The sequence below is a fragment of the Lutra lutra genome, chromosome 3 (genome assembly GCF_902655055.1).
Source record: "Lutra lutra chromosome 3, mLutLut1.2, whole genome shotgun sequence".
Taxonomy (NCBI): Eukaryota; Metazoa; Chordata; class Mammalia; order Carnivora; family Mustelidae; genus Lutra; species Lutra lutra.
In genome coordinates, this window is record NC_062280.1 from 72,711,186 (window position 1) to 72,772,133 (window position 60,948).

Consider the following 60,948-nt stretch of genomic DNA (forward strand, 5'->3'; position numbering starts at 1 on the left):
GCCGCGGCGCTGCAGCCGAAGTCCGAGCCCCCGGCGGCCCCTGCGCCGCCTCCGCCTCCACCCCGCCGCCGCCGCCACCGCCCCGGGAGCCCAGGGCCGCGGCGGCGGCTGCCGCGGCCGCGGCGGCGGATTGACTGCTGTGGCAACTGAGGCACGAGCAGGGCGCGGAGCCGCCGCTGGGGGGCGCCCCGGCCGCCGCGGCCGAGGAGGCCGCAGCCGCTGCTGCCGCAGCAGCCGCTGCTGCGGAGGCCGCACTGTTGAGCCCCGCGGCGGCCGCTGGCGTCTGGTAGAGGCCCGGGTGGCGGAAGCTGCACAACAGCTCCGGCCTCGAGTAAGGGTGCGACAGGGCACGGAAGGTGTCCAGCGGACGGATGGACGTGGCGAAGGGCGACGAGGCCGCGGCCGCTGCGCCGGAGGCCGCGGCCGCCGCGGCTGCAGCCGTGACACCCACGTGCGGGTAGTAGTGCAGCGGCACGTGCGAGTGGAAGGGGTAGGGCAGACTTCCGGTGGCGGCCGCGTGCGTCATCATGTAGGTGTAGAAGCTGGGGTCGGCCGGGTGCGGCCACGACATAGCCAGGCGCTGCCGCTTGTCCTTCATGCGCCGGTTCTGGAACCAAACCTGAGGGGAGAGCCGCGCCGCGGCCCGAGTTAAGGAGTGCCCGGAGGCCTCAGCCCCCGCCCTGGACCTCTCCACCCTTTCCGGACCTCCGCATGGCCTGACCTACTACTCCCCTCCGACTGGGCGCCCCTTGGAGGCCCCTCTGCTCTCCCAGCTGGTAGTGAGGGCGACAGTGGGAACAGCCATGGGCACACCTTCCTGCGCGAAAATAGTCTTCTGCCCTCGGCTCCTGCTCCCTTGCTTTTTGCTGCGTTTTAGATCCCAACGCAACCTTTCCTTTCCTTCCCCGCCACCCACTGGTGCCCAGGCTTGCTGAGCACCCCTCTCTCAATCCCAGGATTTGCACGGGATTCTAGGCCACCTTTGAAGAGGGGCTATCTCCGCAGCTTTTCTAAAAGGTCGCCGCTCGAGGTCTTGCGTCCTCTGAGCGGCAACAACCTGCCCCAAGGGCACACGTTCGTTTTTGATATCGAAGGGATGATTTTGTTGGAATCGTTTGCCTCAAATGAGTGGCGGGAGCAACACCCTCTTAAACTGGGAAGGGGACTTTTCTACCCCTCCCAACGCAGTCTAATGAAGACATCATTCGTCACAACTCTAAATTAAAGAAAGCCTGATCAAACCAAAGGGAGACTTCCACAACCTCCCTTATCCCTTGCAATTTACTCTTTTCTTTTTCTAGTGTGGGATCCTCCGTGAAGTGTTCGCCAAGTCGCCCAACCTCCCAGCTGTCTCTCCCAGATTAATAAAATTAATCACCTAGAGATATAGAAGTAAGAACAATTTCGTTGTACCCTCCCTCCCACCCCCAAGGTTGCATTCTTTCTCTCCCCACCCCACTGCTGCCCAAGAGAAAAATGTTTAGGAAACTACTTTCTCAACCCAATCGATCTTCAAAATACAGTATTCCTTTCTCCTTGTTGTAACGATTTATGTGGAAAATAAATCTCCAAGATCAAGAGCAGATGAAAAGTTTCACCTAGGGTTCGTGCCAGAGGAACAAAGACCAGCCGGCTTTGCCGCCGAAGGGAAAGTGGGGCCATGGACATGAGCTAGGGACACCTGGGCAGGCGCTGGGCAGAATCGAACAGAGGCCAGCGTTTCTGGCATCGGCTCCGCCATTCCCGGGCCTTCCCAGGTCAGCAAGGCCGGGCAACCCTTCGGATTCAGCAGCTGAGAAATAAATATGCCAGTTCCTTTGGTGACTGTACCCCGCGGATTTTCAGGCCCTCAGCTAAATGTGGCCACCCAGGAAGAAGAAAGGAGAAACAAAAATCAACCCAGACACCCCGGGGAGGCTAGAAAAGGCGCGTGCTGGAATCAATACCTTGATGGTGGTTTCCGGCAGGTTGAGCGCCGCGGCTAGCTCACACCGGCGGGGCCGAGACACATAGTTCTCCCTGTAGAACTCCTTCTCCAAGCGCGCGATCTGTTCGCGGGTGAACGCCGTGCGGTAGCGCCGCACCTGATCCGCGCCGGAGCCGGAGCCGCCCAGCGCCGCGCCCCCGCCACCGCCGCTGCCGCCACCTCCATGCAGGCTGCCAAGGCCAGAGCCCGACGCAGACGTCGTGGTGCCGGCGGCAGAGCCGCTCTCCGCGTACCCTGGCAAACAAACGGCCGACAGTGCGAGAGTCACTGTAGGGCCGCGATCTCCGCGCTGGGGCTGAGCGCGGATGGGGGAAGCCGGGAGAGGAAGGCGAGATGCTGCCTGAATTGATAGGGTCTGTCGTGCTTATAAATTGCTGCCTTTAATGCAATCAATAAAGTTTGGGGACCCCTTCATAACCAAATAATAAGAACTCAATTAGGAAGGTTTTTTTTTTTCCTTAAGTAATTGGAAATTTTCAAGTCAGGAGGAAAATTGGTCAAGGGAAAATGCCTACATCTAGGCGCAGTTTGGTAAGCTCTGGGTTTCCCCTGGTCTGGAGATGGCAGGGCAGCTTTTGTAGGGCTCCCAACCTTTCTTTGATAGTCTTTGGGTTTGGCTAAAAAATATTTTTAGGGTGAGAAAGAGCAGCAGCTCAAACCGGAACCATTGGGGAGTGGACTCTACTTTTCAACTCTTTTCTTCCGCTGACCCAAGCGGGTCTCCCAGAGGTGCCCGGCGACTCTCCCTCCGACTTACTCAGGATGCCCCCTCCACTCGGCCTTGGGGAATCAGGGGTAACGGAGTTCAGAGCAGCTACCAGGGCACCCTTCCCGTAGCGCGACTCAGCGGCTGGCTAGGGGTCGGTCAGCTCGCACAGACTTTTAGACCAGCCCGCAGAAACATTTTCTAGGACTCGGGCGACAGCGGGCTGGCGGGCCTGGAAACCCCCAGGCCTGTGCCTCGCTGGGGGACTCAAGGAGCAAAGCGGGAGTGCAGGGTCCCCAGCATGCGTCCCGCCCCCGCCCCAGCCCGCTGGGTGCAGCTTGCTTGCGGAAGAAAGTCGGTTAGGGGCAAAGGCAGTAGGAAGGACCAGCAGGAGCCGCGGCAGAACGGGGAGGATGCGACCAGAGAGCGCGGCAAGGGCGGCGCGGTTACCTTTGCCATTGTTTTCCTTGAGCGGCGCGGCGGCAAGGCCGCCAGGGGAGCGCAGCGCCGAGCAGCCCACCTCCACGTCGCTGCTCATGTCCGCCTCGGCGGCCGCCTCTGAATAATGACCCGGCTTTTTACGGCCTTCGGCTGCGGAGGCGATTTCGGAGGAGACGGTGCTTTCGCTGCCCGGGTGCTGCAGGTTGAACAAAGTGTCTATTTCGAATTTGCCCTTGGCAGGCAGGTCTCCCAGAGCGCTGTGCAGGGGGGCGGACGGCAGGCGCGGGCTGAGGCGAGCCGGGTGCTGCGAATTTTCCAGGGCCTCGAGCACAGCATTGCCAGCCGAATCGGACAAATTGGAGAACCGCTTGCCGGCCGTGGGGCTGTGCAGCCCTCTCTCCATCAGAATCATCTCTTTTCTTATTCTTTCCATCATCTCAGCTTTCTAAAAAATGTCACAGTGGCCCGCTGTCCCGTCCTAATGATGGGCTGCGCCTAGGGCTAATTCTCATTCAGCCCCAGCGAGCGCCTCTAAATATTATTATCTCTTTTGGAGGGAGGCGGAAAAATTGTGGGATGCCAGAGCGAGGGAATGACTGGTCAAAATGACCCATACATCCTTCCGAGCCCGAGATGTCATTCATCAAAAAGTAGCGCTCGCTCGTCATTAAGGTACGAATGACGCCGTTCGAATAATCATTTATTGTAACAGGTTTATAAGCAAATAAATACACGCTCCTGTCAGTGGGTAATGAAGGCGGCTTCGGAGCAGACAAATAGATCCAGGTAGGAGGCGAGAAGAGACAAGAAGTGAGGAGGAAGGCTCCGGTCCTTTGCCCGCTCAGAGCCGGTTCTGTTCGCCCGGGGGTTTGGCCTCGGGGGTGAAATTGACAGTCTGATTAATAGAGCGCGCCGCGGCACATTTCCCCCTTCATTTAGGGGCATCATTACGTTCTCAGTTTGCTGGGTTGCCCCTTAGGTCCTAATCATGCAGCGCCTTCCTCATTTTTCCTCGGACATAGATACGTGTTAAATAATAGATAATGCTTTGATTTTCCAGAGTAGATCGTCGGGAAGCCCCCCCCCCCCTTTTTTTAACATTTACAAGCGGGAGGGGTAAGGGAGGAGACCAGAGGGAGGATGTAGGAAGAGTTGCGTAAGGAGACCTTGCGCTCCAGTCTGGATTACTTATCTTTTGAATTTCAGAACCAAATATGTATTTTATTTAACAAATAAGGCGCCGAGTTTTCTCTCTCCCCACTTCTTCGCCTCAGCCTGGCTGCTCTCCTCCCACCCCAGCTGAGAGACAGAGAGAGAGAGAGAGAAAGGGAAAAGAAATATCGTAGAGTTTTGAAAGCACTTTAGTGCTACGTGGCTGGGGAGGTGCGTTGGGCCCGCGCCTCCAAACGGAAATCATTAGGTCCTCTCTGATTTTTTAACACCGTTTGCAGAGTGAGTTCTGAACTTGAAGTCCTGGGTTTTTTACTTTTATAACCCTGCTGATGGATATAGGCTTCTCGCCTACGCATTTTCCCTGGGGGAAATGAACTCGGCTGGACGATTTCATAGTAGAATTCGACAGCTAACTTTAAACACAGTCGCGATTTACAACGCCATATGGGCTGCCCCAGATCCACTTTCTACGTTGCCAGCTTTCCCCCTCCATCCTCAAATTGAATTATTTGTGGCAAAGTTGCCAATTTCTAGGTCAAAGGAGGAAAGAAGGGATTTAGCCTCCTTCCCTTTCCATCCGCTGCCCTCCCTTTTCCACTCTGCTCTTCTTTCTTCTCTCCTTCTTCTCCTACCCCAACCCAACCTCTTACCTGTGGCCCTGAGTATGCCCGGTGCTGAGTCTGGGAGCGGAGAGTCGCGTACCAGCCTTGCTGCTGCTTCCTGCGGCCTGAGCTTGGAGGCTGAGCCTCTTGGCGATAACTTTGATGGTCATAATGACGCCGGTGGCAACCATTTTAACGAAGATCAATCTTCACTCAAGGCCGTTGCACATCTCCTCCCGCGCTTGCGCCCCACCCTGTCCGGGCTCTCGAAGCACTGTGCGGGTCCGCCAGCCAGCAGCAAAATAGGAGAGATTCGCGGTCACAGGCAGGGACACGATAAGATAGGGACGGGACACGGAGGTCGGCCTTCGAGCTTCCGAAGAGGCCGAGAGACCCTGGCAATCTGGGCGCTGGGCGCGGGTCCTGCATCCTCCCCTCAGCGCCAACTCAGACCCCAACCCAGCCCCCCTTCCTCCCTGCCGCCACACCCAGCACGTTGGGGTGTGTTAGGGGCAAACCCAGAATCTATTTGCCCATCTCTCCGTTGGCGCTTTCCTTTTAACCTTGAACCCGTTGGGGGCGCGTCAGGAATGTAAGGAGAGACGAGGTGTTAAGTATATTTATATACATTTATACACATAGTCAATGCCAAAAGTTTCTCTCCGGTTCCCCTCGGCGCCAACTTATTTCAACAACGTGAGCTTTGCTTAGAAAATCAAATCCACCTCTTTAGGTAATAAACGGAATTCTCCCCCAAGGTGAGAAATGCAAAGCTGGATAGACACGCAGTGGCTGGAGAGGTGGGGGGGAGGGACGTGGAGTGGGTGTCGGGAACCCGGAAGAGCACCGGCCTCGGCGTCCACCTCCCACCCTGTCCCAGAGGCCACTCGACTCTGAGCACTATGAGCACTCCCTGAGGCGGCTTTCTGGCCCTTAAGGCGTTCAAAGATTAGCCTTGCGAGTGCCCCCACCTCTCCCTCCTAGCTCCACAGTCTATGCCCCCAGGTCTACCACCCCCGGTAGGGTCCCCGGGCAAAGAGAAGTCGCTGCCCCAGGAACCTGGGAAGGGTACTCCCCCAGCCCAGTCCCACTTGCTTAGGGAACTGAATGGGACACTTCGGTCCAGGCTCGGGTTCGTGGGTGGCCGAGGCCCTGGCGGGGGTTGGGATCGGCCCAGGCGCGACCCTGGCGGAAGTCACAGATGCCTTTATTGCTGTCGTTTGGCGCCCCCGTCTGTTTTATTCGCGGTTTCGGCAGCTGTGAGCTACTTTGAATCGCAGAAGCCGCAGCTGGGGGCTGAGGTGCCGACGGCAACCCCTTGCTCATTCACTCCACGCTTCTTCCTTTCTTCCCTTCCTCTGGGACCTGACGCCTCTGGTCCCAAAGCCTGCGCCAAACCGGACCTCAGTCTGTTGAAAAGGTAAAACACCGTTTCTAGGCGACACCTTTATTCATTAGTGGTTTGAAAACTATTTTGCACCTTTTAAATAACACTAATATTTCGTATTCTAGCACGTTAATTATAAAAGGTACATTGGAAAACACGTCAGGGAAATTACTCACAGTAAAAGACACCTATAATTTTTCATTAAACTGCGTTTAGCGGACAATATTTCACCAGAGACGGTGAACATCCCATAACAATATTTAATGTCCCTTACTTAATTTTAGATTCCACATCTACTAGTCTAGTAATGTTGGCGAACTTTTATGTAGCTTTTACTCTAAAATTACAAGTGTTTTTTACATATATTATCTCCTCTAAAGCTCGAAGCAACTCTAGAGATGGATTCTATTATACCTTTTACGGAGATGGACTCCTTCTACACAGAGAGGTTGAAGGACTTGCTGATTTAAACTTATCTCTGAAAATATCCAAGTTATAAGGTTCTTAAAAGCTTTGGGGCAGCATTTTTGGTTGATTTTTTTTTCATTTTTGCATACATCTCCTTGAAATACAGGCCTACCTCCAAAACACCGAGCCTGTATAGCAGATAGTGAAAAAGATTAACAAACTGTTCTGTTAATGTTTATTAATGAAATACCCAAACCTTGCACCTCTCCCAGACGGTGGAGGCTGAAACTGAGAACGACCAGTCAGATGCTCCCAGTTTTTATCGTAACCTCTGGGCCATATTGAGACCTTCTACTCACCACCAAAATACAGGACTCACTCAATAAAACAAGACAAGAGTTCAGCCCATGCCCCCGTGGTTTGTCAAGAATTTTTAGGGTGCATTGGGGGTGAGGGTGTGGGAGGGCCTTTCTCCAAATGGACTGAAAAACAGGTTTTGGTCCAAAGGAGGAATTACATGAAGGAGGTCTTATTTATTTATTTATTTTATTTGGAGGTGCAGGTTGGGCCTCCAGACTAAATACTTGTTTCTTGAGCAGCAGCAGGTCCTCCGAGGTGAAGCGGTAAACACTTTTGGCCTTGGGCTGAAGGTAATATGTGTCCAGGCTGCCCGAGGGGAGGGGCGCGGGTAAAGCCGGAGTTGCAACGGAGCCCCAGCGTGCTCCCGGGGCCTGTAGGCTCTGGGCTAAGAGGGCCCCAAACCGGCGCGGGCCCGCATCCGGAAGCAAGCTTGCTCGAGGACTGGGGCCGCCTGGGTTTAGAGGGACAGCAGAACCGCTAAAACCTAGGCTTCGAACCCCTGGTGCATTTTCTTTAAGTTAAATAAGTCCCCAGGGCTTATGGCTTGGAGGTTTCGGTTTATAAGGGAAGGAGTCGCCGCTTTGGCGACTCAGGCCTGAATCCCTCCTGGCATCTTTTTGGGGCCATCCCTAGGCTGGCAGTCCTTGCGCTGTCTCTTAGTCCCTCTGGCTGCTTCTGGTTCTCCTCCTTCCCGCTACAGTTGCGCACCCGACGAGGGACGGCCCTGGGTGAGGAGGGGGGCTACTTTCTCCCGGGCTCTGGGGCTACCCAGACCCGCTGCCTGCCTGAAGCTTGTGCGCCCTCAGACGCCACGGGAAAACTTGCAGGGACATCTAGCGCCAGGCCTGAGGAACTGCGCGCTGCCCGGCCGGGAAAGCAAGCCTGACCACTTGCCTCTCCACCTCACTCCCTTCGCGCCGCCACCCACCCACCCCACGTCCCATCCCCCCACGGCCCACCTTCTTGGTTAGGCATTTCCCTAATCTTCATCCTTTCTCCCTGCTGGTGTCTACACGGGGATTCCTCAGAGAGACCAAGGGCTCTGGGCAATGGAGAGAGACAGAAAGAGGGAGAGAGGAAGAGGGAGAGAGAGAAGGTGGGGAGAAGAGGAACATTAACTTTCTTTCATTTCCAAAGGCCAACAGAGTGAGCACTGGCTGGACTCCAGTTAACAATGACCTTGCTAGAGAAGTGCATACGAGGAAAACCCCACGCCTTGAGACACCAGGCAAAAGAGCAGAAAACTGTTTGCAGTCCCAGCTTTTGTTTCGTGGAGGGCAGCGGGGGGCAGCAAGTTACTGGTATCCTCCAGCTCTGGGCCCACCCTCCAGCACCCCCTTCTCAGAGAGGTTAGTGCTCCTCTAAGAGGGAAGACTCTTGCTGTGTTTCATTCCTGCCAGGACTGGAGTTTTCTCCATCCCAACAAGAGCCCTCTGCTCTGTGGGAGGCCAACCTAGATTGACCAAATAGCACTTTGGGGTTAGAGAGTGTTTTGTTGTTGCTGCAAACAATTTACATTTGATAAAGCCTAACTGTGTTCTAAAATCCAAATGGAATACATCTCGGACATAGAAAGTGACCAAACTGAGGATTCCACTGTCTGGCTTTTGCTAGAGACCCCTTTCTTTACCCTAGGATGTTATTTTTATTTTTCTTAATATATATTTCCAACCTGAATGAAACTGGGTATTGCCTACAGAGAGAAATTAGATTCAAAGTTGGCAGGACACAGATTTGGTTAAGAACACGGTCCCGCCAGTCCCGCTGGATTTAAGGCTTTATTCTGGAATGAAGACTTTATTTCTACACTTAATTTTTGGCTTCTTACAAGTTAATTAGGGGGGTGTCCCGCACTTCGTGGTGTGGCCATCAAGGAAAAGACTTTCAAAGGAATTCCAAGCACCCCACTCTGATAGGAGCTGGTAATTGTTGTCTGGTGCTAATGGCCACTGATTATGGGGTTAATTGAGCTCACTGTTTTGGCAAGCAGAGGAACTTCTGTTCTTCAGTGAGTCTAAATCTCAGACTTCATCCACCCATTCCCCAACCCAGGACAAGGACATGATTTGAAAGATCGTCTACAAGGAGGACAAGAGAGGGTGTGATTTTCAGAACATTATTGATTCCCAGAAAGGGTGCCTATGGAGAGAGAGGAGAAAGGAGAAAGAGTGAGTGGTGGGAAAGGAGGACAAAGATGATCTCTCCCTCCCCCTCTCCCTCTCTCTGCCCTCCCTTCTCAATAAGACTTTGGACAATGAGGGGTTCTCTCCCAAATCTGGAAATGTGACAAAACTGGTTTCACTGAATAAGACATCAGTGTTTGGAGGCATTTCTGTCTGGCTGCAAAAGAATTTTCATTTAACAAAGGTTATGTCTGTTGTTAAAGTCCCAGCATAATATACCCACACACATACACAGGGTTCAGTCTGTGCTCCTGACCAATTAAAGGAAAATATTTCCATTGAGCTTAAACCTAAAATCAACTCGGACACAGGGTACACAAACTAAATGAAATGTTTCCGCAAATTCGGCCTCAAAATTCATCTACTACTTACCACCCTGGCTTGTAAATTATGTGTCTTATTAGTTCATAAACAGAGCAACCCTGACTTTGCCTGGTACTCATCTGCAGCCCTATGATCCCATAGCAGCCGCTGCCCTGGGGTGTTGGGTTTAAGGGCTCTCACAGGGTCCAGTCCGAGCCTCCTTAGGAATTCCCTCCCCCAGGTCCAGGACCTTGAAGGCTGTACTGGAAGCAGGTTCAGCAGCAGAATAGCAAGAGGCAATACTCCTTATTGTTTAAAACCTCCCGAGTCCCAATATCCACTAGGATGGACAGAGAAACCCCGAGTCCTGTGAAGGTCCCACAGGGCAACTGGAGGCAGGGTCATGATTGAGAAGTGTCTTTCAACCAGGGCATTAATTCAGACTTTCCTCCCAGCCCTGCAGAACTTAATTTGCTGCATGGAAAATTCAGTCAAAATTGAAGGGCTGTCTCAAATTGGCAAAACTTGACAAATTCTTCCTTCCTAGCTGAATTTCATTTTCTTCATATTTTGACATATAATTGACTATTAAAATGTATTTATCCATTAGAATGTGGCACAGAGGTCTCTGGTGTGGGGGGAGGAATCACAGGGACATTTAGTTTTAAAAGACTGAAAGTTCATTGGTTCCAGTTATGACTTAGAAATTATTTCAGCAAATTTGCTTTTTGAGATCATGGGGGAAAACTGTTTAACTCTGTTCTCCCTCTCTGAGAAAAAGCAAGGGAGACAAAGGAAAAATAAGAGTGTTTCGGGATGATGTTCCACGACTGGTTTGGTACCGAAATTGCTGGGTGAAGAGGACCCAGCCAAACTCTTCCAAAAAATCAGCAACCTCTGTCACCTAGCACGGGCTGGTGTTTTTTTTTAAAACGCCGATTCAGCTTCCGTTACTAACTTTTGCCTCCATTTTTCAAGTAACCAAAATTGTTCGCACCAGAAAACCTCCCTATGATTTTCTGCAAAGGCTCAAGCCCCTCTGACTCAAATTTGATCATGAACACATCTAGGACTTCAAAAAGGTCAAATTCCCCTGCTTTTCCTTTCCAGCGCCCCTCTCATAACTTTCCCCTTTATTTGAGCCTTTTATGGTTACTGGGTTTTGCGTGTCAACACTCCCGACACCAGCAGCCCACCCTGCAATGCCAGGCCAGGCCCAGGAGGGCCTCCTTGGCTTTTTTTACTCGCCCCATCCAGTCGCGTCTTGGGTCCAGGAACGGCAGGGCTGGGTGACAAGCTGGCTTCATCAATCACAGGCTCATGGGTGCGATTTTCTTGAAGATGGGCTGGCCGGGGAGTTAACGCTGCAGAACCAAACAGGCTCACTCTGAGGGCTTCTGCACCCACCCCAGCACCTTTAACTGCTCAGATCGAATGTTGCCCCTAAATTTAAGGGGACCCTTAAATTTACCCCAGGAGACACACCAGCTCTCCACCCCCACCCCACCCCCCCAGCGACTAAGATGGGTGGTGGTGGGCGGGGGCTCCGTAGCAGAGAAATGGTGCAAAGGGATGAGTCGGGTCAGGGCTGTGATGGCTGACACCAGGAGCCCACTCTCTCCCCTGAAGGCCAGACCCAGTTGTTCAGGGCTACTCCTATGTGGAGCCTCAACTTGGCTTGGGAAAAAAAACCACCCTCTTAATTTGCCCCTCTCAGTTCTCTGCAGTTGGCAGCTTGGAAAAGAAAGCGAAACAAAGGTCCCTGGGAAAGTGAAGTTTTCAATTAATTGGTGTGAGTAATGGGCGGGGGTGGGTGGTGGCTGCAAAATGCGGGAGGGAGTCGGGCTGCAGGGGAGGCGCGGAAGTTTCCGGGCGGGCAGCAGAGTGGCTTTCTCCAGGTGCCCTCTGCAGGGTGTTTCTGCTGACCAGGGGAATCTGCGCCGAGGCTGGGGAGGCCAGATCGAGAAGTGATTCCCGGTTGCCCTGAGTGTAAACGCGAACAGTGCGGAGGATCAGGCTGCAGGAGTGTTCTCGCTGGGGCAGATCGTCAGGTTCGTCGTGTCGTGGCGGAGTCTTTTCTGCTGCTTGACTTACTTGTAAGTCTTTGTCCCCTCCCTAAGGGCGCTTCGTGGGCATTTTCCTGGTGGACTGTATGTGTTTGTTTAGGGAGGACCTGCTCCAATTAGTCTTAATTCGGAGGATCCCTTACAACAACCTGCGTGAAATGCCCGTGGCGGTTGTTCGAGGTAGGGAAAATAGACTTCCTCGGGCTTGGGGTCTAGGTCAGCTAATCCAAGGGATTAAGCAACGGGATCCAAAAGCAATCTGTTTTCACGTCATTCTGGCCATCTCTGTCCTTCGCCTTCGTTGAGCTGTGCCGCTCCGGGACCCGAGGAGAGGTGGCAAAACCAGCCCTGGCGGAAACAAGGCGCAGGCCTCGGCGCCCCTCTCAGTCGCAGACAGGGCCTAGGATGGGCGGTCGCGCAATCAACTCGTGGGGGTTGGCTGCGGCGCAAACGCCTGGGTCCGGGGGAGGGCGGGAAGGGGCGGTGGGCTGCACTAGGGGCTGGGAAGAGGTAGGGGCCCGGGTGGGTGGGTCCAGCGGGGCCCCGGCCAGGAGCCAGGCTCTCCCGCGCCCCCACCCCCACGTGGCCCCGCGCAGCCAATGGCGCGGCCCCGAGCGGGAGCCCTCGGGGAGGGAGGAGGCCCCCTGACCGGCCCAGGCCCCCTCCCAACCTGAACTTCGTTTTTATAAACGTCCCGCGATGAGCTAACCTGTTGGAGGGCGGGCGGGCGGGAGGCGGGAGGCTCGCAGAGGGAGAGAGGGCGAGAGGAAGAGGGCGGGAGCGAGAGAACGAGAGAGAAAGGAGAGGAGGGAGGAAGCGCGCCGCGCCATGGTGTCCTGCGCGGGGCCCGGGCCGGGGCCGGGGCCGGGCCAGGCCGGGCCATGAGCCGCGCGGGGAGCTGGGACATGGACGGGCTGCGGGCGGACGGTGGGGCCGCCGGAGCGGCCCCAGCCTCCTCCTCCTCCTCGTCTGTGGCGGCGGCGGCGGCGCCGGGCCAGTGTCGCGGCTTCCTCTCGGCGCCAGTATTCGCCGGGACACACTCCGGACGCGCGGCGGCGGCGGCGGCGGCGGCCGCGGCGGCGGCGGCGGCGGCCTCGGGCTTCGCATACCCCGGGACCTCTGAGCGTGCGGGCTCCGCCTCGTCGTCGTCATCTTCGGCTGTGGTCGCAGCGCGTCCGGAGGCTCCCTCGGCCAAAGAGTGTCCGGCGCCCGGCGCGGCCGCTGCAGCGCCGCCGGGCGCCCCAGCTCTGGGCTACGGCTACCACTTCGGCAACGGCTACTACAGCTGCCGCATGTCACACGGCGTGGGCTTGCAGCAAAACGCTCTCAAGTCGTCGCCGCACGCCTCTCTGGGAGGCTTCCCGGTGGAGAAGTACATGGACGTGTCGGGCCTGGCAAGCAGCAGCGTACCAGCCAACGAGGTGCCCGCCAGAGCCAAGGAGGTGTCCTTCTACCAGGGCTACACGAGCCCCTACCAGCATGTGCCTGGCTACATCGACATGGTGTCTACCTTCGGTTCCGGGGAGCCTCGGCATGAGGCGTACATCTCCATGGAGGGCTACCAGTCCTGGACGCTGGCCAACGGGTGGAACAGCCAGGTGTACTGCGCTAAGGACCAGCCACAGGGCTCCCACTTTTGGAAATCATCCTTTCCAGGTAGGAGCGTTGGGATGGGGCGGGGTGGGGGGGTGTGGACGGGGAAGCCATGAGGGAGTGGGGGGAGGGAAGAGAGAGAGAAGGGAAAGAAAGCACCAGGCGTGTAGGTCCCTACTTGGAAGCTGCGCTTGTGCCCCTTGCCCAGCCAAGGTTAACCTGATGAAACAGTTCCTGTGGTTTGCCTGAAAATTGTAAATTTCTCCTTTGACTTAAACGGTCCCCCTCACAACCCTTTTCTTCTCCTGTGCCGGCATAAGCCTGTTTTTCTCCCACAGTTGAGGGTCTTTGCATGCCCTTTGCTCAGGCCTTGGCTCCTCCTCCCCGAAGAAGTGTCAAACAGTTGGGTCCCACTTTTGAAGGATATGACTCTCCCAGGGTCACCACTAAAGCTTCTAAGAGCTCGCAAACTCCAAACACAGGAACACAAGAAATCAAAGCTTGAACAAAAACCCTGGATTTTTTTTTTTTTTAGGTCTGTGTATGTTTGTATGTGTGCAACAGACATTTGCAGAGACTATCCTTATAACTGTCCCCAATAACAATGCCATAAAATTGAAGGCTTGTTAAGATGATGGTTTGAGAAACCATGAAGGTCCATCAAATGGCCTTCACTTTGAAGTGTAAATATCTTTCTTTAATAATGTGTAAATAACATGTCTGTGTAAATAATAATAAAATGCAAACAGCCTGGTTTTCTTTATTTCCCATACCCCTTCCAAACATACACACACAGCCCCCAGTGGTGCTCCAGAATCCCTGGTCTAATTTTTTTCATGCTGTTTTTTACACCAGGGGATGTGGCTCTAAATCAGCCAGATATGTGTGTCTACCGTCGGGGGAGGAAGAAGAGGGTACCCTACACCAAACTGCAGCTCAAAGAACTGGAGAACGAGTATGCCATTAACAAGTTCATTAACAAGGACAAGCGGCGGCGGATCTCGGCTGCCACAAACCTATCCGAGAGACAAGTGACCATTTGGTTTCAGAACCGAAGAGTGAAAGACAAGAAAATCGTCTCCAAGCTCAAAGACACGGTCTCCTGATGTGGACCAGATTGGCCAAAGAGAGTTTAAATGCTTTCAGTTGTCTCCAAAAGACCTTCGGAAAGACTTGAATATGTATTTAATTTCCCCCCATCTCCCTGCCAATGATGGCAAATTTTGTGAATTGTTTTTCTCTCTTTCCCTTATCTGGCTCCAAAACCTTTTGCTGCCCAACCTGACTTTGTAGTTCTGTTTCTTACTTGTTTATTATTGATTTTGTTCTTGTCTAGGTTTTTTTTTATGATGTTTTTAATGTTCTGTTTCTCCCTCCAGGCCAGTATAAAGGACTTGAAGTATTTTTTAATAATTCCCCCCAAAGAATTTCAGAAGTGCCATTATGATTTTAGGGTTTTATTTTCTTAAATCACTTCATATGCCTGTTTCCAGCACTGATTATCTTCGCAATCTATTAGGGTAGAACGATTTGCAGTCATTTATATCCTGTGATTGGGCAATTTAATCATTAGCTCTCAGCAGTCACCCTGAGGCAAGTGGAAACAGCTCTGGGCAGACAGTGCTCTTGGGTCACCGGGAAAGTCTAAAAGCAGGCAGCTGGAGGTACTATGATAGCTTTAAAAGCAGCTACCTTATTAAATAGAGTTTGTATCGATATTGGAATGAAGACAATCTTTCCTACTTCGGATCTTTCATTTGCTGTTGTAGTTCTATGTGTTTAGTATGCCCTGTCGATTTGTGCTCTTACAATCTTTAATTTGAAAATAATGTGTCCTCATGAATGCCTTCATTTCCCCAGCTCTAGATGCAGATATTTAAATGGCTGCAAGTGTGACAGTGATCCGTGGATGATATAAATGCACACTTCCTCCTTGACCTTGGATCTGTGGGACTAGAAATGAGGTGATCTCCTCAGTCCCCTGAAAGAGACTGAATCAGTGTGGCCAGGGGTGGGAACTTTTACCCAGAACCCAGTGAAGAATTCGACTGTCTGAACAAATGTATTGAGCCTCTCGTGGAGTTTTAAAACATCTAACAAATACGAAAAATGTGGAGCTCTATAGTTCAATATTTTTGAAAAAAAAAACTGTTTCTAAAAGTGATGATAAATAACTACTTTTAAAGTGCTGCATATTTATACAACTGAGAGATTATTTTTGTAGATGTGATGTCTGTGAGCTATGTATGCAGTGCTGCAGGCATTTAAAAATCATTTTTTAATTCCTAGGGAGATGCAAATAAACAGAACTCTCTTGTTTCTTCTGTGTCTTTATATATTTGTTTTCTTTTTCCAAGCTTGTGTTACCTCTTGTGCTCTTATTTATTATAAAATCTAGTTGTCTTGAACATTACGATGTTCTCTATAGATGAAGGACACTCAACCCCAGTTCTGCTCTCTGAAACCTCCATTCCATTTCTGCCACCCCTCTCTGCCCTTTGCCCTGTGCCTTTATCATAAGTAGTGATGTCTTTAAATGAGAATATAATTTGTGGTGTCTGAAATGGTATTTTTTGCCAGACAAAAAAAAACTCCAATAAAAATTTTCCTTCTCTTTGAATATTACCACCTTATTCAAATAGCTTTTTTTTTTTTTAAATCAATACGTATGTTTGTGTCTGGTTATAGGTAATTGTGCTCGCTTGAAGGTGTTCTTCCTAGAAAGGCTGTTGTAAATATCTACTCTTGGAAGGTCTTGAAATTAGACATATCCATATTTGGCAATTGAAAAAGAAACATTTCAAGCTGATCCTTTATCGCCTTCTCTGAGCAGGCTCCAAACAGCATTTGAGGACTGAAACCATAATTATACACCCTAAACCTCTAGTCGCAATTTTTAGGCACTATGAACTTTCTTTTTGAGGCCTTTTTGCCACTCCCGGAAACGACCGCTGAGGAACTGGGTGCCTCATTTTTGTTAGCGCCGGGACACAAATCGATTTAGTGGTTGCTAACTTTTTGGAATGTAAGTTAAATACAGATGTCTAAAACTTCACACAATATGTAAACTCTTCTAGCGGGAGGAAGAAGATCCCTTACGGATCTGCCAGAGAAGGCGCAGAGCCCCACGGTCCAAAGCTACTTTCGTTTTCTCTGGCCCGGCTTGATTTCTTTCATATCTTGGACCGATGGTTGGCTGAGGGCCGCCAACTTCATCTGAACTGACAGAGAGAGACAAGGGGAGAGGGAGAGAGAGAGAGAACGGACTATGACTCAAACTGGAGAAGAAATAACCCCTGAAAATGGGGACACATGGACCCCGACCTTCCACTTTCAGGAAGAGTTTCTAACATTTTCTCTGTTTTCCTGGTAAGATGTGCTCTCATGTGAAACCGGCCTGTTTTCCCTCCTTTTTCGGTAAATGCCAGACTCCAGGGCCGCACTCCATTCCTAGGTTTCGAAGGTTTCCTGTCGGATGGGGGGATCGCCTCGAGGTTTTCCTTTCATCTGTAGAGTGCTGGTCAGTTTCCCGCCGCCCAAGAGAAATGGGAGGTTTGCTGAAGATTAAAACGGCTCAGATGCTCTCCGGTGGAATTTGAATTGATGGCTAAATCAATAACAGATGAAGACTTTGCTATTTATATGCATTCCTTTTATATTCCAAATTGAGGTGGGAGTTAAGGGGCCGGTAGGTGGCCGAAGCGCTGGAAGGGAGGCCTGCGGGGAGCCAGGGCGAAGGGAGCTTCGGAGAGAGGCCTCTCCTTCGGGTGGAAACTGAGAGGCCGCAGGGAGAGCGCCTCCGAAACGCGGCAGGTTTCGAGCGCCACTGGTGGAGACTAGAGGCCCGCGCGTCTCCGCGTGAGTCAAGAGCCGAAGGACGCTCTGCAGCCGGGACGCACCGCCAGACAAAGAGGCGGCAGCGACGCTTCCCCGTGTCGGGCAGCCTGCTGGGTGCCTCTGACTCCGCTGTCCCGCCCAGCCTTGCTGCCACGATCTCCGGCTTTCCGAGACTCTTGGCGGAGCCTGGCAGCGGGCCGTGACCGCACCGGCTGGCGACCCCAGGCCGGCTGTGCCGCCCTTCACTGTTGATCTTGACCGTGCGGCGGCCGGTCGCCAGGCGTGGAGCTCGCTCGCCATCTCCTGGGCGGTCGGCGGCATTGGCAGAGCTCTCCGTTTAGCTCCCTGGCCAAATCCTCTCCCATTCCCTAGCTCACCCGCCAAGCCTCCTGCCCTTCCCCCGCGCCACCCCGCCCACCCCGCCCCTCGGCGCAGCCTCCAGCTCCCAGATCCCAGCGTACAACTTTGCTTGCTGGACCTCGGAAATTATAAATCCAAAGGTAGGGCGGCTGCGCCACCATTCTGAGCCAAGGAGAAATGGAGGGAGTCTAGTTATTCTAGTCTTTCTGTTTCTCACTTAGTCCCTTTATATCTTTAGTCCCTAGGGGTAAAGCGCAGCTGTGCGGATGCCTAACGGTCCGGAGAAGACTCCCCTGAACCTGGAAATACCGGCGCATCACTGTATGCTGAGACAGGAGGAGATGAGACTGCAGGGATCCCTGGAGCTGGAGTTTCGGGCCTGGGGAGGCTGTAGCTCCTGGAAAACAGGGAGAGTCTCCCAAAATGAGAGCTTGGATCCCCTAAGTCCTTAGGAACTGAGGTTGCAGCTTATGCCTACACCACCCACCCACCCCACCCCACACCCCTCGAAAGGACCGCGAGCGCAGTTGTCTCTCAGTCTGAACTCCTAAAGAAACTCTGACAGAACCCTGAAGAGTCCGGGACATCCCCATGCCCACCCCGTGCCCCCGCCCTAGAGCGGGAGGAAGAGACCAACTGCGTTGCCCAGAGCCGCCCAATCGGTCGCCTAGACTCACACAATAAAGACGCAGCGCGGTGGTCAGCCTTGCCCTCCGGCGGCGCCTGTGTGGTCTCCGTGCCGGAGCGGGCGGTCTAACCAATTCCAGCTTGGCTCTGCGACCGGCGAGGCGGGCTGCAGGTTGGGGCGGGCTCCAGTCACGCGGTCGCTGGGGTTCTCGGGACCCAGGCAGGAGAGGAGGACCCATAGCCCTCTGGCCAAACTAAATTGGAGGGCCTGCGGAGGGGGGCGGCCGCATTGCTCCCAGCGAGGGAGAGCGGCCCCGACGCATCCCTGTTCGCCAGAACCCCGAACCCGCCAGCCGCCTTGGAGGCACTGAGCCGAGGAACGCCGCCAGCCTGCTTCCTTGGTGGGCCCCGCTGTTCCCAGCCGAATGACTCTGGCTCTTCTGTCCTTCCACATCAGGTCGGGGGGAGCTCATCTTGATCTGCCTGCTGCAGAGTTGAACAGCTTGGAGTTCTGGTTGGCAGGATGTAGTCACCAAGGTGACTCCAGGCGATAAAAGGAATGTAGCCTTTGGCCACAATTGGCCAATGCAGCTGCCCCTTCCCTGGCCAGGATTCTCCATGGACATGGATGGCCTCAACTTTCCTGGGAGCAGAGGGCTTGGCCATGGAGAAGCACACCAGAACTGGTGTGAAACCACCTTCCTGGGAGCCAAACTTGGGCAGAGTTTATGCTTCATTTCTCCTCCATCAGCAAATTTCTTAGACTGTGCCAGTCTCAGGCAGTGTGTGGGTCTTCGCTGATAGACCACTAGGGCAGAATCCTCTCCAGAGGGACAGGGCAGGGAGGAATCGGCATTTGAGAAGCATTGCTCAGGCCTAGGGACAGAGCTGGTAGCCCCACCACACCGTGGGCTCTCCTTGCAACCCTAGAGGTGCACAGTACTGGAAAAGGCCTTAGCTGCGACTTAAAGCTGGTGGAAGCAAGCCCGGCCCAGGCAGCCAGTGGAAAAAGGGAGTTCAAGCTAATCAAGACCAATAAGGATCCCAAGGGACACTCAGGCAAAGGCACCCAATGTCCCCAGCTCCTGAAGCTGAGCCTGGGAACTCCCAGTGGTTTCACCTTTGCTCAACGTTCCTTGGCTCTGCCTGGCAGCCTCGTCCTTTGCCATCCAATATTGCGGGTGTTATCATAATACCCTGAAGGGGGGGAAACGGGTCGGGGGGATGTAGGCGGTGCTGAAATGACCGGCTTTGAAGAACCTGCAGGCAAAGTTTCGTCCAATCGTCTGAGACTGTCCTCTTATTCCCGGTTGTAACTAAATACTGCTGCAAGCGCAGCCGAAGCCCTTTGTTGGAGATGTGTGAGCGCAGTCTCTACAGAGCGGGCTATGTGGGCTCGCTTCTGAATCTGCAGTCGCCTGATTCCTTCTACTTCTCCAACCTGCGGCCGAATGGCGGCCAGTTGGCAGCACTCCCCCCCATCTCATACCCGCGAGGCGCGCTGCCCTGGGCCACCACGCCCGCCCCCTGCGCCCCAGCGCAGCCTGCCGGTGCCACCGCTTTCGGCAGCTTCTCGCAGCCCTACCTGGCTGGTTCCGGGCCGCTCGGCCTGCAGCCCCTGGGCGCCAAGGACGGACCCGAAGAGCCCGCCAAGTTTTATGCGCCCGATGTGGCTGCTGGGCCGGAGGACCGTGGCCGTGCGCGGCCGCCCTTCGTCCCCGAGTCTAGCTTGGCACCAGCGGCCGCTGCTCTCAAAGCGGCCAAGTACGACTACGCTGGTGTGGGCCGTGCGGCAGCGGGCTCTGCAACCCTCCTCGAGGGGACCCCCTGCGCTGCCGGCTTCAAGGACGACGCCAAGGGCCCGCTCAACTTGAACATGACAGTGCAGGCGGCGAGCGTCGCCCCTTGCCTGCGACCTTCGCTGCCCGACGGTAAACGGTGGCCATGCTCCCTGGGCCAGTTTAGGCTGGGTTGGGAGGTGGGGTGCAGGGGAGAGTGTGTAGGGGGAGGGAGCCGCGGAGGGCGGGCAGGCTACAAGGAGCGGCCGGCCGGGCTGACTTGGGTTGGGGCTGTGTTGCAGGCCTGCCGTGGGGGGCGGCCCCAGGGAGGACCCGCAAGAAGCGGAAACCCTACACCAAGCAGCAGATTGCGGAGCTGGAGAACGAATTCCTCCTCAACGAATTCATCAACCGCCAGAAGCGGAAGGAATTGTCCAACAGGCTGAACCTCAGCGACCAGCAGGTCAAAATCTGGTTCCAGAACCGGCGTATGAAAAAGAAGCGCGTGGTCCTGCGCGAGCAGGCACTGGCGCTATACTAGCTCCCCGCGTGGTCGCGGCTGGCCAGGCCTGCCTTTTTAAAACCGAGACCTGGCGTGTAGGAAGAGCTGTGGATAGGAGCTTTTCCTTCCGCTCCTTCTCCGCTGATCCCCAGCACCCTTCCGCTTAGTCTGCCGCCCCGGAAGCCAGCAGAGGATTTGGAGACTGGGCCAGTCGGGCCTCTCTCTCCCCTTCCAGCTCTCTGGGAGGGTTCTGCCGAAGTCGAAGTATAACCTTGGCCTTGAGGCTTCCTGAGTGGGGGTCTGGGGTCACCTGTCCTAGCTCTTGTCTGGGCTATTTACATGGGCGCTCACTCTAGCACCCTTGTACTTGGATTTCTGCTTCCACCTAGACTCCCTTTCCTCTTCTCCCCAGTCCTTTTTGAATTTAGTAGGCACCCCGCTAGAGCTCTGAGTGGAATTAAATCTGGGAAGTCCTTCGGGAAGGAGTAGAAAAGGGCTGCAGGCACAATTCTGTCTCTTTGCAGCCAAAGCCCCTTGTGGCAAAGCCAGAAACTTGGATCTGGAGAAAGAAAGGGCACCACCCCCCTCCTCTCTGCCCTGGCTGGTTTTGGAGGACAAAAACCACCCTAAACATTCATACTTCGGGAGGAAAGGGGAGGGGAGGGACGGTGTGTCTGGACAAATTTGAAGACCCCTCTGAGTTTGGGCTGGGCTGGCCCCTCCAGCTGGACAGAATGGGGTGGATACTTCCTTCCCGAGGCTCCAGGGCAAAGTGCGGTCTCTAGACAGGGCTGGTAAAATTTCTCCTACTTCTCCTATCTCCTCCCATATGTCTAGGCCAGAGCCCTGCACTCGGTAATTGGACTCAGCTCTGGTGAGGACAGCTGCTAATCTGCTGAGGCTGGGTTGCACTAGGAGGTGGGAAAAATATCCAGGGGGAGGAGAAGGGAGTGAGCAAGGAGAGGGGTGTCCTACATTCCAACTGTAAATATGGCTTCCCTCTTCAGATGGGTAAAGTTGTGGACATGTCTTTCTTGAATTAAGATAATGGGCCACCATAGGGAGAGACGAAAGTTCCTCCATCAGCCAGGGGGTGAAGAAGGAGGTCCCTCAAATCCTTAGCCCCTGGTTGCTGCTGTTGACCAAGTAGAGAGAAGTTCACCCTCTCTCACCCTCTTCACCACCACACAACTCCACAGGGGGCCTTTCTGTGCCTCAGCCACTGTGCCTTTTCTGAGCCCACGTCTGGCCTGCCTCAGGGGCGCCTGTAAGGCCCTGGGCCCTGCTGGGTTTGTTTTGTGGAGACTGGGGTTCGTGATGCCAGATGGAGTTGTTTTGCTTGTGCTGGGGTGTCCTGCCTTACCCTCAGAGAAACTGAGCACCCCCTCCAGCTCCTTCTATCATTCCTACCTCTTTTCCCTCTCCTTCTGAGAAGTAGCAGCCCCCAGTTCCTACTGAGATGTATGGCAGCCAAAGAGTTGACGATTCCTTCCTAAGTCACTTATTTTCAGCGGAGGACTAGGCCCTAGATCTGGAGCGAGCACCTCCCAGACAGCCCCAAGCCTCAGTCCAACCTACCGCAGTTTATGTTTAGACTAATTACATTTTCTTTGCTATCTAATAGTTGTTGTGCATGTTTTGTGTTGTTTTGATTTTGTCCAAAAAACAATAGCTTGTATATATCAGATACATCAAAATGTTTTGAGTGGAAATAAATATACAGGTCCCAGCCAAGCTGTCAAGGGACTGATGTCAATTTTTCAAAAACATTCCAGATTCCCTCCTCATGATTTGAGGCCACAAAATTCGTTTTTCTTTCCTGGTTGTGGTTTCACTGCAGGTGTTGACTGTTCATTAAATGAGAAAATGGCTTCCAAGTCAGTCTGAAAATGGTGTATAAAGCCTTTGAACAAAATGTGTATGAAGCATCCGAGTGGGAGGAGACGGGGGTCTTGGAGCAGATTGGAAGGCATTAAGTGAACTCTTAGCTTGTAGGCCAGTGCTTCTATATTTTGCCTAAATTCTCAAACTTTAGGGCTTGCTGTTGGGGGAGGGTGTTGTCAAGATATGAGGATCCTCAGATTTCAACACAAAACATCTCTCCCTGCCATGTTTCAGTCAGGCTACTTTGGAACAGGCTATGCCCTATAGAAATTCTGCATCCTGGCACTTCTGTCTGGACCCCAGCAGATTCCCTTGGGAAATGTGGCCTCCACACCCCATTGTAGGCCTTAGGAGCCTCTAGCTGAAGCTGGAGAAGTTAAAGTCTGCTCAGCATTCAATATCTGCTTGCAGACCTCAGATCCCAGCTAGCTTTGAAATGAAAACTAGAGAATTCCTAGTTTTAGATAGTGGAAGAATTAGCAAAACCATTAAATCTCTAATATCAAGTATTCATGGGCTCCGATTCCCCTTTCCTGAAGCAAATTTGATGTGTATTTTAAAACAATTTAAAAACAGCTATTTTAAGAAAAAAATACAACAGCAGGGAAAAAAGAATCAAGAGGTTGTGAGTCCCTATCTTTAGAAATGTCTTCCCACCTGATGGGGCTCCGGGAGCTACTTGCACCAGGAGCTGAGTCTCTCTCCCAAAACAGCCGGAACAAAGGCGGAGGCCACACGCAGACCTCAAGTCCAGAGAGCTGGGTAAAGGACTAGGAAACCGGAATTAGATGCAGGCCCTAGGATAACACGGAGAAACAGTTTCTTTCCAATGTATACCATTAAATCATCGTGCTCTTTCTCTTTAGTCTGGGAGGTGGGGTTGAAGGAGAAATTCAGGGAGACCACTCCCCAAAGAGATTGAAATTATTCTAAGTGTAAAATATCGTTGTCCATTGGAGCTTCAGCAGTGTTTTTCAAATTTATCCCCCTTACTGATCCGCACAAATTCAAAGGCGGTGATGTCCTCTCTCCTCTCCTAGCCAAGGTTCTGGCAGGGATTTGGAGCCACGATAAAATTCCTAAGAAACAAATGCGGAGAGAAATGATGCTGAAATCTGAGGGCTCAACATTCTCCCGCACAAAGACAAATACGTCCTCCGAAATGCTGCAGTCTGGGCAGGCCTCTTGATCGAGAAAAAGGGTTTTAAACGAGAAAAAATGGCTTCGGTTGGTATTCAACCGGCTGCAAGCTCAGAGGGCCCACCGGGGGACTCTTAAGGCCTGGGGCTCTCTCTGAAGGAGGAGAACTAGGGAGGTTTCCGGGAGGCCAGCCGGTGGAGGAGAAATCCAGAACCATTGTAAATATTCATGTCTGGGGGGGGGGTGCCTCTTCACCCCGCCTCTCCCAGCTGCAATCACTCCCCACTTCGTGAGGGGGGGTGCACAGCGCCTGTCCGACCGTCCTTGGACAAAGGTGATCTCCCCACATTTTTGTTCTCCAGTCACTTGACTTAGGGAGCCCATTCCGAAGGCTCTGCAGAAAAGGGACTGGCTCTGGGTGTTTTCCCCCGCATTTCTCCTCTTCTTTCGTTTCCCAAAAGAGCATAAATAATTAAAGTTTGGCAGGGAGGAAAAGCTTTCTTGCAGAACTGTAGTGGCAATAAATGAAATGACTCAGAATCCCTTCCCCAGTCAGCTTTTACGAGGGCTGCCAGACAGTGTCTGTTCACGTTCTCCAGATACCAGGGGCGCCCTGGCAAAGTTAAGGTCAAGTTAGTGTCTTATCTTGGGTGGCTCAAAATTACCGCATCGCGTCTGGGCGCTGCACGGAAAGCTACCACTCGCGGAGCAGCTGGCTGTGCGGGAAGGGTCGGATGCGCTTGTGCTTCGAGTGGGGCCGCGCAGGCAAGGACAAGGCCACAACGCTGGAGTCTTCATGGTAGGTTCTCGCGGGACGCGGGGGTCGGGAGGCTGCGGTTTTCCTTGGGTTTCGGAGTGAGGATCCAGGAGGGAGCTGGGGCAAAAGGCCGAAGCGGGCTGGGCCCAAAATGAAAGCCCAAGTGTTGGGGGGTGGGGGCGGGATCTGCGCAAACGCGCCGAGAGGGGTCCGCTGCCCCTTCCCCTTTGGACCCGCGCGCCGCTGCTGATGGCTCACCCTCCCCCGCCAAAGCGCGGCTCCAACCGGAGCCGCCATCGCCATGTCGTTGAACTTGAATGGTTCCGTCCTCCCCATTTCCCTCTTCAGCGGTCAGCAGGCTTCGCTTTGGGGGCAGCGGGCTGCCTGCGCCCCACCCCGTGCAAAGAGAAGGTGCGAGAATTTTGCGTACTCCCAGACACGTAAAGACCCGGCTGGGTGGGGGGTGTCCCCGCAGCTGCTGCCCTGGGTCCTGAGCCGCCGCAGGGCTAGTGTCCGGGGAGCCATTTTAGGAGAGAGATCCAGGGGCGTCGACCACGAGCCGAAAGTGAGAGGCTTGGCGGGCGATGGAGATGAGAGGCAGATAAGTGTGCTGGCGGTCTGGACTGAGGAGAAAGGGGCGAGAGGGAACCTGGGCGAGGGTGCCAGCTGGAAGGAGGGTTCACAAAACGATAGGCAGTTCTGGGGCGGGGGGAGCCTCCTTGCCCTCCAGTCGCCACAGACCTGTTTGCGCAGTGTTGGGAGGAAAGCAGAGGTGGGAGGGGGGCGGAGGAAGAAGAGTGGGAGGGAGAAAAGGAGGGAGGAGAGAAAAGGGGGGAGACAACGGCCAGAAAATAGATATGAGCTCCGATCACCCGCCTTTTCTCTGTCTGTCGGCGTGGTGGGCAGAGCTCGCCACACGGGCACTGCGGCAGCGGGGGCCAGGGAGGGAACCAGCTTCACAGCCTGCACCGCCTGCTCTGGGCATAGGGCTGAGGCCCAGAACCCCGTGCTGGGATTGCCTGGGCTGAGGAATCTTGGGGAGAGGGGTAACTTCCTGCCCTTGGTTCTGGGATTTGGGTTTGGAAAGCTTCTTTCTGAGAGACCGATTTTACCTTTGGAAAGCGCTGGCTCTCCTGGAGGCGGGAGTCCAGGCCTCGCCTGGCCCCCGGGGCTAGGAAAGAGGGACCCGGCGGCCGTGGAAGAAAGTGAGGCCTTGGGGCAAATGGATGGGGGTCTCTCGGGGCCAAGTGCTGCAGAGAAGTTCAACCAAGGAGGAAAAAGCTGCTGAGAGCATTCTGCTCCCCTCCCCAGAGCCGAGGGACCTGGGGGGGGCTCCCCCCCCCCACAGGGACCATGCGGGCGCAAGGGCACCGCAGGAGCCTAGGGGAGACCAGGCAGCGGGGATTCGGGATTCGTAGCCCTTGGCGGGTCTCCGACCAGGGAAGGGGTCGGTTGTGAGGCGGGCTGGTCCTAGCTCAGGCCAAAAAGCAGAGAGGGTGAGGAGGGTGGAGGCGTCAGTGGTTTGTCTCCGGTGGTGGGGAATGGGAGACCAGGCACCTTTAGAGTAGGACTCCAGATCCTTTTGTTCTCCAGACCCCCCAACTTCTAGAGGGTCATGGGGCATCTCCGCTGGCTAAACTTCCTCCTTGCTTTAGCATTAGGAGAGGAAAGGCAGAGAGGCGACAGGGAGAACACAGAGTTGGTGACACACAGCTAGGGGAGAGGAAGAGAGGATCAGGAGATAGAGAAAGAGGAGAGGAAACGAGGAAAGTAAGAAGAAGGAAAAAGGCAAGAGGGAACAAGAGAAGGGAGTGGGAGAAGAGTGGACGGGAGAGAAAGAAGTGAGAAGACTGAAGGGAGGCGGAGGAAGGAAGACAGGAACAGAGAGAGGAGGAGAGAGGGCATGAGATCCGAGTGTGCACCGAGGCCCTGGCCTGGGTGAGCTCCTGGTAAGGCTTTGGTGTAGGTTTTTTCGAGCCTGGCACTCGCGCTCCCGGGGTCAGTAGTGGAGAGGGCCAAGTTATTCTGCGAGGAACGCGCAGGGCTGAGAAATATGTAAATCAGGGCTCCGTGTGCCCCGAGAGTGGCGCAATTACGCCCCCTGAGCAAGAAGCAACAAGCTCCCGACCCGCAAGCTGCAGAGGGTGGCGGCGTCGCGGGGGAGGGAGCGGCTGCAGGAAGGGGTGTGGGGGGTGGGAACCTCACAACCTCACACCTAGTCCCCTGTGCCCCAGGCTGGGGCTCCCCCCACCGCTCTCCGCTTCTTTCCCTTCCCCCTTCCTCCCCCTACTTCCCCCTCCCTCCTCCTCCCCGCCGGCTTCGGTCCGCGTACTTAAAGCGGCGCGGGCGGGCGGGCGGGCGCGGGCGGGCGGCCCAGCCGGGTGGTGGCAGATGCACCCAGCAGTGGCAGCCGCCGGCGGCGCACAGGTGACCGGCCTGCGGCTCAGCCAGGTCGGGGAGCGCCCGGGGACTGCTAGCTGGAGCGGGAGACTGATCCGCCCCCAGCGCGCGCGTGTCTCGGCGCCAGGAGCCGTCCCGGGGCGTGTTGGCGAGAGCTGATATAGATATAAGGACATTTCTCTCCATGGCGTCACGTGACATAATTACCACCAGAATCAATCAAGATGAATTGCACGTCAGCGCCCGGTGGGGATTTTTGCTTAGTTGATCCTGGCCCAAGCCTCTTGTGCAATCGATGGCTCAGGTTGGCGGCGCGGGGAGCGGCCCGGGGCTCGCCGGCGCGCACGCCGCGGAGCCATGAACGACTTTGATGAGTGCGGCCCGAGCGCAGCCAGCATGTACCTGCCCGGCTGCGCCTACTATGTGGCCCCGTCGGACTTCGCCAGCAAGCCGTCGTTCCTATCGCAACCGTCGTCCTGCCAGATGACTTTCCCCTACTCTTCCAACCTGGCGCCGCACGTCCAGCCCGTGCGCGAAGTGGCCTTCCGCGACTACGGCCTGGAACGTGCCAAGTGGCCGTACCGCGGCGGCGGCGGCGGCGGCGCTGGGGGCGGCGGCGGCGGGGGCGGCCCCAGCGGGGGCGGCAGCGGCGGCGCCGGGGGCTACGCTCCCTACTACGCGGCGGCGGCTGCGGCCGCGGCAGCGGCGGCGGCGGCAGAGGAGGCGGCCATGCAGCGCGAGCTGCTGCCTCCCGCGGGCCGCCGGCCGGACGTGCTCTTCAAGGCGCCGGAGCCGGTGTGCGCCGCGCCCGGGCCGCCACACGGCCCCGCGGGCGCCGCCTCTAACTTCTACAGCGCCGTGGGCCGAAATGGCATCCTGCCGCAGGGTTTTGATCAGTTCTACGAGGCTGCGCCCGGGCCCCCGTTCGCAGGGCCGCAGCCCCCTCCACCTTCTGCGCCGCCGCAGCCCGAGGGCGCTGCCGACAAGGGCGACCCCAAGACGGGGGCCGGTGGCGGCGGGGGAAGCCCCTGCGCCAAGGCCACCCCGGGCTCCGAGCCCAAGGGGGCGGCAGAAGGCGGCGGCGGCGATGGCGAGGGGCCCCCGGGGGAGGCGGGAGCTGAGAAGAGTGGCGGCACAGGTAGGCACCCGGTGCGGGGTGGGCTGCTGGGCCGGGGGGGCCGCGGGCGCGGGGGGGGGCGGCGGGGGCCTCCCTCTGCTTGCGCCGTTTTATGTGCCACTTTATAAGCGTTCGAAGGGGTTTATACATCCTATAAGATTTCCCGGGCCGTTGTAAAGTGCGTTTACGATAGGAAACCAATTTAGGTGGGCTTAAGGTAGACTTCGAAGGGGACATTAATCGCTGCAGAGAGCTTTTCCCCAGTTTGGAAGGGAGTGGTGGTGCTAGAGACCCTGGAGTGAAGGGGGGAGATTTCAAGCCACTTTGTGAATGTGGACACTCGAGCCTCCTGCTTTTAAGGGCGGGTGGGGTGGGGTGGGGAGATCCTTGAACTGGACTTTATCCAAGCCTCTGGCTGACGCGCGCTGCTGACTGGAGTAGAGCAGATGCCTGGGCGCGCTTGTGTTTCTCTCCCTTCGGGTTCCAACTCAGAGCCGGCCTTGCCCTCTGCTTCTCCACTTCCGTGCCAGGGTGTGTGTGTGTGTGTGTGTGTGTGTGTGTGTGTGTGTGTGTCCGGGCGTGAACACAGGTCCACGCCCGCACTCTCTCCTGTGCCCGCCCATATATCAACCCCCACGACGCAGGCAGGGCCTTTCAGTGGCGGCAGGGAACGTCCCCAAAGGGCCCGAGGCCTGGCCCTCGTGCGGGCCTGGGCCGGCGGGCGGCCGGGGGTGGGCAGCCAGCGGCTTCTCTCACCTCTTGGTTTCTTTGACTTGCAGTGGCCCCCCAGCGGTCCCGGAAAAAGCGCTGTCCCTACACCAAGTACCAGATCCGCGAACTGGAACGCGAGTTTTTCTTTAACGTGTACATAAACAAAGAGAAAAGACTCCAACTCTCTCGGATGCTCAACCTCACTGACCGGCAAGTCAAAATCTGGTTCCAGAATCGCAGAATGAAAGAAAAGAAACTGAACAGAGACCGTCTGCAGTATTTCACTGGAAACCCCTTATTTTGAGAGCTCCAGGAAGCACCCCTCTTCCCGAGCCCCATTCACCCACCCACTTCCCCATCAGCCTGCTCTGGGCAGGCCCAGTGTCCTTGGGTTTAATGACGCCTCTTCTCTGTGGAACTCCACGATTCCTTCCCACGGTCAACTCGGGACCTCCCAGCGACCACTGCTGCCTGCGGACGAGGCCGGGGACTTGGCCGAATGGATCCTAATAAGGGGAAAATGGTAAATGCAAACGTCCCTTTACAATTTTACCGCCAATGTGCTGTTGTTCTCCCTCCTTCTCTCAGAGTCCCTGTGGGGACGCTGTGGGATCTGTAGAGAGTTAGGCCGCTAGGCTGGAAGGTGCTTGTTTTTGTTTTGAGTTTAAGGGACCTGATCATCCCCTTGGTGAATGCAGATTATTTAAACTCTGGGAAATGTATCTTCGGCCTGTTGGTCTGTCGTATCAAGGCATAAGTCACTGTTTTGTGTGAATAAATGGTTTCTGGTAAAATGGAGGTTACAGCTTCAACACACTATATGATTTTTTACTCTTTAAAGAAGTTTAGTGTCTCATTAGGGGATTTTGGTGGCCAGAACCTTCTCCCATATGCAACTGAAAACCAGGTGAAATGCTTTTTAATCCCGCTGAAATAAGAGTAGCTCTCTCCCACCCTGCCCAGGCTACACCGGTTTTAAAAATCACTTTAGGGATGAATTCCTGAATGAAGGCTGTGACCCAGCCATTCTGGTGCTGCTTTCTGTAGGCAGTGAGGCTGGGGCAGCAGGAACCTAAGAAGGAAGTCTACTCCCCCCACCCCCAATTTAGTGAACTTGGAATTTCCGAAGAGACAAAATTCATTTAAAAAAAAAACTTGTTAGAAAATCTAAATTTAATCTTAACAAGGTGTCAGGACCCAAGGTCCCTTAAAAAAAGAAACCAAAATTAGAAAGCTTCTTTGAAAAAAAAAAATTTGTTAAAAGGGAGTTACCAGTGGTCAAGAGGGCTTGGGATCCTTGCTAGGGTCACAGCAGGCATGTGGTAGAGAAGGTAAGACCCCTCCCTGGAATAGGGCCTGAGGCTGCAGACCCACTTCTCACTGCATTTATCGCTTCAAGTTAAAGAATGTGGTGGGGGCCAAACTACACATTATGTTGCTGGGCCAGGCCAGGCTGTTTACAAAACCTTGAACTGTCTAGACAACACCATAAAAGCCAAAGTTCTAAACAGCTTAATTGGGTTATATTATACACCTTCTGGTGGGCCCAAAAGAGATTTCCGCAATGTGCAATAAACCGTAGGAGTGAGAAAAGCATCTCTCTCTCTGAAAAAAGGTAAAGTGAATCATGACTCTTAACCTCTCCTAAGCCCAAAGTGTAAAAAAAAAAAAAGAAAGAAAGAAAGAAAGAAAATCCATAAGATGTACAGTACCCCATGCATTTTCAGAGGAGGTATGCATTTCCAAATGCAAAATTTTTTTAATTGCCAAAGTTTGGTGGGGGGGGGAGGAAAAACATAAGTGCATAAGTGTATGCCTTTGAACTTCCAAAATGTCAAGGTCATCACCTTTAACCTTTCTGAATAATTAGGCGCCTTAAAGTTCTTCTGTGATATTCAGCCGCCACCCACTCTCACACAGACATGCTTACACATATCCAGACCCCCACATACATTTATGACCACACAGCATCATATCAGGGGCTCCCCATAAATCTAAGCAAATGCCTAATTTCAGGATCAATAACCTTAATTTCCCTTCAAACATTTGTGTAATTCAATAGCAGTTGACTTCTTTTTAAAATACTGGTTAGATTTAAGTGTCTACCAGCATGTTTTTTTATACAGCTAGTATATACTGAGGTGGGTTTGTTTTTTTTTTTTTTTTTTTGCGGGGGTGGGAGTGGTCACAGACAGCAGTCCTCTTTGCTCTAATGAAGAACCACTGCTTTCAAAGCAGGCATTTGAAAGAGGAAGCTTTAGTCAGATTTACACCTTCGTTGTATTTGAAAAAAACTGCTGCACCGTCAGATAAGTTACTGTGCTTTCTATGATATGGAACAAAACTAAAATATTTATATTGTTTTCCAAAGTGTCCTTCAACCTTTGGTGAAAATTGCAAGAGAAAATTGAATAATTTCGTTCGGAAGGGGATTCCTTTGTGTGGAATTCTGGGCGTCCGTTAAAATGTCAGTGCCCTAGTAGTATGGTCGTTGCAAGAGCTTAAAACTGCTTTATTTCTTTCTCTCTCCATCTATCTTTTTTTTTTTTTTTAACTGCGTCTAAATGTAGCAAGCTTGTGTGTCCAGTACCGTAGGTAAGCCGAACCAAGAGATACCATTTCCCGTTTGCATGGCCTTGGAGAGCCACACGGGGGCGCGCTCACGTTCCAGAAGCCGCGAGTGGCGGAGAGGCCGCGGTACCCTATCTTTTCCAATGCTGATTCTAATAGGCAATCTCAGCCGGTTAGAAACACGGGGCCACTAAGGTATTTGTTTGCTGTTTGTTTGTTCTAAGCAGCGACGAGGTGTGGGAAGTTGTATAAACCATATTCCTGAAACAGACAATCACCTAATCGTTGTCTCCTTCAAGATAATGCTGTTGCAAAGAATATCTTGGTATAACCTGGTGGTGTCAAGGAGAGATTTTTTTTAAAAGACCAATACATACATCTCGAAATAGGTCATGCCACTGTGAGCTAATTAAATTAGAGAAATTAATTGTCTTGTTGGTTTGAGTATGGAGAACAATATGAGGATAGGACCAACTCCTCCCCAAAACAGCGTCCGCCTGATAACGCTCTCCGACAGCCTGGGATGATTAAAAGGCTTTTGTTTAAGACTGATCTAGGCGCTGGCAACTTAGCTGAGTGTGGTCTCAGAGAAAATGAGATGCGTCGGGACTGAGATGGTCGTTCTGGGCAAGGGAGTGCCCCCAACCCGGCCATGCCTGGCACCAGGGCTGCCCCTAGTGAGAAGCGCAGGCAGAACTATGAGCTGGGGGCGCCTGGGCCAGGCTGGGCTGATGCGGCTGCAGGAAGCAGCAGGCTGTCCCGGGAAACATTTTTACAACGAGGCAAGGCAGCATAGAATGGGGATTGCATTTGAAGCAAACGAGATTTGCGTTTGACAGAACCCTGGACACTCTTTTCAGCTGCCTGCTGGCCTTGAGAACGGAGTTTGATTTTGGCACCAGCTCTCGGAAGCAGTCTTCTTGCTGCATGCCCTCTTGCCCCCCAACCTCCTTTTGCAAAGCCCCTGACTTTGGGGAGGGCCTGCGTCGCCATCCTCTGTCCAAAAGGGAGGGCTCCAGGACAGGCATGGGCTGTTCTGGGGGAGAGTGCCTGTCCCTTCTTCTCCCGAAGTTCATTGTGAAGCCCCCGCAACGCCCAGAATTAGTGCTGGCCTCCTCGGCTCTGCTGCCTCTGTCTCCTTTCTCCAAACCCTGAACCAAAGGCCCCGGGTCCACCCCTGGGAGCTGGCATCAGCTTCAGTGGAGGCTGGGGCGTCATGAGCACCCCCAGTGAGGCACCAACCAGAGGCATAGGTGTTCCCCATGGGCACCCCCGGCTCCCGCCTGTCTGACCGCGGGTCCTGCTAAGCTACTGCAAAGCGACATTTCTCCGAGCGGAACCTGGGTCTCAGTCCAGGTGGGGAGAGAACCCTCCTCCCCAAATGTCGTTATATTCCTCTTCAGGCGGCTCCAGCAAGGGTGCATATGGGCTTTCGAAGCCCCTTGGCCTTGGCTGGCAGCCTTCCTCAGATAACGGGCTTTCAGCCTCTGCAGTTCCCTTCCTACCCGCAGCGCCCAAGATGGGTCTGAGAAAGGACAGAGGATTGGACCAGGACTTCTGGGGGTTGTGGACCCGACCCCTCCTGATTGTTCAGAGCCTGTGGGGCTCATGGAGTACAGCCATGTATTTTGAATCACTGAGATCTCATATCCTGAGTTGGAGGGAAAGTGCGCCAAGTAGGAGTCTTTTGTGTCTGGGATGGAAAGAGGCTCCCGGCCGCCTGCCCTTTTGCAGAGTCTCCACAGACCCTTCATTGAGTTGGTGGTGGCTTCCACAGCCTGCCCATTTGCCCCCTCAATTTCTTTTCAGATTGGCTGGAAGGTGCTCAGTGCAACCCGGAGGGGCTCCCTGGGGAAGCAGCCTTTAAAATTTGTTCCCATCCAATCTGCCCCCAGGGAATGGCACAGCCCTGAGGCCACTCAGGGCCCAAATTCAGGGCTAACCTAGGAGTCCCCAAATCTACTCAGGCCCAGGGTCACTGTTCTTCCTGGTGACAGAAGAGCGCAGATGCAAGCCACTTCTGGATTACAAATGCTAATTTCTTGCTAAAGCGACCCTATTAAATTTTTTCTCTGGAAAGAGCTGTGCCAGGGAGAAGGATGTCTTGGTACAAATATGGATATTCATCTCCTTTATAGTGCAATATTGATTTATTATTAATGGTAACTGCTCCAACTGATCTAAAGATGATCGAAAACAGCAGCTATGCAGCTATATTAAATACTCCTAAGCAAAATACAGGCTGGCCTTAAAAGCCACTGCCTTTTCACTTCATTTGCTTCAACTTAGCGTTAGAGTCTTAACTGAACTTGCCATCCTCCCAGGTCCAGATCATTCCCTTGTATTGTTTCTATTTTGCTCTATTTTTTATTATAAAATTCCTCTGAAATATTGGCGTCCCTGGCTTCAAGGAACTGGTCTAAAGACAGATACTTGAGAAGGAATAAAAGAGAATTTTGTGATAATAGATTCAAAATCAGAGCCGAGACACATATTTTCTGTGAATGGAGAAGAACCACGCAAAGCCAGATGTAATGTGTGGGTGACTTAGAGCCCAAAGGCCCCGAGAGTTGAAACAGAAAGGCCCCCAAATTCGGAAGGCAGATCCTGCTTGTGTTGGCTCACCATAGACCTACCCGCTCGGCGAGGAATTGCTGGGTTTTAGCCTGAATGTTTTTTTCATGTATAAATAAAGATTATGAAAAGGCATTTGATGGGCATAAAATTCCCGATTAGATTGAACAGTCTTGCCTCACGAGTGGGATAGGGAGAATTGGAGAACCGAGTTCCAGGCAGCGACCCTGGCTGAGAGGCAAAGGGACGAGAGTCTCTGAGCGCCAGGCTGGCGTCAGGGCGCCCGCCGAGAGCGTGCGCAGCGGGCACTTTGTCCAGCCCTGGGCACGCTTAGCTGAGGCTGGGATCACGATCTCCACCTTCTGATAAAACAATTTTTGGGGTGCCAGTCCGTGGCTGTTAGCTTTGAACAGGAGTAGCAACAGACTAGAGTCAAAAGTTGGATTTTTTTTTCCCTGCCTTCCTCTCCACCCATCCCACCCCACCCCACCCCCATCCTCAAGCTTAAAAACAGCCACCCCTAAGGAAAGGTAATGTCTAAACCTCGGGCTTCGCCAGGCCGGCATCCCGCAGCCGGAGCAGTTAGAGGCGCCAGGCTTTTAACCTGACAATGATGTTGTATTTGAACAGCTGCGTAAAGGTTTAAAAGGTCTGTCTCATTGCCACCGCGAAGTTTTTTAAAAGGGGTTATTGTTTGGGCGAGGGCACTTCGAGGGGACAGGCAAAGTGGTCCCAAGGCCGAAAATAATGTTCAGCGCCTGTTTCCACCAGGCCGGGGAGATTCTTTTTGGGGAGGGGGATAGAGGGTTTTGGAGAAGGGTTTTGTGAAGAAGTGAGCAGGCTCCTAGTCCCCCCACCCCAGAATGCTAAGGCGCTTTAATGAGCATCAGGCTCCAAAGAAATGTTCAGCTGAGGCGGAAACCCAATTTGCCCACAAGTTCAGTCTCTGGGCCTGAAACCCAAGGCCAGCCCGTGACAGGGCGAGTGTGGGGAGAAGAAAACACAGACGCCTTTCCGGGCAGAGAACTGTTTCACAATCAGGGTTTCTGGGGCCCATTTCCTCTCTCCGATGCAGGGAAGGGGATCTGGGAAGCCTGAGGACGGCTCCTGTGCCCTGGCCTGGCCCCTCAACCAGGGCAAGCCTTTGGAAATCAAGGTTAAAGCTCCCTGCTGCTGCCCGGAGGCCGGGGCTTCCGAAGGGCAGCTCACCCGCCTGCAACCAGAGAACAAGAAAGGAAGTTGTTGGAGAAGTTTCTCGTAAAACTCTGAGTTTCCATGGTGGTGATGGTGGTTATTCTTTAATGAGCTCGACCACAACCCCAGACCAAATCCTCTTTACAGAACTTTCCGTCACCAAAGGAAACAGAGGACTAAGTTTCTCCCACCTCCTTTTTTTTTCCTCCCTTGCCTTTCCCAAGCAAAATGGTGTCAAATAATTTTAGGAATTGTCCAAAACTATAAAACTCAACTTCTGACAAAAGTATAGCTTTTAATATTTGACGATTTGTGTTAAAACAAAAATTGACCTTCTTGGTTAGTAGCGAAGGGGAAAAATCAATAGTATAATTTTCAATAATTCATAAAGCGAACGCCATTATGCTAAATCTTAACTATTAATCTTATCCTTTACAAAGTCTCGATTGATTTGTTAATAAAATATCTTCCCGTGTGTGGCAACAGCGGGTATAACTCTTTAAAAACCTTCAGAAGCAAGAAAATTACCAAGTAGCCCAAGAATGTAGATGAGAATTTTATTGATCGCCCTGATTCTTCTTAATATGTATTAATAAATTCCACAACCTTTTGTACCTTGCACTTGTCAGAAACCAATGCTTTTACAAAATCCATAAAAGGAAAACATATTTTTCTTTGCAGAAGAACCAAATGACACCTTTGCATCTCTCTCACTCCTATTCGGCCCAGCCAGTTTTCTCAAACTTCAGGAGTCTGAGGGCGAGAGTTTTCCCCTTTCCTTGAAAAAATTCTTTTCTCTCTCCCTTCCTTCCTTCCTTCCTTCCTTCCTTCCTTCCTTCCTTCCTTCCTCTTTGCTCATTATTATCAGGGTGTGTAGGGAGGGAAATCTCGGTTTAGTTCTCCCGCTGGGAACCGGAGGGACACTTTCGAGGATAGCCAACTGCTGGCGAGGGATTGTCTCCGGGCTGAATGCTCCCAGCGGCCCGGCCGCAGAGGTCGGGGTGTGGTTCCTTCGAGAGAGCCGAAGGCTTGGGCAGCCCGCCCGGGCGCGGAGGGGCCTGGATCCCGCATCTCCCTCGGGCTGGAGGAGGGAATGGACAGCGCCAGGGCCGGCCAGTCCTCGGGGCTCCGGGCCAGCCAGCTTGGCCTCTTAGCCCTCGCCGCCCTTCTTGCCTCCGCTCCCCACGATAACTTGACCGCGTCTTTGCGGGAGACATCCTTCCTGTGGCTCCTTGGGGTGGGATGTCTCTGAGCACGGGGAATCCGACTCACCTTCCCACGCTGCCCGGGAGAAAATTAAGCAGCCGCGCCCCCACCCCCCGCCCGTGCCCCGGCTTTCGGGCGCGTTCTGCCTGGGTGTGTGCGGGGGCATGCTTCTGTGTGCAGGCTCACGGCACTCTGGCTTCCCTCCCCGCTCGTTCTCCCGGACGCCCCTCCGGCTGAGGCTTTCCTTCCGCTAGCGGGGCCCAGACGCCGGAGCGGGGGACGCGAGTGGGGCCGGCCGGCTGAGCGAGCCCCGGGGAGGCTGGCGGGCGACGGAGAGCGCTGGACCAGTTGTCTCCAGCGCGCACTATCGCGGGCGCGTAGTAGATGTCGCTGTTGTCCGTGCTTACGCGGCCGGCCGGCCGGGCTCTGGAGCACGTGACCTTCGAGGAGGCTGCGGCTCAAGGCCATTTTCAAATCTCATTGGCTTGGTTGTCATGTGGTCGGCAGAGGCATCCACAATTACACGGGGAATGTTTTCCTAGAGATGTCAGCCTACAAAGGACACAATCTCTCTTCTTCAAATTCCTCCCCAAAATGTCCTTTCCCAACAGCTCTCCTGCTGCTAATACTTTTTTAGTAGATTCCTTGATCAGTGCCTGCAGGAGTGACAGTTTTTATTCGAGCAGCGCCAGCATGTACATGCCACCACCTAGCGCAGACATGGGGACCTATGGAATGCAAACCTGTGGACTGCTCCCGTCTCTGGCCAAAAGAGAAGTGAACCACCAAAATATGGGTATGAATGTGCATCCTTATATACCTCAAGTAGACAGTTGGACAGACCCGAACAGATCTTGTCGAATAGAGCAACCTGTTACACAGCAAGTCCCCACTTGCTCCTTCACCACCAACATTAAGGAAGAATCCAATTGCTGCATGTATTCTGATAAGCGCAACAAACTCATTTCTGCTGAGGTCCCTTCGTACCAGAGGCTGGTCCCTGAGTCCTGTCCCGTTGAGAACCCCGAAGTTCCTGTCCCTGGATATTTTAGACTGAGTCAGACCTACGCCACCGGGAAAACCCAAGAGTACAATAACAGCCCCGAAGGCAGCTCCACAGTCATGCTCCAGCTCAACCCTCGCGGCGCGGCCAAGCCGCAGCTCTCGGCCGCCCAGCTGCAGATGGAAAAGAAGATGAACGAGCCTGTGAGCGGCCAAGAGCCCACCAAAGTCTCCCAGGTGGAGAGCCCCGAGGCCAAGGGCGGCCTTCCGGAAGAAAGGAGCTGCCTGGCTGAGGTCTCCGTGTCCAGTCCCGAAGTACAGGAGAAGGAAAGCAAAGGTCGGTATGAGCAAGTTGCCACCCCAGCGGGGCGTGCAGCCCGGGAACCCGGCGGAGAGGGAGCGCCTGGGTGCCCAGCATTGAGCCAGGGCAGCTGAGGCGGGGCCCGACTGGCAGGTGCCGCTCCTCCTGCCTTTTAGAGGGGCAGTCTCAGTCTCGAGATGGTCCCCGCTTCTCCCCGGCTGCCCTGGCCCTCCTGGCTAGTCCTGGCCCCACGCTGATGGCGCCTGGGCAGAGGAAGGGCTTGCCGGGTTTATTTTTCCTGAGCTAGACCTGAAACGCAACAAAAGAGGGCAAATGAGACCTGCGGCTCGTAAACACGGCCCCAAAACCTCCTTTCTCCTGCTCAGATTTGCAGTCCCAGCTTTGCCTTTCACCCAATGATGATTTTAAGGCGGTCCAAGGCACTGTGTTCGTGTTCAAGTGTATGCACCCCGCATCCTGCGAGCTTGGGGGCGGCAATGGGAACGAAATGACTGGGGTGGTTGGCGCTGGGACTGGGGAACAGGGGTCCCAGCCTCTGTGGGGTTAGGTAACCTTGGCTTTGTCTGGGGGAAAGTGCCGTAAGCTTTGCAGTCCATTTGCAAAGAGGGCAAAGGCTGAAGGGGGGGGAGAATGGAATCTGCAGGGCCCACCCGGCAGAGCCAGCCTTAGGGCTGGGCTGGGGCAAAGAGCCTGGAGTGCTGGCTTTTTGAGAAAGATCCCTGCCCTTAAGCCTCTCCCTCAGTGCCCAGAGGTGGGCCACAGTAAGGAGCCACATTTCTGGGGGTGGGAGGATGCTTTTGTGTGGGGACAAGAAAGCATGAGAATGCAAGAAATTCTGGGGAGTACAACAATGCCCCAGGCAGGTCGGAGAAGGTGTACTCGCTTCCTTGGTTATCTTTTGAAAGAGAAGGGCAACTATCAACCTGGTTGTGGGGCTCCTCGCCTGGGCAGGAAAAGGGGGGAAGAAGTGGCAGACTTGGGGATGTGAGGCAGCCGTGGGGTTGGTAGTCTTCTTCAGGCTGTGGTTTGCTTCTTCCACTCCAGCCCAATTATAAGCTGCCCAGTTAGAATGTTGTTGGGGAGATCCTGAAACTTTACTATTGTACTGATGTTTTGTGCAAATCAGAAAGTTGAGAGGAGAAAGAGAACCCTGACACCGAAGGCAAGAGTACCCGCCCATCATGTCATTTTGGGCATTTAAACTAATCTGGTGTCAATTACAAATCCTTTCCAGGGCCCACCTCATATGAGTAATGTTTAATACCAGCATTTCCCAAAGCGGCCTGGCTGCCAGCGGGGTCATGGCCAAGGGTACATTTGAAAAGACTGAGAGAAAAAAAAAAATTCTTGATTTTTTTTTTCTTCTTCTCCCTTTAATTTTGTTAGAGGAAATCAAGTCTGATACTCCAACCAGCAATTGGCTCACTGCAAAGAGTGGCAGAAAGAAGAGGTGCCCTTACACTAAGCACCAAACGCTGGAATTAGAAAAAGAGTTCCTGTTCAATATGTACCTCACCCGCGAGCGCCGCCTAGAGATCAGTAAGAGCGTTAACCTCACCGACAGGCAGGTCAAGATTTGGTTTCAAAACCGCCGAATGAAACTCAAGAAGATGAGCCGAGAGAACCGGATCCGAGAACTGACCGCCAACCTCACCTTCTCTTAGGTCCCAGGCCTGTCGGAGGCCAGGATCGGAGAGGGGGCACCGCGTTCCAGGGCCGAGTGCTGGAGGACTGGGAAGGCGGAAACAAAACCTTCATTGCTCTTTGTTTTTTGTTTTGTTTTGTTTTGTTTCCTGCTAGAATGTGACTTTGGGGTCATTCTGTTCGTGCTGCAAGTGATCTGTAATCCCTATGAGTATATATATATTTAAAAAAAACTAGCACGTGTAATTTATTATTTTTTCATCGTAATGCAGGGTAACTATTACTGCGCATTTTCATTTGGGTTTTAACTTATTGGAACTGTACAGCATCCATCGGTTCACTCATCCATCCAGCAATGTGACTTTTTCATGTTTTTCCTAATGCAAAAGGTCTCTGTGTGTGGTTAGTCCATGATCTCATGGCGTTTTTGAATACATTCAGTACTTAAAAGTACTTAAATTACATATATATTTAAAAAAAAGATTAAGAAAACCCACAAGCTTTGGGGGGGAGGGGGACTAAAAAAGCACATTACAATGTATCTTTTCGCAAATGAATTTAGCGATTGTCCTTGGTGAGATGGAATATTGACGACTCATGCCTTGTAGCCTTCCCTTGTGGTGCATCTGTGGTTTGGTAGAAGTACAACAGCAACCTGTCCTTTCTGTGCATGTTCTGGTCGCATGTATAACGCAATAAACTCTGGAAACGAGTTCGCTCCCTCTGCTTTCTGAAATGGACCTATGTTGCGATGGAAATGAAAGCCTTTGGTGAGATTATCTTCCGGTTAAATTGCTTGTTTGGGGCAGTTGAGGATGGTGACAGAGAGTAAGAAGGAGGAAGATGGGAGAAGCTGAAGGAGGCCTAGGGTGCTAAAATTCGGCAGTGGTTGGTGGAGGGGAGTGATAATCCAGCCTGGGTGTGCTGTTTTCCTAGCTGGGAAGAAGGGGAGTCTTACTCCCACCTCCCCAGGATAGTAACATAATTGAATTCTAGATGGGTGTATGTTTCCCTCTAACCAGAGCCTAGTAAGACCGTGCCCCTGCTGCTTTTTTCCCCACAGCTCCCTTTTGTGTGTTTTCCCGTCTTTGGTTTTGGTTTTGTTATTTTCTAACACTTTCAGTGGGGTCTTGGTGATTTCTGACTGGTGTGCCATCATCAGGGGCCAGGTTGAAACCAGTCTGGCCCACCTGGAAGCCGCCGGCCTTCCTTACAGGAACAAGGACAAACAGCAGCTAGCACTGCCACGGTTCCAGTTCTGCCCCCTTCCTTGCCCTCACCCCCACCCTATCCCAAGCGCAAGAAGGGCCAGGCCACAGCGAAGCCAAGAATGGGTGAGTTTTCCCGTCCCACTTTGCCCTGGTTTCCTTGTGGAAGGATTTCATGCTCAGTCATTAGCTTTCAGTGACCCACATGAAATTTTCGTAAAATTTTCTAAAAAGATTCCCTCTCCACAGGTAATGCTCCCCTTATTTAACTATAAACTGCTGGGTGGAGCCACTGTATCGGGGAGACAAGAAAATGTACAAAAGGTGACTGAAAGGGACTTTGCAAATGAACATGACTTCACATGAAGTCCAATATTCCAGCTGCTGACCCAGGTTGGAAAACTCCATCCAGCCTTCACCGAGAGAGTCCAGGCTTATCTAGTCCTTTGTGGGAGAAAGGAGAAGAGGTCTTAGAGGGAAGAGCCAACAGAGAATTCGTTTCCTCGTGTTGTGTTGTGGTTTCAAAAGGTTTCCACCGAATTCAAGGAGCTTCACCAAACACATCCTTTTCACTTTTTCTCCCCATGAATCTATTTATTCAGGGGCTCTGAGCCTTACAGTTCCCATCAAGGGAGTCTTTGGGAAATTCAGTATTTATTCAGAGTTTTAAACTTCCTCCTGAAAACCAAGAACCTTCCCCAGTTCCAAGACAGAACCCTTTAGGGGAGCCATTTCTTAGGGGTGGGAGAGAGAAGGCTGGGAATCAGTGCCAGGTTGGAAACACAGGAGTAGATTTGCCCAGACCTCCATTGGTTGGGCAGGAGAAAGAGGGCAATTTTAACTTATCCGTTTCCTCCTGGCGATGTGGGGAGCGCCATTAGTTGTTGACAGGGGGCCATGTCTCAGAGGAAAACCCGTGCTACAGGCAAAGGCATCGCCTCTGGAACAAAATCAGAAAGCCATTGGCAAAGGCAATCAATCAGGCCATAAGTAGCCATTTACCCCCTTCCTTTCCGGGGCTCGAGGTGGGCTGGGATCCCTTCAAGGGTGCTCTGGGCAACTTGTAGAGTGAGGAATATATCCTCTGCCGCCCGCTCTCGGGCTGCTTTTGTCTCGGCTCCCAGCCGAGCTTCCGAGGCTTTGTACCATGGATTTGGGAGTGACAATGGGCATTTCCCTCAGATTCAAGGCTGCCTAGGCCTACTTCTGGAGAAAAAAAAAAAAGAAGAAGAAGAATTCCGAAGACAGTGGCGCCACAAGAAGCGGCCGCCCGGCGGCGGGGAGATGCGGTTCCCGCTGGCCTCTCTGAGTCAGGCTGCGGGCGGTGGGCGGGAGCGGGCTTGCGCTAGCATTTGGGTTCTGCCCTATGGCGTGTTCTCTTCCAGGGCCTCTCCAGCAGCCCCGGAGAAAGACAAGGCATCCTGGCCGCCACCGTCCCCGCGGTGCCTACGCTGTAGTCTGCCAGCACTTCCGAGGGCACACAGAAGCCCCAGCGGAGGCCGCCGCAGCACCCAGTCGGCGGGCCGGGCTGCCCCAGCTCACCCCTCGGGCCGTGGCGTGTGCTTAGCCTCACGTCGGGGGTGTGTGTGGCTGCGCGGGCGTGTGTGAGTGTGCTAGGGGGAGGAGGCCCTCCGAGCTGCTCCATCCGTCCGTTTTATTAGGGACACATTAATCTATAATCAAATACACCTCATAAAATTTTTATTGAAAGGCATAATATCATTACAGAGGTCTTCCACCTGTTTTAAACAACACGACAAGCTGTGAGAGAGCGTGTGTGGGTATGTGTAGGGAGGGGTGCGTTTGGGTAGCGAGAAAGGCACGGGGAAAAAACTCCCCTCGGGCGCCAGGGGGCCGCCTCTGAAGGCCGGCCTGCCTCGGACCGCACGCCGCCCTGCGTGCCCTGGGCCGCCCGGGGCTCTGGCCCAGCGCTCGGTGCGCCCGGGACCCGCGGCCGGGAGCTGAGTCCACGGGCTGGAGAGGCAGCGCCTGGTTCTGAACTGCAGGACCGAGGACGGCAAGAAGAGACGAACAAATAGTCCCCAGCGCCTCCTGCGGCCACGGTCGGGCGTAGTGGTTCCAGCCACCGCCAGGCTGTCCGAGCCAGGCCGGACCGAGCTGGGCGCACGGACCCGGCCCATGGGCTCTAATTGCGGCGCTTATGTTGATGATGATTTTTTTTTTTTTTTTTTTAAATCACAGCAGCCCCCAGTTTAGCGGACTGATTTACTCCCGGTATTGGTAAATATGATCACGTGGGCCGCGCGACCAATGGTGGAAGCTGCAGCCTGCGAACTAGTCGGCCGCTCCGGCGCCGGCGGGGAGCGGCGCCGCGGCGGGCAGTGTAACCTTGGGTGGGAGCGCACGGCGCCTCAAAATGTCCTCCAGTGGCACCCTCAGCAACTACTACGTGGACTCGCTCATAGGCCATGAGGGCGACGAGGTGTTCGCCGCGCGCTTTGGACCGCCGGGGCCCGGCGCGCAGGGCAGGCCCACAGGTGTGGCCGACAGCCCGGCTGCTGCTGCAGCCGAGTTTGCCTCGTGTAGTTTTGCCCCCAAATCGGCCGTGTTCTCCGCCTCGTGGTCCGCGGTGCCCGCCCAGCCCCCGGCGGCGGCGGCGATGAGCGGCCTCTACCACCCGTACGTGCCCCCGCCACCCCTGGCCGCCGCCGCCTCCGAGCCCGGCCGCTACATGCGCTCCTGGATGGAGCCGCTGCCCGGTTTTCCGGGCGGCGCGGGCGGCGGCGGGGGTGGAGGTGGCCCGGGCCCTGGTCCCAGCCCCGGCCCCAGCGGCCCACCCAACGGGCGGCACTACGGGATTAAGCCTGAAACCGGAGCGGCCCAGACCCCTGTCGCCGCCACCTCCACCTCCTCCTCCACTTCCACGTCTTCCTCTTCCAAAAGGACTGAGTGCTCCGCGGCCCGGGAGTCCCAGGGGAGCGGCGGCCCCGAGTTCTCCTGCAACTCGTTCCTACGGGACAAGGCGGCAGCGGCGGCTGGGGGAACCGCGCCCGGGGCCGGGATCGGGTCCGGGTCCGGGGCAGGAGGCTCGTCGGAGCCCTCGGCTTGCAGCGACCACCCGAGCCCAGGCTGCCCACTGAAGGAGGAGGAGAAGCAGCATCCGCAGCCGCCGCAGCAGCAACTTGACCCAAGTAAGTGCAAAAGAAATTGCCCCCTGATTTATTGCTGAAACCTGTAAGGCTCGAATGTGCAAAACTGATAGTTTTACTAACCTATAAAAACGTCTAGACGCCTACTTCTAGCCTAGGCGAGCAACACGCATCCATAAAAAGCTTCCCATAACCACCTACCCTAGGCGCGCGGTTTGTACGGTAAACAGAGCGCGGGCATTAAGGCTTTTTATGATAATTCCCCCCAAGTTGTGAAAAGCGGCCATCCTCGGTGAAATTAATTTAACGACCTCTCTCCCCCACCCTGTCGTTTCTCCTTGCCTCCCCTCCGCCCCTCGATCCCTTTCTCCAAACTCCCCTCTTCATAGATAACCCTGCAGCAAACTGGATCCACGCTCGCTCCACCCGGAAAAAGCGCTGTCCCTACACCAAATACCAGACGCTTGAGCTGGAGAAGGAGTTCCTCTTTAACATGTACCTCACCCGGGACCGGCGCTACGAGGTGGCAAGGATTCTGAACCTCACAGAGAGACAGGTCAAAATCTGGTTCCAGAATCGTAGAATGAAAATGAAAAAGATGAGCAAGGAGAAATGCCCCAAAGGAGATTGACCCAACGCGGCGCTGGCGGGACCACTGTGCGCTGCAAAGGCAGTGGGGGTTTTGTTTGTGGGTGCTGATTTCCAGAAACTCTCCAGCGATTCGGACATTTCCTCCCCCTCTCCCTTTTAGGTAGAAGTGACTGTGTGGTTGGTCTCTGTGAGGTATTTGGGGGACTCTGTATTTGCTCGCTTTTGTGTTGGAGAAACGAAGTGGCTTTGAGTTTTGCCTTTTCCCTGCTCCCTCCCTTTCCTGAACCATTGGTTCCATAGGAAATGCTATATTTTGTGAGTGCACGCTGGATTGAGGAGCCCTCCCCTGTGTAAATGTCCCCCTATGTTTCTGAAAAGTGCTGTAGTTTAGCCCCCAGCGCTGCTCAAGCAGGGGCCAAGGGCGCCCCACTTCTGAGAATGAAGGCAGAGCGACAACGGTGGGAGGCCCGCCCAGGTTGCCCACCGGTTACGAAAGTCCCCTTTCCTCAGGGAAGCCGCGGGCCCTTCACTGAGACCTGAAATGAGGCCGAGAGGGGAGCCCAGGGCCTCTGGTGGGTGGGGGGTTTATTCTTAGTGCACTGGAGGGGCCCATCGCTCCTGGGGAGGGCTCGGCTTGCGTGAGCGACCGCGGGTGTAGGCCCTCCGGGTTCCTGCCTGAGGACCAGTTGTAAATGTTACCGCTTCCTACCAATAAATGCTGACCTGATCAAACGGAGCCCAGACGCTGGCCCTGAACACTGTGTGCCTGCTTTCTCTGTCTCTTTGCAAAATACCACCCCCACAGGACTTCTCTCCCATACCTGGGAGGGAGACACTGCTAAAAATCTGGGGCCCTTCAACCTAAGGTCCAGTGTGCCTCTGAGTCTATCCTTTGTGTGGGCAGAGGGGGGCCCTTGGCTGCTCTTTCCTTTCCCCAGCCTGCTTCCAGCTTCTCAGCTAACTCCGGCCCTCGGCCCAGTGTCAGCTTCACAGCGGAGCCCCCGGGCCCCAGAAGCCAGGCACCCTTTCACAGGGACGTTGGCACATTGCACCCCGTTTCCGCCTGCTCAAGGGTACCAAGCCATCCCCTCCCCTCTCTAAACATGGGAAAGGCCAACTGCATTCTGGAGCAACTCCCCCACCTCCAAAGGCTGGCTGGCTCCTGGAGGACTGAGCCAGTTAGGCTGCCAGCTTCCACCCTGCGCACACTCAAGAGCCCCAAAGTGACCTTAGCAGATCAAAATGGTCAAGGCTCTCCTCCGCAGCTACCCCTACCCCATCTCCGTGCCCCTTCCTCCCCTCAGTTCCAGTGCAAGTTTAGCCCCCAGCTTGGCCCTCTAAGGTCCACCTTCAGGAGCTAAAATGAAGGTCATTGTAAGTGAAGGTTCGGGCCCAGCACAGCTTTTGCAGGCCGGAGAGTGGGTGGCGCTGGGTGGCCTGGGCTAGGTGGAAGAAGGAGGGTGGCAATGGCAGAGTTTGGGGGGATCCTGACTTGAAGGAAAAGCAGAGGGGGGGCTGGGAGGGAAAGCCAAGGCCCAGATCCGGCAGAAGGTGCAGCGTACCCCCGCCCCTGCGGCCAACCCGATACCTAGAGCTCTTTGAAAACAGGAAGAGCCAAGGTGTCATAAAGCCATCGAGCCGGCGAGACGTCTGGAGGTAATGAGTTTACGACAGGCTCGGCGCTTCGCTTTGAAACCATCTCATTTTGATGTTGTGTTTGTGGGAGGAAGGGAAAAATGCAGACAAAACTGGGTCTTAAAATCTGGACAATAAAATATAAACAAGACTGTGTTGGACCAAGAAGGCAGGGGCTTGAGAGTTCCCCGTGAGGTGTGAGCACCTAGGAAATAAAAATGGGGGAGGGTAGGAAAGAGGAGATGATAATATTTCTGATTTTTAAAACGGGCCGGGTATTAGAATTAGCCTATGGTGGGTGGCTCTTTATAATAGTTCACTATGGTGGCGGTCTAGCTTGTTTTCTTTCTTTTTTAATTGGCCTGTTATTTGGGGAGAAGTTAGTGATCTTGAATCATTTACTGGAACCCAGGGTCTCCCAGCCAAATCGTCGCAGGGAAAGATGTATTTAAATGCCCTTTGATAAAAGTACCTGGCCCTCCATTCCAAACTTTGCAGCAAAAGTATTGTTTTAAATTCTAAATTCTCTTTGCTTATAAAAAAATGTAATCGTTACAGCTGAATTGGAAGAAAACATTTTTGAAATTGAGAAAAAAGATTAACCTTGAAGGAAATACCTCAGTTGATTAAAGTCTTTGCTTTAACAAAAATTCAAGTGGAATGCTTAGTCAGTTTATCTCACTCTGTGACTTGTGATATAAATTTAAAATCTCATTTATTGTGTATAGAAATGCCAATAAACACAGCCAAACAGGGCCTTTCCAGACAGCCGCTCAGAGATCCAGCAAAAAGCAAAAAGCTTTTAATTTGGTTTCTAGTTCTGCCTTCCAGTAATCTGTCCCCAGATTGCCCAGTGAAATGGGCCTGAAGGATTAAAAATAAGAAGTTAAAATAGCAAATATTCAGGATTTACTGCAGAGCAACAAGCTTTAAAAGAAAACCATAAAATGAACTATCATTTCTTCGTTTTCGAAGTGCCTGGCTCCTCTGACAAAAAAGCCTGCTGTAGTTGATATTTAGAAAGCTGTAATTTTTCTGCAGTCCAGCCCGTCCTGTAATTGTGGGCGATTACAGAATGGGGACCTACTGTGTCTGGCAAAAGAAGGTCTGGAAGCTTTTGAAAAAGACACTATTGGAAGCTCTCGGGAGTACAGATATCTTTGGCGTTCAGGAGCCCCTGCTTGCTGCACTTGACTTGTTGACAATCAAAGGGATGAAGCATTATTAGTGTCAGCGATCCAAGCCCCAGTCAAAATAAAGAACAAGATTAGAACTGGTCTGAGTCGGATAAAGGGAAGTTAAACTCGGTCGACTGGAGGCGGCATTTTGCCACTAGAGAGCGCTGTTGCTCCACTTTGTAATCTCGTAAAGCTGGCGCTGCGGCGAGGAAGGTTTTGATTTAAAATATTTACAATCTTATTTTTAATTCTTAATCAGGATAAATTTAGCCAAAAAGAAGCCGTGTACACTATTAAATTCTCCAGGCGTGTTTGTTAGGTATAAAATTTTGGATTAGTCAGGATTTCAGAAAATTTGGACTATGGCATAGCTGAAACTATAAAATGTTATGGTTAAGTTAATGCAGTCTATCAAAACAAGCATGTTAAAAGCATAGATCTTTATTTACAAAGTTAATCGCGCTCTTTTCCCATTCAGATTATAAACAGAATGCTTGGGGTGGGGGCGAGGGGGAGCTATGTGTTTTGTCCCAAGAGGAAATGTGTTGTAATGCTTTCTTAATTAGGCCAGAAATGTGTAGAAATGAATTTCGTAGTATTTGTGTTTCTTTTCTGCGACCCACCCACCTCCAAGGAAAAACACAGTTCTGGAAGGTGCCTTGTAGTATTGACATCTGGGCTCGCTCTTCTTTTTCCCATTCTGTTCCAAAACCCATTCATTGATCCAGAGTTTAAACAACGCACAAGCACACACACCAAACACAGAAATTTAAAAAGCCAAAATTACAAAGTTGGTTCCAAGGCTTTATTGAGAATAATTCTCTTTTAATTGGGTATTTGCAAGGCTGAAATACAAATCGTTAACTATCAGAATAGGTTTGTTCGCCTTCGGATTTTAAGGAAGTTTTACCTGGGTATATCCGGCAGAAAACAACAAACCCCATTCTCCTCACCCCACCCCGCACCCTCCACTCCCCACTCATTTAAAAAATAAAGCATGCCTTTATCATCTGGAAATTCATTAACCATCCGTTTACCTTGACCATTTTCAGCCATTCTGTAGAAACAATTGAAAGAGTATTGAACATTATCTTGTTATGCCTTTCCGTCTCGATCTCATTTTCTCCATTTCCAAAATATGATTCAGTCCACACGGACTGACCTCAGGATCGCAGTCACAGACAGGACCAACCCACAAGGAGTAGGGGGTAGTGGAAATGACTGGCCTGCTGCGCCTTTGGGGGCCCGTCTCGGGTTTTTAGATATTGCATTTGGCGTGAAAGGCCGGCGTAGTGTGGTTTAGCTTTAGCCGGAGCGCCCTCCGTGGGCTCGGGACATGTTTCCGAGGTCAGTTAAGGCTGGTGTGGGCCTGGTGCCCTCACAGCAATAGATTATCCCTAAGGAAAAGGGGCCCCGGTCATTTGAAGAGCCCACGAAAAAGGCCGAGTCGGCGAGGGAAAACGCACTCAACACAGACTTATTATACTTATTGGACATTAATACGGGAGTAGACAGGGAGAAAAAAGGAGGTATGAGGAAGAGAAAACGGCGGTTAACGGCGAGCGGGCATGTAAAACCAGGAATATTTTGTCGATTCACATTCGACTTGCCCACATGACACGGGACGTTTCTCCTCCTCATCCTTCAAGCTAGGATGACCTTTCTCTTTCCTTTCTTTTCGGAAAAATTAGTAACTTTTTAAGCTGAATCCAGCGCCCGCTCTCAGCAGTCACTTCACAGGCTTGGCAGATGAACTAGAATCATTAGCAGACGATGGGCGCCGCCTGCAGCTGCCCGGAACCGGAGCGATCCTAACACCGGCCCGGGGCTCCAAGAGGGGACTCGCAGGCGTCGGCCCCCCGCGCTTCGCCCGGGGCCACCGCCTGCCCTGGTCCGCTCCGTGCCGGGGCTGAGACCCGGGAGCCGCGCGTCCAGCTCGAGGAAATACCACCCACCCCAGCGTGAGTTCTCCTTTCCGCCTTGGAACATTTCTGTCCGCTTTTCTATTTACTCCCTCAGCAATGCTAATCTGCCCGCCCCCGCCGCCCCCACATTCCTCAGTTCCCCCTGCGCCTGGTGCTGACGTCTATCAAGGGTGAAATGATGGAAACTATATTCATAGGCATGATTTCCATTAAATATCAATTAACCTGGGAGCCTCAGCCAGGCGTGCAGTGCGTCAAGGGTAAATGTACATCTCATTTCCACTAGGCCTGCCCGCCTGGAAAAAAAGGCCGTAGATTCGCTTTGATAATGCCAGGTTTGGGGATCACCTTTGTGGCCTTTTAATCAAACCACTCCAGACCTAGCCCAAATGTACGCGGTCGGGTCAGTCTACACCACTTGCCCTTGTTCCCCGGTCTGCGCCCGCGTGTCCAGAAGCGCAAAAGCCACGGCCAACCTCTGGGGGTTTGTTCTAGGGGCCAGAGGAGGGAGTCATTTGCTGCCCTGGCCTCCTGGGAGTGGCCTTCCTTCCTGCCCCCCCCCCCAAGTGTAAGGTTCCCTCGCGCCCCCGCCACGCCAGCCGCGAGCCACATTCCCTGGGCCCGGGGGGGGGGGGGGGGGGGGGGGCAAGGCGAGCCCTTGGCAGTGCGGCTTTATGGGCCCCCTTTAAGGCCGGCGGAGGCATCTCCCGGCCAGCGTGAGGAGTCCCGTCGGGAGCAACGGTGTCGCCTCCGCGCGGATCCCTCCGCGCGGTTATCTCGCCCCCATCTTCTCCACTCAGTGGCGTGGTGCGAAAATGCCTCGCCGGGGCGCACCGGGGCGGCAGCCTCGGCGGCGGCGGCGAAAGCGATGGGAGGGGGGCCGCGGGGGGGCCGAGGTGAGAGGTGGTGGCGGGTAGAGGGTGTTTTTTTCTCTTCCCTCCAGAGCGGGCGTTTGTAAACCGAAGCCAAAGAGTGTCCCCGTGGGCCGGGCGCACTTTTTTTCTTGTCCCGGTGCGCTCAGGGCCGCCTGGTGCCTGAGAGGAAACAGTGGAGGCAGCGGGGCAGGTCACCCGGGGCGTCGGCGATTATATTGCGGCCGAGCCGGCGCGCGCTGGGAGAGCCCGGGCGGGCGGTGAGCGCGGGGGCTGGGTGAGGCCCCGCGACCCGCGAGGGAGGCGGCGCGAGGCCGAGGCGGCGGGCGCGGGAGCCAGGCATGAGCGTCCAGTAGCCAAGTGCCCGCGGCGGCCGGGCCTCAGAGGCGACGCGCGCGCGGGCGGGTGGGTAGCAGCAGCAACGTAGCCCGGCGGCCCCCGCGGAGCGAGCAGCCGCCCCAGAGGCCCCCGCGGCAGTGCGGCCGCGCTGAGGCGCGCTCCTTGCCTGCTGCACACCGCCCGCCCAGGGCCGCCCTACCTCGGCCCCTGACCGCCGCCGCCGCCGCCCCGATGAGCTCTTACTTCGTGAATCCGCTGTACTCCAAGTACAAGGCGGCGGCCGCGGCGGCGGCGGCGGCGGCGGCGGCGGCCGCGGCGGGCGAGGCCATCAATCCCACTTACTACGACTGTCACTTCGCGCCCGAGGTCGGCAGCCGCCACGCCGCCGCCGCCGCCCTGCAGCTCTATGGCAACAGCGCCGCGGGCTTCCCGCACGCGCCCCCGCAGGCGCACGCGCACCCGCATCCGTCGCCGCCGCCCGCCGGGCCGGGTTGCGGTGGTGGGGGCGGCCCGGGCCACGGCCAGGACTACTTCCACCCCGGCGGGGGCAGCCCGGCCGCAGCCTTCCAGGCTGCCCCCCCTCCTCCTCCGCATCCTCCGCCTCCCCCCTGCGGCGGGATTGCCTGTCACGGGGAGCCCGCGAAGTTTTACGGATACGATAACTTACAGAGACAGCCGATTTTTACGACCCAGCAAGAGGCCGAGCTGGTACAATATCCTGACTGTAAATCGTCCAGTGGTAATATTGGCGAGGACCCAGACCACTTAAATCAGAGCTCGTCTCCTTCTCAAATGTTTCCCTGGATGAGACCACAAGGTTGGGATGCATTTTTTTTTTCAATGCGGGGAGGGGGGGGGAATCTGCTTTCATCTCACGTTCTAGCTTTAAAACTACCTTTTCCTTGCCCTCTCCTTTTTCTTATGTAGCTATCGTAGCTCTTATTCATAAAGTAATACTTTTTTTTTTTTCGTAAAGTAGAAACCGCGTAAAGATGATGGGGACAGTAATTGTGAAGACCTTCTCTCTGTTCCTTTTGCCTGCATATCCTATATATATCAGAGCTAGAGACTTGTTTGTATTTCATCCTTTAGACACGTTCCAGAAAGCTCCAGCAACCTGCAGAGGCACCATCACATTTCTAAAACGCTTGTTTTCTTTCTTTCTTTTTTTTAATCAGCAGCTCCTGGTAGACGAAGAGGAAGACAAACCTACAGTCGTTTCCAAACCCTAGAGCTGGAAAAAGAATTCCTTTTTAACCCTTATCTGACCAGGAAGAGAAGAATTGAGGTTTCCCACGCCCTAGCCCTCACGGAGAGACAGGTAAAAATCTGGTTCCAGAACAGGAGAATGAAATGGAAAAAAGAGAACAACAAGGACAAATTCCCAGTTTCCCGACAGGAGGCAAAGGATGGGGAAACCAAAAAGGAAGCCCAAGAGCTGGAGGAAGACAGAGCTGAAGGCCTGACAAATTAACTTCTACCTTTAAAATTTTACCACAGACTATTAAAACTAATGATCAACACATGCTGTTGGACACCATCTATTTTCTTTGTTGGAAAAGACTTTACCTGTATTTCAAGCTACCTTCATGTCACTGCTCTTGAGGTTTCTGCGCTTTGAGAGGGGTTTGGGTGTTTAAAGTTTCTAGTATCACATAGAAGCAGTCCTTGAGCTGTCCTATGTAAGGGTAATTTGATACTGACCTTGTTGCTATATTTTTATAATGGTAGTTTTTAATGTCTGAGCTGGTGATTTGCCTCAACAACATAAACTTCCTAATGATTAGCACTAAATAATTGAATATAAAATGCTTTATTAATCAAACAAGTGCACTTGAACACTTAAAATCATTTCTTTATGGTGAGTAAATTAAAAGAGATCTATTAATTTTTTTAAAAAATTATGCCTGCAGAATATTTACTTTATGTTATTTGATTAAAGCGTATTATTTATGTTTTCTTTTTCTGCTTTTATAATGAATGGTTCGGGTGCCTTTTGTTTACTTCTACAAGGTTTCTTTGAGTATTTTGTAAATGTAATATCTCTGGGAAAATTCTGGGCCAAATATTCATAAAGCACATGTTAGCTGAAGAGTGTAATGTGTCGTCCGGCTCTGCAGCTTCCTTAAACTTGGGGAAGATGTTGGGCCAATGACAAAAGTTTCAGGAAAATGTCATAGTTGATGTTTAATAATTTTCTGTAGTCTATACATATTGTGGCAATTTAATAATCTAAAGTGAATGAATACTTGAAAGGCCAATTATAATATTTTCACTCATTAACTTTTCACTCTGGCAAAGTCGCCTTGTGGAATGCCTCTCATTTCTCAACTTGCTTTCGTTTTGAACTGCGCTTGGTATTGCCTGAAATCGCTAGGTCTCTATGCTGTGGCCGCTGCTGTGATCCGTTTTTTGAATAGGTGCCATATTTATTTGTATTTCCTTCGCTCTGTTTTGCACGCCCATTTTGAGCCAACTTGTGTGCGCCTCAGATGTCGGTTGGTACGTCCTCTGCTGTTCTCCAGGATGGCCTCACCTATTGAAACAAGCCCTGAGAGCAAATGCAGAAAAATCTGAGTGTAAACAACCGCTCCAGAACATAGCTAGCTCCTTAATAAAGAAATGAATCTTTTTTAGAGGTAGTGTCTTTGAGCGCCGCACATAATCCTTTCCCTGAGTCAGGAATCACCATCTGGGCTACTGGAAGGCAACATTTCATTAAAGCTTCTATTTGATTTAAAAAAGAAAGAAAGAAAGAGAGAAAGAAAAGAAAAGAAAGAAAGGAAAGAAAGAAAAGGAAAGGAAAGGAAAAGAAAGAAGTGGGTTACAAGCATTCCTTTGTAAAAATAAATAAATAAATGCAGGGGAGGGGTCTCTTTTTCATTCCAGAGAGGGCTGGCTAGGCTCAAGATCCTAGCTGCATCTTGCTCTAAATAACCTTGCTAAGATACTGTGAAAGCTTTGAACTTCGCAAAGGACTCAAGTTGTGGGCCCAGTGGGGGAAGACCCAGAGTCCGGGTTACACCACAGATTATTCCGCTGAGCCTGTGCTGATGCTGGGGTTTGAGATCTGTTATTAACAAGATATCCATTTTCCATTGGAGGCTGCTCCTGCAGCTGCCATTTTATGAGGGAAGAGGAGGGGGAAGAGGGGTACTAGAGAAGAGGAAAAATTCAAGTAAACTAATATTTCTCCCGAAGAAACGGGAAGCATCTCATAAGGTAGACATTGACAGGCTCTTCGCATTTTTTAGATGCGTTTATTTTTAAAGAGGTACATTTTAATTTCCAGAGTGGTTTTTATTGCACAGGTAAAAAAAAAAAAAAAAAAAGGAATCTCTCTTAGGCCTGAATCAGCCCCTCAGGCATTGGTGGGCTATTTGCCTGCCACTTCAAGGACCTAGGAAATGTTGGCACCGGTGGGGCCAGAAGTGAAACACCTCCTAGCTTTCTATCCAGGGAAGAGGCTGTGGCCATGGCATTCACTGACCAGAGCCAGGAAAGACAATTTTAAGTCACGGGTGGCCTGCAGCTTAAGAAACATTTGCACGAGAGGAGACAGCTGCAAATGTGCATGCTGGATTTGGAAACGTTCTGCTCCGTGTGCTGCTTGAGACTCTGCTGTTGGCTTCTAGAGCAAAGATGCCAAGCCCCTGAAAGCATGGCTAGGAAACAGCCTGTGGGGTGGTGGCAGTGGGGGTTGGTAGAGTAGAGGTGGCAATGGTGGTGGCGGCCACAGGCTGGCTAGAGCTTCTTGCTGCTAAACTCCAGCTGCCTTCCATTTAAGTGATTCCTGTATTAGCAAAATTCGCTGTCTCCCACTCAAAAATGCTCCCCAAAATGCAGTTATAGAGTCACTGATTTGGGGCAAGACTCAGGACCTGGTGCATGAATGGATGTGGTAATCAAGAAATGAAGAGGAGGTAGCAATGTCCTTATTTCCTCTATATTCTGTGTTGCTCTGGAAGTGTTGTACCTTCTTGACCCATCGCCCCCAACCCATAGTAAAATTGTAGCTCTTGATGGAAAAAAATTCTGTTGTAGTACGTGATGCACTGCAGAGTATTTGTACATATACAAATTTGGTATTCTGGGTATATATTTGGTGTATTTGTACTTACACATAGATTACACATTGCAGAAAGTGTTGGTCATAAATAAATGTAGGTATATATGTTTCTTTTTGTAGCTGGGAAAATCATAGATCTGCCTTCAAATAAAGAGCTTGGGGAATTACACCTGTGTGTGTGTGTGTGTGTGTGTGTGTGTGTGTGAGACACACACACCACCTTCTTTTAGTGACTAGAAACTCCCCATCATGGTGTCTCATGCAGACAGACTCGAGGTGAGGAGCCCAGAAGATATCCTTCTAGTTGGCTCAAATCTGTAAACATCTGAGGCTTGCAGCAAAAACGAGCAAACATTTTTGCTGCAGAAATTTGCATAAACCTTCAGACAATCCTTTGAAAATCCAGCGATGCTTTTTGGCCCTGGATTGTTTAGAGTCTGCTTAGAGAGGTCTGTAAACCGTTTAGAGAAAAATAGGACCCACCAATGTTAACACTGAATGAAAGAACCAAGCCTTCCAAGTGATTTAGGTTCTCTGTTTGCAAGAGCCAGAAACACACAAAAGGGTGTGGGTCTCAAAGGTTTCTAGAGAAAAATCAGTTCGGAGACTGCCATTTTGTGAGGTTCCACAAAGCCCAGCACATCGCCTGGATTACAACTCTGCACAGGGGAAAAAGTGCAAATATGGCTGCCTTTTCAAAAGTGCAAAGTCTTTTCCCAGACCCCCTTCCCCAGGCTGAAAAGGAGGGTCATAAAGTTCGCTTTTATGTGGCTAGAGGAAAATTGGCAATTGAGATAATTTCTTAGAAAAATTTTAAAGTGAGCAATCTCTGTTCAGTTCCATGTGTACAGATCAGTGTAAAGTGTTCTAGCTTGGAAGGGCCCCAATATTTGCCCCACACGTTCTTACACATTTTCTTTTGTAATTAAAAACATTGTTTTATTATTCTTCAATGCATAAGATGTTGCTATTTCACATCCAAGCTTATGTCCTCTGCTTCCCTGGTGTTTGCTGATTCTTCTGGAATCTGGGGGTGCACAGGGGAATAGAACATTTTAATGGACCTTGGATACTGCTGTGGTTCCCTCCAGTAAAGTTAGAGCACACTGTCTCTAGAAAGAATATCACTTTTGCTGACAGATGGCAACAGAATTCCTTTAATAAAAAACATCCAAGATCATCGAAACCTTTTCAAGGGATACAAATGGCCTGCTTTAGAAGGTGCTGTGTGTTTTCTGTTTAAGTCTCTGTTCACTTAGGTACTTACTGGATATGATGATGTTAATAGCAGAAAATCTACCCGTAGACATCCAATGCAAGTATTTATAAATGCATTACTAGAAGTCCAAAGATGGTGTCCTTGAAAGGATGGGGGGATGGATTACCTCCTTCAGGCAGGTTCTGAAGCCTGGATGGTCATGCCCATGCATTAATGAGGAGAATGCTGGGGCCCTCAAGGACATTTACTTTCAGCTGGTGTTCTCTGGAGCAGCTTCTATCAGAAGTACAAAAGGAATGTGACTCCTGCCTTTGAAGAAAAAGGACTGTTTTTTTCCCCAAGGCTGAAATTGAGGGTCCGCTCTTTACTAGAACAAATGGAGCCCCTCTCGCCTTCAATGTTGCATTGAGCAGTCTTTTCGATGGACAGACATTTGGGGGGCAATGGAAGAAGGGGAAACTATAATTAAATTGCATAGAAATAAAAACTGCACTTAGGGGAGACATAGCAAGGGGCTTCATAGGGGATCCAGAAAGACTGCCTCCCCTTGAACCCAGCACTCTCCAGGAGGATATTTCTGCCAAGATAAATGCCAAGCATTGGGAGTTCAAATGTTATTTTGGAGAAGTTGACAAGTACCTAAAACCATTTCCAGACTTTGGGCTGGTTGGTGACTCTCCTACCCCCAGAAACCCCAAGAAATGGGAGGGACCCCAGTTTGTGTTGGAGAGGTGTTAGGGGGAGGGCGGGCTTTCTTGGCCTGCAGAGCCCAGGTTTTCTGCGCTAGATGACTGGGTCTGGCTTGCCTGGAGATGAGAGGGGCAAAAACCGAAAGTGCCTGGCTGCCGCTCGGGAGCGGGCCTTTCTGTGACGGGAGGGGAGGAGAAGCCAAGTGACCCGCGCAAGGAGAGTCGGAGGGGGGTGACTGCCAGGAGCACCTCCCGGAGCGCCTGTGCAGTACACCGCATTCATTTCCCAACACAACGCTCTATTCAGCAGAGGTTTCGAGCCAAACCAAAAAAAGAGCAAAAGAAATGCTTCCTAGAAAAGGTGAGAGTCAGGAACCATGGAGGCAAGAGACGCAGAGAGAGCCAAGAGGAGCAGAGAGGAAGAAAGAGAGGAAGGAAGGAAAAGGAGGAGGAACACACTGAGAGAGAACAGAAGATAGCGGGGAGAGAAAGAGGAAAAAACATGGCGCTTGCGAGCTGTATGTGCAAAATCCGCAAGGAATTGCAGCAAATTCCTTTTTGTTTGAAGAAAATTTACAACTTGGTAATAGACCTTTTTATGACCTATTTGCGGTCGTCATTGGCTGCGGCTGGTCATGTGCAGGCGCCGCTCGCCTTCACGGCCTTTTTTCTGATTTCCCAGGCGAATTTCCCCCCGCATTCTGCCTTCCTGGAGCCTCACCCCCTCTTTTTCTAACCTTTGTCTCTGCAGAGGTGGGATCCAGTCGCGGGCTGCGGGATTGCGGGGTCCGCGGCGGCCTCCGCTCCCGCCCAGCGCCCAACGTGGCCCCACCGCCGCTTAGCTCCGGCCGCGCCGCTGCTGCCTCCGGAGCCGGCGGGGAGCCCGGCGGGCGGGAGAGCCCGGAAGGAGCCCGGGGCGCTCAGGCCCCCGCCGGCGCCGACACCGCCCGCCGGGAGCAGCCGGCCTGCTCCGGGGGACTGAAGCCGCGCCGTTCCGGGGCGACCCCTTCTCCAACGTGAGCGATCCCTGCAGCCCCCAGTGCACGTCGCCCAGCAGCGCTTAATGGATTACTGCAGCCGCCCCCGCCGACCGCCGCCTCCGGCTCTGCAGCCTCCGGGTAAGAGTCGCTCCTCCCCGCGCCCCAGCACTGCCGCGTAGGAGCTCCAGGCGCCCACCTCCTTGGGCAGCCCGGTGAGCTTGGCCCGACTCCCTATACTTCTCCGGTACCTTGGGGTGGCTGGCTGCGCCCGCCTGCTTCCTAATCGCTCCATCTCTGAGCAGGCGTCCCCTGGGGCCCCGGGTGGGGTCCGGCTGAGCTCGGAAGTCCAAGGGAAGCCTCATTTCCCCTCGAGATTCCGAGAGATAGGACCCCACCGGATGGAGAGCCCCTCAGTCCCCACCCTGGGAAGAATCTGTAGATGGTTCCTGGGCGTCTTAGCTGTGCCGCGGGTCACTAAAGGCACTCGATAGTCTAGAGCAGTGTTTTGCGGCATGTCTGTGTCAGAGGTATCTGGGAGGCTAACAGGTGTTTTTTGAGGGTTGAGGGTTGGGGCTGGGGTGGGGGTGGGGTGGATTCTGCGTACCCAGGATGTGTTCGGTTTGTTAATCTAGGCTTTGGTGAGTGATGCTGGCTAATTTCTAGGGTTTATGGTTTACTGGGCCTTATGTATGAGATGGAATTTTAAATATTTTTAACCGTTTCTCTTGTTCTTAGATAATTTTTATAACAATTTAAGAAAGGTTCCTCCCACAGCTAATAATCTATCAAGTGAATTTGGATTATTTTATGTCACAAAATGAATACATGTTTTGGGAGGTAATGGGGTCATAAAATCCGGTGCAGGTCTTGGGTAAAAATCAACAGATATTTAAGAAATTCACAGCGTGTCTCAGTTCAAATATCGCTAGTGTTTCTACTTGGCAGAATAGGAAAAGAGTAGATATCCTGCTTTCTAATTGCACTGTCGTGGTGGGGTTTTGTTTGTTTGTTTGTTTGTTTTGTTTTGCCTTCCAATAAACGTTATATAGCAACATTTTACCCTCTTCAAAATTACTGAACTGAAACATTATCTATGCATCAAAAGAAAAGCCTTTGCAGAAAAAAAAGAATGCTCTTTTATCCCACCGATTTTGAACAGCACTTGAGGATGCATCTCTCAAATCCTCTTGACTATTCCCTCATGAGCACCTTGTGAGAGAGTAAAACCTGTGGACAATATGCCGCATTGCGCATGGCGTGGACCTGCGCACCGCTGAATACCGCCTCCAGAGCACCCAGCGGCAGATCCTAATAATATTCCAGCTATTCTTTGTAATCGTTTTGGCCATAAAAGTGTTCCTAAACAATAAATGACATCTGTGTAGAAAGGTTTCTGTGGTCTCCAGCGATGGAATCACGCTGGCTTCAAAATGGAGGGCCACTATTTGTGGTCGGCTGACGTCTGAGGAATTGTCGTGGCTCACTGTGGTCTCACAAATAAGAAACAGTGATATTTTTTATTTGGAATGTCTGTATTTTGTAACTATTTCGCCACTACGGTACAATGGCTGTCGAGATCATTGTCTCATATTGGTAAAAAGCATTACCTATTGAAAAGCAGGCCCCAGGTCAGAGGCACATAGGCCTGTCCCCTGGCAGTTCCAAAGCCTAAGTAGCCCCCTAGATGGGCTGGGACAAGTGTGGGGGTGGGGAGGAGTTGTGACCATGATGACCAAGCCCTAGTTTTGGCAGCTTCAGTTGCTTTTCCCTGGGTTGGGTGGCTGAGTGTGCCCAAGTGACTAAAAACCTGGGCCTGCCACAGGTCTTCTTACCCAGCAGAGGGTGAGGTCATGGGCAGATACGGAGGACTGAAGGGTTCTTTGTAAGTCCTGTGGTAGCATTAAGAGCTTATTGGAACTTAACGGTCGATTGCATTTAAGGGAATAAATAATCTGCAAATCACATTTGAACTCAGGCCAGGAGGAGACTAGTTAACGCTTTTGCTACTGCCGGAAATGCCCCCATTGGCCCTGTTAACCCAATTTTTAAAAAAATTAAACTCAATTTTTTAAAAAGTCAAGTAAGAAACACTTTGACTCTGAAAGCTCGTAAGCCAGGAAGTGTAACTCCTAGCGTCCTCAGCCCGAACCTCTTTCCGTTTACAGTTCAGGGAGTCGCTGACATGTCGGAGCCTCGGTGTTTTACGTGTCAGGCTGAGAGCTGGGCTTGCACTTTTCATGAGGACCAGGGAAAAGCGCAAAACTCGCTGTTATAAATGTGGCCAAGCACCAGAGCTGAAAACCAAACGTATTTTCCAGTCAGATGCTCCTTCAAATAAGTATATTTCGCCAGAATTCTGTTTTCTGAGCTAGGGAAGCGGGGGAAATCGGAACAAAGACAGTATTTCACTCTGGGCAGGCAGGCAGCTGTTAGAGGTATTTACGGCCTTGCCGCAGTGCGGCCGCGGGGCAGGGCACGCGGGGGCACCGGAAGCTAGGGAGAAGCCACCAAGAACTCAGAATTTCGACTTAAGTCCAATTTAGGGCCATTTTTCCGGAATTGGTGTGAATAGATACCCTCTTTCTAGGAACGAGTCCGTTAGAATTGATGGTTGTGCAGAAAGGATAAGTTGTGCTTTCTCGACGTAGGGTGGTTTTCCCCCCGCCTCGATGAACCAGTCAAGGGAAGCCGTGTACTAGATGTGAAATTGCTGATCCAGATGACAAACTTGAGATGGCAACATGGCGATTTGAGTGGTTTGGTGGAACAATCAGAAAGGACGGCTGGGGCTTTTAATACAGGTTTTCCTGGAAAAAAGAAAGAAAGAAAGAAAAGAGAAAGTAACGCATCCTCTCTCTCTGAGATAGGGCGTCCAAGCTCCTCCGCAGGTAAGAACGTAAGCAGTGCGAGGAGGCGCAAACCGCATAGCAGCGCCCGAGCTGCTCTTGCAGTTCAGTGCCCTAAGCGCTGGTTTGGCGTCTGGCGCATGTGCAGTGAAATAGCCCAGCCCGGGGATCCAGCCAGAAGGCACGGATGGGGGAGGGGGCGAGTGGACCCAGGGCAGGAAGATAGAACCTGATCTCTCCACTCCTCCCTCCCTCCTTCCCTCCATGCACTACTCATCTTTCCTTTATTCCAGCCTTCAATCTAAATATAGCCAAACATGTTGTCCTTGACTACGTTATTTTCAATCATCTTGACTCACCATCCCATCCTAGTTTAGAAGGAGTCTGCAAATACGAGCTAGTGGCCAAAGGGAAGCCAAATCTTTCAAAGAAAGGTGTTAAAAGAAACACACACACGCACACACACACTTTCAACACCTTAAAAGAAAATTTTTATGCGTGATCCTCAGGAAGTGTACAGATTTTTTTTTTTTTTCAGCCTGGTTCTTCTGCTTTAGGAAAAAGCCTTTCCTCCTGGCGTTTGCTCAAACCGCCAAACTTCAGGCCAGTCCTTCAGCCATACCGTTCCCGGATTTTGTTACGCCAGTGCAGCACGTTCGAGGGCTCTGTGGGGTCCAGCTGCTCAGCAGAGATTGGTCAAATAAATAAATAAACGGATAAAATGAAGGGATTTTCTGCCTGAACTTGCCTAATTAATGGGGGATGCATGATCCTGGGCCGAGAGCCTTGGGGGTGGGACGGGAGGGGGGTGTCTCAGGATCCTCTGGACCTCTGGCCGCCCCCAGGGGACACTGAGGGACCGGCTCCCAGGCTCTGGTGCCAGAAGACCACCACCCGCGCAAAAAAGCCTCAGCCTCGGGTTTTCCGGGCAGGCTCAGTCCCCCTGGCCGGCTGTCTGGCGCCTTGTCCAGGAGGAGGCGCTGTAGGACAAGCGTCTTGCCCGCTGCGGCGGCGCGGGTGAGGCCCCGGGCGCGGGCGGGGGTGAGTAGCACACGTGACTCTCCTCCCTTCTCCTCTTGGTCGCCTAGTGCTTTCGGCCTCTGTGGAGGGTCGGAGGTACTGCGCCCACCCCAGAGGGCTGCTTTCCGGGATGGACAGCTTAGGCCAACCCGAGGCCGCAGAGCCTGAAGGCAGATTGCAGGGTGGCGGGCCACCTCACTTCCTCCGTCTTCCCGGAGGTGGCGCGATTTCCGCGCGCTGGGCTCCTAAAAGCAGGACACTAGGGCTCCGCGGTAGGAGGGGACGTGTTTAACCATACCCCCTGGCTGGGCTACTGTTCTTGCCACCTACCATAACTGCGATCCTTGGTACCCAGAATCCGCAGCCTTGAAAAGCACAACGTCCAGCGCCTCCCGGGGCAGGCGGACAGGCCTCGCCATGACTCTCCTACGG

At 52.8% G+C, this 60,948-nt stretch overlaps 7 protein-coding genes, 1 long non-coding RNA gene and 1 pseudogene across 9 annotated transcripts in view; 7 read left to right on the top strand and 2 right to left on the bottom strand.

Moving 5' to 3' along the window:
- EVX2 (even-skipped homeobox 2) overlaps positions 1-3,570 on the bottom strand; it is a 3,673-nt gene extending 103 nt beyond the window's left edge. The window contains 4 exon segments of the mRNA XM_047722208.1: positions 1-64; positions 67-619; positions 1,947-2,221; positions 3,144-3,570. The exon segment at positions 1-64 is cut by the window's left edge and continues 103 nt beyond it. Coding sequence (XP_047578164.1) covers positions 1-64; positions 67-619; positions 1,947-2,221; positions 3,144-3,570 — 1,319 coding nt within the window.
- Positions 3,571-12,391: 8,821 nt separating this feature from the next.
- HOXD13 (homeobox D13) lies at positions 12,392-15,529 on the top strand. Its single transcript, XM_047723093.1, has 2 exons — positions 12,392-13,272; positions 14,065-15,529. Exons 1-2 carry the CDS (start codon positions 12,498-12,500, stop codon positions 14,313-14,315), a joined length of 1,026 nt encoding a protein of 341 aa, XP_047579049.1. The 5' UTR covers positions 12,392-12,497; the 3' UTR covers positions 14,316-15,529.
- A 2,251-nt stretch (positions 15,530-17,780) lies between these two features.
- Positions 17,781-22,035, top strand: HOXD12 (homeobox D12). The gene is made up of 2 exons (XM_047722260.1): positions 17,781-19,964; positions 20,114-22,035. The coding sequence occupies exons 1-2, from the start codon at positions 19,391-19,393 to the stop codon at positions 20,350-20,352; spliced, it is 813 nt and encodes a 270-aa protein (XP_047578216.1). The 5' UTR covers positions 17,781-19,390; the 3' UTR covers positions 20,353-22,035.
- Positions 22,036-26,476: 4,441 nt separating this feature from the next.
- Positions 26,477-29,120, top strand: HOXD11 (homeobox D11). The gene is made up of 2 exons (XM_047722257.1): positions 26,477-27,632; positions 28,391-29,120. Exons 1-2 carry the CDS (start codon positions 26,852-26,854, stop codon positions 28,624-28,626), a joined length of 1,017 nt encoding a protein of 338 aa, XP_047578213.1. The 5' UTR covers positions 26,477-26,851; the 3' UTR covers positions 28,627-29,120.
- Positions 28,732-39,547, top strand: HOXD10 (homeobox D10). The gene is made up of 3 exons (XM_047722255.1): positions 28,732-28,845; positions 35,530-37,206; positions 38,578-39,547. Exons 2-3 carry the CDS (start codon positions 36,252-36,254, stop codon positions 38,853-38,855), a joined length of 1,233 nt encoding a protein of 410 aa, XP_047578211.1. The 5' UTR covers positions 28,732-28,845; positions 35,530-36,251; the 3' UTR covers positions 38,856-39,547.
- A 1,789-nt stretch (positions 39,548-41,336) lies between these two features.
- Positions 41,337-44,485, top strand: HOXD9 (homeobox D9). The gene is made up of 2 exons (XM_047722256.1): positions 41,337-43,195; positions 43,543-44,485. Exons 1-2 carry the CDS (start codon positions 42,421-42,423, stop codon positions 43,782-43,784), a joined length of 1,017 nt encoding a protein of 338 aa, XP_047578212.1. The 5' UTR covers positions 41,337-42,420; the 3' UTR covers positions 43,785-44,485.
- A 4,899-nt stretch (positions 44,486-49,384) lies between these two features.
- Positions 49,385-53,934, top strand: HOXD8 (homeobox D8). 2 transcript variants are annotated; one of them, XM_047722258.1, is made up of 2 exons: positions 49,385-50,510; positions 50,872-53,934. In XM_047722258.1, exons 1-2 carry the CDS (start codon positions 49,925-49,927, stop codon positions 51,165-51,167), a joined length of 882 nt encoding a protein of 293 aa, XP_047578214.1. In that variant the 5' UTR covers positions 49,385-49,924; the 3' UTR covers positions 51,168-53,934. The 2 variants fall into 2 exon arrangements, with proteins under 2 accessions (XP_047578214.1, XP_047578215.1); XM_047722259.1 differs by having other exon boundaries at positions 50,875-53,934.
- A 749-nt stretch (positions 53,935-54,683) lies between these two features.
- LOC125095843 (alanine and glycine-rich protein-like) lies at positions 54,684-57,092 on the bottom strand (annotated as a pseudogene).
- On the top strand, positions 55,802-60,226 carry LOC125095844 (uncharacterized). The gene is made up of 3 exons (XR_007125964.1): positions 55,802-56,031; positions 56,422-56,788; positions 60,035-60,226. It is a non-coding gene; the product is annotated as an uncharacterized LOC125095844 (long non-coding RNA).
- Positions 60,227-60,948: the final 722 nt, after the last annotated feature.

Bases quoted from the DNA above. Each gene is read 5' to 3' on its own strand.
- HOXD13 (XM_047723093.1), top strand. From the start codon at position 12,498: ATGAGCCGCGCGGGGAGCTGGGACATGGACGGGCTGCGGGCGGACGGT. The intron at 13,273-14,064 runs GTAGGAGCGTTG...TTTTTACACCAG, and splicing joins TTGGAAATCATCCTTTCCAG to GGGATGTGGCTCTAAATCAG.
- HOXD12 (XM_047722260.1), top strand. From the start codon at position 19,391: ATGTGTGAGCGCAGTCTCTACAGAGCGGGCTATGTGGGCTCGCTTCTG. The intron at 19,965-20,113 runs GTAAACGGTGGC...GCTGTGTTGCAG, and splicing joins GCGACCTTCGCTGCCCGACG to GCCTGCCGTGGGGGGCGGCC.
- HOXD9 (XM_047722256.1), top strand. From the start codon at position 42,421: ATGTCCTCCAGTGGCACCCTCAGCAACTACTACGTGGACTCGCTCATA. The intron at 43,196-43,542 runs GTAAGTGCAAAA...CCCTCTTCATAG, and splicing joins GCAGCAGCAACTTGACCCAA to ATAACCCTGCAGCAAACTGG.
- HOXD8 (XM_047722258.1), top strand. From the start codon at position 49,925: ATGAGCTCTTACTTCGTGAATCCGCTGTACTCCAAGTACAAGGCGGCG. The intron at 50,511-50,871 runs GTTGGGATGCAT...TTTTTTAATCAG, and splicing joins TCCCTGGATGAGACCACAAG to CAGCTCCTGGTAGACGAAGA.
- HOXD11 (XM_047722257.1), top strand. From the start codon at position 26,852: ATGAACGACTTTGATGAGTGCGGCCCGAGCGCAGCCAGCATGTACCTG. The intron at 27,633-28,390 runs GTAGGCACCCGG...TTTGACTTGCAG, and splicing joins TGAGAAGAGTGGCGGCACAG to TGGCCCCCCAGCGGTCCCGG.
- HOXD10 (XM_047722255.1), top strand. From the start codon at position 36,252: ATGTCGCTGTTGTCCGTGCTTACGCGGCCGGCCGGCCGGGCTCTGGAG. The intron at 37,207-38,577 runs GTCGGTATGAGC...TAATTTTGTTAG, and splicing joins ACAGGAGAAGGAAAGCAAAG to AGGAAATCAAGTCTGATACT.